Source organism: Salvia hispanica, chromosome 1, assembly GCF_029641045.1.
Source record: "Salvia hispanica isolate PSC_SH4W2 chromosome 1, Shi_PSC_v1, whole genome shotgun sequence".
Taxonomy (NCBI): domain Eukaryota; kingdom Viridiplantae; phylum Streptophyta; class Magnoliopsida; order Lamiales; family Lamiaceae; genus Salvia; species Salvia hispanica.
This window is the reverse complement of record NC_142692.1, coordinates 12,513,995-12,571,793: the sequence shown is the minus strand read 5'-3', so window position 1 is coordinate 12,571,793 and position 57,799 is coordinate 12,513,995. Positions and strand designations below refer to the sequence as shown.

Below are 57,799 nucleotides of genomic sequence, written 5' to 3'. Positions count from 1 at the left end.
CATAAATAGAAATCATATTTTCATGGGAGGAAAAAAAAAATACTTATCTTATGGGATAGAATGAAAATTTTGGCCATGCAATTAAATCTTCTTGCTTTTTCTTGAATTTGTATTAAATATGAATAAATAAGTTAGTGAAATATGAAAAATGATAAAGATAAAATGGGACAATATATATAAAAAATAATAAAAATAAAATGGGACAATTAATATGGACAGATAAAAATGAAAATTTATAACTTAGACAAATAAAAATGAAAAATTAGATAAAAATAACAACTAGGACATAATAAAGTAAAGGAAGAAGGGTGTGATAAACTTTACAAAATATCATATTGTACATACAAGAAACGCGTGTTGCTAAAAATGTTATTGATGATCAAACTAGTATAGAAATGAAGCGTAGTCTCATGTATTTTCACTCAACAATTTTTCTCTATTTTGTTGAACAAAAACGTCCAACCTATCCATTGAATTCTCTGAGACGAGATTACATCTCTCTCTTCTCCTACACAACCCCTCTACCTCCTCCACCACCCCATCCACCTCCGCCTCTCCTCTCTCCCTCATCTTCTTGCTCATCTCCTCCGCCCTCCGCCTCACCCCCACCCCACTCTTCTCCACCACCACCTTCCTCACCACCCTCGCCACCTCCCCCCTCTCCAACCTCCCCGCCCTACTCCTCACCACCTCCTCTCCTATCCCCACCTCCTCCACCACCCTAGCATTCAACGGCTGGTCCAAATGCATCGGCACCGCGATTATCGGCACCCCACAATACGCCCCCTCCATCACCGAGCTCCACCCGCAGTGGCTCATGAACCCCCCCACGCTCTCCCGCGACAGTATCCGCTGCTGCGGCACCCACCCCTCCACCACCATCCCCCTCCCTCTCACCCTCTCTACAAACCCCTCCGGCAGCTTCTCCCCCACCGTCTTACTCTCTCCCGCCGGAAACCTAACCGCCCACACGAAGCCAACACCGCTCATCTCGAGCCCGTGCGCTATCTCTTCCATCTCGTTCTCCGATAAGAAATACTCGCTTCCGAAGGAGGCGAACACCGTCGACCGCTGATCTCTCCGATCGAGCCATTCCACGATCATGTCGTCGTCGACATCTTGTCCTACCTCTTGAACAAGAGGGCCAACCGGCACGAATTTCTTCTGCGTCAATTTCGACAAAAGATCAATGTATTTCCCTTCCATCTCTCGAAATGTTTTGATCAAGACGATCTCCGAGGATCGCCGGAGGCAGTCCTGAACCCTAACATGGTCCTCCGTGTCGCTGCCGGCGGAGTTCACCAAGCGGTTGAAGATCTCGTGCTCGTTCTCACGGAAGTATATCGCCGGGAAGGGATAACCGGAGGCGCCCCCGAGCCAGTGGTGCGCGAGGAGAGAGATGGAGGCGGCACCGGTGGGGAAGAAGAGAACGGCAGGGATGTTGAGGGCGGCGGTGGCCTCCTCGGGTGCCCATGGCATGAGGAAGTCGTAGAGGACGAGGTCGGGCTTGAGGGTGGTGAGGAGGGTGAAGAAGGTGGGGCGGGCCTGGTCGAGGGCCCTCTTGAGGGGAGCCATGAGGTGGGGCGGGAGGCCGTTGGTGGTGTGGTGGTGCAGGGGGAGGTCCGGGGTGGCGGCGATTTGGAGGTCGACGAGCTTGATGGAGATGGAGTCCTTTGGGGAGAGATGTTTGCGTATATGATCCAGATTTATTTGTGAAGAACAAATGTAGGAGACGAAGTTTCGTTTTGCTAAGGATTTGGCGAGCTGTAAAAAAGGTGAAATGTGGCCATGAGCAAGCCATGGCAACATAAGAACTCTAATGCTTTTACTACTTGTATCCATCTAACTCTTTTTTGGTAAATTGAGGAGGAAGAGGATTTTGTGTATTTATGTGGTGTGGCCGGAGAAAATGGCTTGTTTTTTGGACACGTGGCAGGTGCATAAGCTATGTGAGAGTTGGAGAAAGGTGGGAGAAACACCTAATTAAGAATGGATAGGGCCTAAGAATTTGGATTTTTGGAGTTTAGTAGGAGGTCCTTCAGATTAATACTACAATGAATTTGGATATACACAATTCATGATGCATGCATGCATGCGCCTCACAAATTAAATTTACACAATATTTATTTATGGTCATCTACCTTAATTTGGGTTCAAACTTTAGCGTACTAGAAATTCTACACTGGACTAGCATCACAAAATTATTACTACATCAATTTATGTCCAAACCAATATATATTTTTGCTTTGCCCTCCTTCAATATATCTACTAAAAATAGAAAAGGGGCATGTTTGTACTATACTATCATACAACTGAAGAAACTATTCATTGCTCAAATTAGCCATATACAACATATGCATCAATTATGCTCTCCACATAACTAAACAGGCTGATGAAAGTTGATGGTGCTACAATCCTATTTACTACAACAAACAAAGATGTTCACTCCCAGAAACTGTTTCTTAACGTATCTAAATAATTAAGGTGAAAAGAAGCAAAAAGAGTTATGTAATAATCCACACCTGCCGAAAGGAGCAATTCAAGGCTACCGGTACATGCTTGGTCCAGCATGTCCATCATAGGAAGACAAGCGCATGAATGGCGGGAGCCCCCTTTCGGAGCTCAGCAAAGTTCTTGAAATATCTTCCTCGTTCGAAGGAATATTGGGAGCTGAGATATGCGGAGAAAAAGGATACAACTCTTGAGATGGTGGAACAAGAGGATTCAGATGGTTAGTTGAGGTAGAGGGGCTGGGGTCGCCTCCCCGTAGCCAAGGCTGGCTGAGAAACCTATGCGGAGGAGATGCAGCAGACCTCGTTTCTGGAGTTAAGCTTCTGGAGGAAGCAGTGTGGAAGAGGTCACCTGATACAGCACTTCTTGGCTCTACATATGGTACGGTGAGGAACCTATCAGCAGCATACTCATAGGGAATATTGGTTAAGCTTGGTCGCACGCCAATGCCGGGATTGACACTAGCAGTTGCGTCAAACACATAATCCGTTGGCAATCTGAAGAGGCCTGGGGTACCGAAGGGAATCTGGAAGCCATCCATTGTTGTTGTATAGAAGTTGGGAGGTTGAACGACATTGCCAGACTTTCCTTCTGCTACCTGAGGTGAGCTACTTAGCTTCTCACTCAGTGATAGCTTGGCACGCTGGAGTGCTTCCAGAACAGATCCTAAACTACTAGAAGTTTCTTGAGGCACGACTGCAAGCTCGAAGGATGAAGAGCTCCCAGAGAGTAGGGCACTATTCCCTGTATAAGATGGAGATGTGTTTCGCAGCGCATGTTCAATCTGACTAACTGTGGGGACATATTGTTGGGGTCTGTGTCTGGATGCCTCATCTGCTGCTCTTCCTGAGAGGTCTTCGAGACTTTTCTCTGACTTAGGGAATGAAAACTCGGATGCTAGAGATTCAGGGGCAGCTATGTTGGTGCTGTATTTCTGATCCCGAAAGCTTCCCTTGTCGTCGTCTGCAGTAGGTGGTGAAACTTTAGAAATCTGGGTGAGTTCACCGGCATGAGCATTCGCTGGCTGTTCCTTTACTTCTTGATTGTCTGAATTCAATTTCCCAGCAGCAACCGACTGCTCAAGTGACTTTGCCTCGTATAGTTCTTCAGTCATATCCGAATAGTTACCAGGATCACATGAATCCTGGTGGTTATTGGTGAAAAGGAATTGTCAGAAAAAATTGAACAGTACATAATACAGTTGTTATGAAATGCAAGACTTGCAAGCGCAACTAGAGATGGGGAGAAATGGTTTCAGAACTAACTATAGAGCATATAAACAATATAGGGAAGAAAACATTCTAATAATGGCATTGAATTGGTATTCTTAAATTGTCTCTATATCCTTGGATCAAACCATTCAAACCAAAATGCAACCCAAACGAAGATGGCAAAGGAGAAAGTAGTCCCCCAAAAAACCATTATGAAAGATGACATTTTGATGGATCAAAGTAGACATAAGGTGCCCAAAAATTGAACTGGCCAAAACTAATAAAGCATACCTGTGTGCCACTGTTATTCTCTCTGAACTTCTCTTCCCAATCTCTTTGGGCCTTCTCCTCTTCTTCATATCGACGGATGAGCTGTGCCTGGTGCAACAATGCACTTTCCATGTCTTTGTCTTGTTCCGGTACATTAATATAGTGGCCACTATTTTTTTGGTTTCCAGTACTTCGCCCTAATAATGGGTCTTTCCCATTAGCATATCCAGAACTCTCTGGTGATGCAATGGCCTTGCCATCAGAGCAGTTTGAAGAGCTTTTGGAGTATGTGGTCTTCTCAATGCCGTCATTCTGTAACTCTTCTACTGATCTGGCACCACAAAATAGAATCACATCGTTATTGATATCTGAGGAACCTTATTTTCAGCTCAAGCAAATCCCAGAATTAATAACAGCATGTGGCTAGATGAGATATAAAAGTGATGCACAGATAGCCAAAAGAAACAGCAGATTAAAAGAAAGGGCAGAAAATATGTATTCTCAGCTATACTTGGTATTGCTTTGTTTTGATTGTCCATTTTAGTTTTACCAAAACATCTATTATTACAATTGAAATATTCCCAAAATAAAATAAGCATACATCATTCCATGTATAAACTTCATAACACCTAAGAACATCACACTTCTCCTCAAACACCAAAAGCAAAAACATAAATAGCCAATTTTATCAAACTAACTGTCTGATACAGTGGATTTTTCTTTGACCCGATCACTATACTGAAAGGTTTGTTAAAGAGTCCATTTTTTCATCTTTTACTAATTATGTTCAAGATTTTCTCAAAGTACATTCTATGCAATGTTTACCCCCACTAAGATGTTAGAACTAACAGCTAACGCCCGTTCGGATTGAAAGATTATATCTCATGATTGAATATTATGTTTGGTTCATCAGATTGAATCTCACAACTTAATCCTATTTGGATAATCATATGATAATGAGTCATAGCAACCGAATAGCACTTACGTGTATTAAACCTATGACTCTAATCTTAACTCCATAAGCAGAATAAGTATCAAATGTTGGAAGGAACTGCATATTGAAAAATCATGGAAAGCAAATACTACCTAGTGTCTCTGCGCCTTATCCTACGACATGATTTACCGATCCTTCTTGATGATGAACTATTGGATGAAAAACTAGCTCTTCTCCTAACGGGATCAATGTATCTCTTCTTTTCAAGGGAATGCTGGGAATCTCTAGTACTTTTCCAGGACAAGTTTCTACCAGTTGATGGAGAAGATTCAATTTCGGAACTGGAATATGCCTCCTTTTCATTATTTATTAATTTCAAGTTTGTTGAAGTTTCTTCCATCTTTAACGAACCATTACAAGCCTCAAAGTCCTGTGAGTTTCCCTCATGCTCAGAAGACGAATCAAATTCCTCAGATACATCACCTATTTCATGGTTTTTCAGAATTACGAGAATATCTGATGTTGCCTTTTCAGCCTGTTCTCTCTGAAGAGATACAAACTTTAGATGCTCTTCAAGTTCTGCCACCTGCATCGTATTTACAAGTTTAGAGAGAACCAATTGTCTAAAATGGTAGGACGACGGAATGAAGAGGTGCATTCACATCCTAAAATCCATTATTAGTTGTAGTCAACAAGATCCGTGGGAACAAATCACTAGCCTATTTTGAAAGTATTGAACTCATTGCATTTTTATATTGCTATTTTCATTCCTCAAACTCATAAAATGGGTGGAAAATGCAAACCAAAAAATCCATGTGACAGCCAATGAAGTAAAAAAGAACATAAAACTTGCTGCAACTCACCCTATTGGCCAAATCACGGGCTCTTTCCCTCGAGGTTTTTGAGACAGATCTTTCAGATAGCAATCTTGCTCGTAGAAATTCGATTGTCATTGAATCTGATTTTTCCATGTTATCAGTTTTCCTGACAAAGTAACAGTTGAAAGGATGAGTTCGCGCATGTTACTATAAACTTTCTTTCCTTTTTCCCCTTTCTTAACCTAAATACTGAACAAGCTGGAAATTAATTGCCTCTAGCAGTACACTGCTGTAAATATATGAAAATGACAAGGCCAAATAATTATACCACCACAATGAAGGATGAGGAGAACAACGGAAACCTTTTGCTACTTTCTATTCTTGACCACTTAACATTTATGCAGTTTCATATTCTTAGCAAAAGTGATCCAGAAACATCAATATCCTGATCCCTGAGCTACTAAAACAGGTAGATCACACAAAAAAGTAACTTTAATTTCCATATACAATCTATACATTCATTCGAACGAATATGGGCCCGAAAACTAGCACAGGACAGCACATTGATTAGTTAATTCAAACTCAGTTCATCATGGATTTGGCCATTGAATTTATTGAACATGATAATCACGGAAACTGCCGTATATCGTTAGTTCTTCTATAAACAGATACAGCTCACAGGTTATACAGAAAATCACAAAATGCGTTAATCACCGAAATTTACAATAGAATCCCCCAAGGCCACCGCCACCGGTAGCATAACCAGCTAAAAATATCATAAAAATGAAAAGTAAATATATGGAGTACCTCTGATCTCGATCTTCATTCGCAGAGCTTGACATTTTCGAGCTCTCTCAGCATCTCGAAGTAGTAAAACTACAAAAACAGAAATACTAAAAAAATATAAAGAGGGCAAACGGTATTGGTAGTAGATTTGATCACCACATTGAGAGAAGATAAAAACCCATCAAAATTGTGATGAAAAGAACCAATTTTTAAGCCAATTTCGCGTTCTTTAACCTTAAGACGCACGCTGACCACTGAAGTCAGTTGAATTCGCATAAAGTAAAAGTAGGTCGAGGGTCCTCCATCTTCATTCTATTGTTTCCGTTTATTTTCATCTCCTGGAATTCAGTACGTCTATCTGATCTCAATAACGAATCTATAAAGTTCAGCTTTGTCGGAAATTGCTTTAATTTTTTCTTCATTTTGTTGGAAGCACACTAAGTTCTGCACTATAAAATCTAAGTTACTAAAATAACATCAAAATTTTCACGTCACCACTACTTTTATAAGTATATTTTTATAATTTTTGTATCATCAAATAAAATAAGTTACTAAAATAGCAACATAAATTTAAGAATGTAATATGAAAGTCTTAAAATAAATGTAATTTTAGAATTAGAATTACATTTTTTTCGTGATTTTCTATAGAATATATGAATTTTAATTTTAAATATAATTAATCTAAATTTAAATTAAATTTGCTGGAAAAAAATTTAAAATGAAATGCATTTGGGTAACTCTTAAATAGTAAATGAAAGAGAAAGTTAAAAGATAGTATATGAAAGTTGTGGATGCTATCCTAAATAGTAGTAAATGAAAGTTGTGGATGCTCTCTCTTAATTAAGAGATAGAATAAAATACCAGATTACAAATGCGAAAAATGTTTCATAATTTCGGAAAAAAATAGAGAGTTGCATATGGTTAGAAAAAATATTGAGAAAATACTGGGTTACCAATGCAAAATGCATCATAATTTCTCCAGCTTTTATTATTTAATTTGATAATTTGCTATAAATATAATAAAGGTATATATTCAACTAACTAGACTATTTTAAGATTATCTCAAACTATACATCAAAAATGAATTTTGGTGCAGAAATCTTCTCTAATCATATGCTAAATTCAAATTTATTTTTAGTATTTTTTTTAAATAATATTATATTTTAATGTGACATATATTCAAAAATAGATTTAAATTTGATGTAAATGATGAAAGATAGTCTAATTTTGTCCAAAACCAAAACTGCACCCATTTTGGAAGGTAGTCCACGGGCATTCAAAGAAGTGAAGCAGCAATAACTTCCCTCGTCTCCAACGAGTTTTTCACTAATTTTAAGCCCCTCTAAAACCCGTAATTCACAACAAAACCCCAAATTCTGCCGCAAAAACGTACTATAAACATTTGGTGGATTCACTTCATCGTTACTATCCCTCACTTTCCAACTCCATTTTTGCTTGCCTCACTCTGATTTTCTCTGTCTTCTTCTCGCCTTTTTTTGATGACAAATTAGGGCTTTTTTAGGAAAAAAAGGTGTGACTTTTGAGTTAATGGAGGCCGTGCCCGGTGTTACTTCCGCCGTGCGCAATGGCGGGGTTTCTTTGCCGGCGATGTCGGCTTCTGTCTCATTTGAACCTTCCCGCGAGGAGTGGCGCGTTGTATCTGAGCAATTGGTTAGAAGCTCCACTAACGAGGTGAGAACCTGCTTGTAATGATTTCGCCTTAATATTCGGATTAGGAAATTTTTTATTTGGGAAAAATGAACTGAATGTCTGGCAGTTAGTCAATGCTCTGTTCCGGTTTAGTTTTCTGGTTCTAGGAGTTCTACTTAGGAAATACTAATGTTTGATGTAACACTGCACTAAATTTGGGTGTTTTAGCAAACCCCCTCTCTCTCTCACTCACACACACATTCTATATATTTGTATGTTTTATGGCTGCATGCACAGGAGTTGGAGCGCTCAACAGTAGGTCGATCCGTTGAGAGATTAATATACGAGGTGATAGTTATGTTCTGCCGAGCTATTTTCTTTATTTTCTTATTATTTGTAGTTGGTTACATTGTTGCAGCAATATGACGAAGAGGAAATAAATGTGTGTTCTTACGTGCAGGTGCAGGATGGCAGAAGGTCTCTCGATGTTGATTTTTGCTCGATTATTATAGATGGGGGTCCGGACAACGATATTTTGCAGCAGAGACTTCACAATCTAGTGGGAAAAAGGGAGGATTTGCACAACATGGAGCTTGAACTTCGAGCCCAAATATCTGCAAGATCTGAAATTGTGAGATTGCATAATACATTTGATGGTCAGATAAAAGAGCACATGAATGCGAATGTCAAACTTCAGGTTTTGTATTTATTTGTTACATTTTACATAGAAACCTTGATGTATGCATATTGCATTGTGACATGACATTCATGACTTTGTACATTCTGGTGCTTATTTGTGTGTACTTGCTAAAATTTGGGTAAGGTGCCATCCATGTGGGCAGGACACATGGATGTGTGCTAATAATTGATGTTCTAGCTAAACTTGGAAGGTTGGTTGATTTTCTAGGAGCAACTGCATGAAAAGGAACATAAGATACATGAGTTGGAGAGATGGATGGATGAAAAGGAAAGAGAATTGCATGCCATTAAATTGGACAATGAAGCGGTTAGTTTGAATACTTGATATTTTCTTTTGGATTGGGACTCTGCTATTGGTTCACGGTTAACATCTGAGTCATCTGACCTTCCCTCTTGCTAGCAGGCGTGGGCCAAAGAGGGTCTTTTAAGGGAACAAAGCAAAGAGCTCCAAAGCTATATGTATTTTTCTTTAATCTTTACTGTGTCTTTGCCTATTCTTATTTGTATTTTTCATCTAGATGATATTAGTAATCACGTTTCTTGCTTATGCAATATTTTTGTTGCATGCTTCATATTCTCAGTACTTGTTTGGAAGTGGTTGTTCTAACATAAATCATAATAAGCTATACTTTAATGTTTTTCTCGCTATTGTTGCATCATGTATAATTGTGAGATCATCTATATTTGTTTTCATATCATACTTGTTGCCTAACAATTTTTAAGTGTCTTGCAACTACTATATGTATGTCTCATATTCTCACAATTCTTTGTAGGAGAGAGAGGGATAATGTCGAAACGGAAAGAGCACAACATATCAAACAAATTCATGATCTTCAGGAACATATTCAAGAAAAAGAGCGCCAGTTTCTTGAATTGCAGGAACAGGTTTCTTGATTATTTTATAGCATGCATATATTTATCTATGCAACATTTTCTCATTATGCTTTGTGGAGCACCTGTATAATCACTATTTAGCTGCTAGCTTCTTTAATTTAGATTGACAATTATTATATTTGTGTATACACTATGGGTTTGGTCTTGTTAACTTACACTTGTCTGTTGGTGGTATCACCGTATCAGTTTTGTTTTTGTCTTCGTGTGTGTGGGGGATGCTTGATTGATAGTTCTGTCAAGATGTATTAGTTCGTTCTCTAGATGAAGTTTTTATTCGACGCTGGGCAGTGTAAGTTTCCTTTTTCTGTTGCAGAATAGGATTGTGCAAGAAAGTGCAAGTTTTAAAGATGAGCAGATAAGGGAGGCACACACTTGGATATCTCGTGCTCAGGAAATTGATGCATTGCAAACATCTGCCAATTACACTTTACAATCTGAACTGAGAGAACGAACAGAACAGTATAATCAGTTGTGGCTTGGTTGTCAAAGACAGGTGCTTAAAAGGAAACAATCATAGTAGAAGCCATTTACAAAATTGGTTGTTCTCATTTTTTTGTTGTTACTAAATATTATGCCCTGCTGTCAGTTCGGGGAAATGGAAAGGCTTCATTTGCATGTACAACAGCTCCAGCTTGAAATGGCTGATGCAAGAGAAAAGAGTGGAAGTCAATCAGATGTATCTCACGTGTCCCATGCAAATTCAAACGATGTGTCTCGACTTGAACATGTCAATGGTATCCAGTCGGAGGTGAATGATAACAACTCACCCTCTGTAAACACTGGTAGCTTAGAAAATGGCAATTCTGAAACTTCTGGAGGGAGCACTCTCATACTGGTAAATCTGCGGAGCTTCTTTTTGTTGGTCCTTTTCCTTATAACCTTCTCTATTTGTGTTTTTTTTTTTTTGGAGTTAGAAGTTCTATACATTGTTTGCATGCATAGTAACTCTGTAAATAGCATTAGAACTACAGCTTTGCTGCCATTTCTTTTAGTTCGTCCTACTGGCACAAGATTTTGCAAATCATAGATCCCAAAAACTTTCCATCTTTGGATAGGAATTGAAAAGGAGGAAGAATTCCTGCCTTTTCTGTTTGACTAATTTTGCTCCCTCTTTTTTCTCTTTTTAACAGAATGACCAAGTTAATAGTGTTGCATTTGCTCCATCATCCCTATTTGGTATGCCGACCTACCTTCCAACTGCATTGCACCCATTTGTAATGCTTCAAGATGGCGTATCCCATCCATCACAAGTCACACAGTCGTCGCCTTTTCAGTCATTGCAAAACTGGCAAAGCCAACAGGTAAGCGGTTTATTGGAATTTTTTCTGGTCTCATCAGTTGCAATTCTATGTTAGCTGATTCTGTGCATTTCTTTGTTCTAAGTCTCTTTCAGATGGCGAACACATTCCAACACACAACCACTATCCTGAGCAAACTGAAGAAAATTTGTCTAGGGCAGGTTCTCATTTTCACCATGAAGCATTAGCAGTAAATGAGCATGTTCATCAAACAAACTATATGGATGCTTCCCAGCTAGATGCTACTGATTCTGTGGTTCCATCACCAAATGGAGAGGTAGAGGTTGGTAGCTCAAAGATTACTCTTGTACCTTGGCTTTGTTGCTTACTTTTATGGCTTTACATATCTTGTTTATAACTATGTCATGCGTTTTTAGACGTATTATTCTATAGATGAGAGCCATGGTAAAGCCAAATCTCAACTGAACTTGCAGGAATTGTCATCTCAGTTCCATGAGGCGCTTAGAGTGGATCGCCATGTTATTGACAATGACACTAAGGTTTTTTAGCACACATGCAATTTACTTCTGCATAATCTCTTTTCCGTAGCCTATGTGCTGAAACTTATGGTCTTGAATCTGAACTTGATTCTATGTTTTAGTCTTCTTTAAAACTCAAATTGATTAGTACTACTACTACTACCACCACCTCAGGAGAAGGAAGGCAAACCTGTAACTAGTCACAGTGTGGACTACAGAAATGCAAAGATGGAAAATCCTAGTTTTACAGTCAATGCATCTTCACCAGAAGGACAAACTCGTGCTGTTAATTTTAGTGAAACAACCTCAAGTACTGCCTTAAGTGATGCTTCAATCATTGCCTTTGCTTCCATGGGTCAGAAAAGTAATATAGCTGGAAATCTTGGTGAAAGTTATCAATTGGATGAAAGAGCATTACTGGCTTCAATAGCTCGTGCTATAGGATCTGGTGGCAGGACAAGAATTAGTACGACTGTGAGTTAATTTATTTGCCCTCACTTCATATTAGTAAATGTATGTACTGCTAATGTTATTTGTTGCTTGACATGTCTTTGAACAGCTTCCAAATAGACTTGGGAAAATGCTTGCACCTCTTCATTGGCATGATTATAAAAAGAAACACGGGAAGCTTGATGATTTTGTTGCCAGTCATCCTGATGTAAGTCCCCCCTTATTCCTTATATTTCAACTTCTTGGGTAGATGATTATTCAGTGTGACTGTTACCTTGCTGTAGTTATTTTTGATCGAGGGAGACTACATTCAGCTTCGAGAAGGTGCACAGAAAACCATAGCAGCCACAGCAACTGCTGCTAAAGTGGCCGCTGCTGCTGCAGCTGCTCCATCTTCTCTTTCATCACTGATGCCTTCTGTAGCAGTCACTCCCATGGCACATTCCCACAGATCGAAAAAGGTCTCCTCTTGAATTTTTTTCTGTAAATTCTAACAAGGCCCCAGTTTCATAATTTTGAAGTTGGACTTTCAAATGTGTCTGATCTGATCATCCTACTCAGTTCTCAGCAATGCAAAGTCAGAACTTGAACAGAAGCACCTTTCATGTTGCTGGAGGAGTCTCGAATGATATGTTGAGCAAATCAAATGATCATGCAGAACCGACGAGCTCTGTTACTATGGGGTCTACCATGTTGACAACTGGAAATGGAATGAGCCCTGACAGAATTGGTCATCCTCAAAGCAAAGGTCCATTTCAGAGGACTGGCATGAGCATGGCTGGGCAAAAATAGAGCAGGTCTGCACTTTATTAAAATTTTCCAATTATAATCCCATCATTAGAAATAAAGTCTTACTACTATACTCTTTCAGGACAACTGGTGCTGCATCAATTCCCAGAAGATAGTAAGTATATTTATGTTGAATTTGCTCATTCATTTCCTGGCTACTCCTCGATGACAAAAAATATGATCCATTCACATAACTCATCATTTGCATATGATCCAAGGTCACCAAAAGCGTGCACCAAATTAGTATTTGGACTTTCAATCTAATAAAATGTCTATTAGGTTTGATTCCACATGGATCCACTCATCACCTCGAAAAGATTTTTGACTTCCATGTGCAGGATATTTTGGTAATTTAAGTGACAGGATGACTAACTTTATGTGCAACCAAACCAAGTGGACAAAGCAGGATGCTGAAGCTGTAAAATGTCAAGTTGAAATATGCCTTTCTGCTTATCGCCATGTCAATGTGATTCAAGATAAAAGTATATATTGTCGACCGTATATTCTCTTAAATTTTTTTTAAAAAAAACTGGGCCTTTTTTTTAATTGGTGTCAATGTTTTTAATTTTGGTGATGACTAAACTGAATCCCCAACCATAGTTCAATTTGGACCAAATTTTATTCTTGCGATCTGACATCTCTAACTAATCTTGTTAACAAATCTAAATAAATCAAAGCAAATCCTAATACTTAATATAAAAGATAGATAATGATATATGGATAACTGAAACGTATTAGAACGTATTTTCCCTTATCCTAAGTCCTAATACTGGCTTGGCATGAACATAGATATCACCTTTCTCCTTCGATTGCCCTTGCATTAATGTAGCAGCATTCACTTTAAAGCTAGGGGGTTGAATGAATTCTCACACCAACCTCGAATTTGCTTTGAAAGTTAAGAAGGGAACTCACGACACCTCTCATAGAGGGCCTAATATCTGGAACCATTTCAGTGCATTGTAAAGCAATATCCACCATCGCCAGTGCTTCTTGCTGCTCCTCTCTCTCCCAGTGCATTATTTCTTCATCCAAGATACCGAAATTATAGTTGCAACCATGTTCTGTCGTCTTTACCCAGGAGACAATATCTAAGCCCTCATCAAAGCTTGGATCCACTGGTAATTTTCTGCACACAAGCTCCAGTAGAATTATTCCATAGCTGTATACATCGCATTTATCCGTCAACCTTGTCGCATATGCATTCTCTGAAATCCAAATTTAGTAAGACTTTATGAGGTTATATTATTGAGGAAAAAAACATTTTGAACACAAAATTGTATGAGTAGCATACATAAAGATTAGCTGCTGCTTACCTGGTGCTATGTAGCCAAGTGTTCCAACAATTACAGAATCTGTTTCGTTTTCATCAACTTCAGAATCCAATTTTGCTGCCCCAAAATCTCCAATCTTGGGTTCAAATTCCGAGTCCAGCAGTACGTTGTCTGATTTGACATCCCTGTGAATGATTGGAGGTACACAGTCATGGTGAAGATACGACAAACCTTGAGCTATTCCAAGAGCAATACGGCATCGCTGCTCCCAGCTCAAAGCTACGCGAGGTAGTCTCTTGTGCAGTAGATGATAGAGAGTGCCCTCAGGCATGTATTCTGTAACAATGTATCCATATCCATTTCTGATGCTGTAACCTCCCATTCTAAGTATATTTCTGTGTCTGACTAGGTTCAAAATTCTCATCTCTGAGTTGAATTTTGACTCACTCAGATCCACCTTCTTAATTGCCCACTGCTTTTTTGATTTCACTGACTCTGCTCTATACACAGTCCCATGCTTGCCTCTTCCAATCACATGCTTATCACTCCAACCTTCAGTTGCACGAAGAATATCCATGAAATTCAGATCTTCTGGTAACTCTTCATTTCTTGATTGATGGTACAGCAGATCTTGATGAGAAGATGATGGGGTACGGTGCCAAAAACGAGTTAATAACGTGTATATGGCTGCAAGAAGGCATACTGTCAAGAAAAATGATCCAATTATTATACCCGCGAGGACTGGACCTCCTGGATGTGCTTTCTTGTGACTTCTGCAGTTGCCGCCTTTCATGGATGCTAGACAGAGTCTTGGATTTCCCAGAGTCGTTCTGGGATCTGACTCCAATGCCTTTGCCCAAACAGATGGAATTTGGCCTGAGAGTTGGTTATATGATATGTTCACAAATCGAAGTGATACCATATTGTCTGCTGATGGTAACTCGCCTACGAAACTGTTGTTTGAGATATCAAGAGTCTGCAACATTTTGAGATTGCCAATGCATCCAGGGATTTCTCCAGAAAACTTGTTAATACTCAAGTTCAGACTCTCAAGATTTTCTATTCTACTCAGACTGCAAGGAAAATGACCCCCAAGCAAATTGTTCCCAAGCTGCAGCTCTAGCAGGTTTTTGCTACTAGAAAAAGCCTCTGGAATCACTCCAGTTAAATTGTTGTCTTGAAGCTGAATGATTGTCATTGTTGATGAAGAAGGATCTGAAGCGGGACACCTCCTGCAAGTTGATTCTTGCTGAGGTCTAGTATGTCAATTTTTGGACAACGACTCAACTCGGCAGGAATTTCTCCTGTCAATCTGTTTGAAGAAATATATAGTTCTACAAGATTTTGAAGCTCCCCAAATTTCTTTGGTATTGAGCCTGAAAACTTATTCTCTGAAAGATCAACCAATGAGAGATTGCTCCAGGAAGCAAATACCATTGGGATGGTTCCTTCAAACATGTTTCCTCGAATATTAAAATATTCAATGCTGGATGAATTTCCCATGTCATTCGGTATGCTTCCTTGCAAACGATTGTTTTTGAGAGAGAATCTAATCAGGGACTTACATTTGATGATTTCTGTGGGGAAACCGCCTGTAAATTTGTTGTCATCAAGGATGAAGTGCCAAAGACGGCTGCCAGAGCATGCAGCACTTGGAATTTCTCCAGTGAACTGATTTCCTTTAAGATCCAAGATAAATAAACCAGGAATATTCTTGCCCAGATCTGATGGAATCTCGCCTTCTAACTTGTTTAGAGACAAAATAAGTTGTGTAAGGTTTGCCAACTTGGTAATTCCAGGGGGTATTCTGCCTGTCATACGATTACCAAGAATGCTGAACACTTGAAGAGATATCAAACTGTCTATGCAATGTGGTATAGGACCCTCAATCTGATTGTGATTCAGCATGAGATACTCCAAATTCCGTAGGCCACAAATTTCAGGAGGAATAAATCCACTGATGTTGTTTTCACGTAATATAATATCGACTAGAGAAGTGCAGTTTCCGATTCCTGGTGGTAGAGGACCACTGAGCTTATTTTTATCGAGATACATGATCTCCAAGTTCCTGAGATAAGAAACTGAAGCTGGAATAGGACCAGTCAAGTTGTTTATAGATAAGTCTAGGCGAACAAGCTGATCCAATTGCCTGATGTCTTCAGGAATCCTCCCACTAAAGCTGTTGTTCCAAAGCACGAGTCTCGTTAAATTTCTGAGACTCCAGAAGGACATAGGAATTTGCCCTTCAAATTTGTTGTGATCCAAGGACAGTCTTTCAAGCTGCATCAGCCCCTTGAAAATATCCTGCTCAATCACTCCTCCAAGATGGTTACTAGATGCATTCAGTACTAGGAGATCATGACAGTTGCTTATGGATGATGGCAAGGGACCATGGAATGAATTTTCAGGCAGCTGCAGTTCAAGAAGCGAGCATCTGGACGGAAGATCAGGCAAGGTTCCATTTAATTTATTCAGAGTCAAGTAGAGATATCTCAGACTCTGAATAGAAAACAGTTGACTTGGAATTTGACCGCTCAGTGAATTCTTCTCCAATGAAAGAAATTCAAGACGTTTGCATTGCCCCACCTCAGCTGGAATCATGCCGGATAGTTTGTTGCTGCCCAAGTTGAGAGCTAGAAGCTTCCCTGGTTTGAAAACATAAGGTGGAATTGGGCCTGACAGGTGATTGCTGTTGAGATTAACATCGATGAGCTGACTGCAGTTTCCAAGCACAGCAGGAATGCTTCCACCGAAATTGTTGCCACTGAGATCAACAAGAACCAGATGAGGAACCTCACACAGGAATGAATACGAATCCTCTAGAACCCCACTGAGGCCGTATCCCTTTAGCTCCAGTTTTTCCACGCGAAAATCAGTTTCATTTGAGTAGCAAGAAACACCAGGCCAGCTGCAGTGAGCAGAAGATGAGGTGGTTTGGTTCCATTGCAGGAGAGACTTTGAGGTTTCTGGCAGACTGTTACGGAATTGGAGAAGCTGCAGCGCAGCTGGAGGCTGCGAAGCAGATGGGATTGGGACAAGGAACAGAATATAACCAAGATACAGAAGAAGCATTTGGTAATCTTTTATCAATCTGCTTTTGATTTAGAGAATTCGAGTGCTGGGCTGTGTTTAGTTCTGTTGGATTGTGTGTATGTGTATATTGATCATGTGATGAAGAACCAGCGAGTCTGAACATGTTTGATTTGTTTGGTTTTGAATATTTTAGAAATGTTTGTGAGAGTGATGTTGGTCCAAGAAGAGCTGCTATCATTTAGTATTTTTTAAGGTTACAGTATTCCATGAGCTCGCCATATTATAAGTTACCCACCCATGTGCTTATTGTTTTATATTTTGGCTGCAACGTCCAACTTTTTGGCATCTTATATTTGTTGGTGGGTTGGACTTGGGGAGATTTCAGAATATCATGGAAATTTTGTGACATATTTAGAGGGCTAATTGGGTAAACTGTCTAGAGAAGTTTTCAACTAAATGAATATATGCAATGACGCGTATGGTATCACAGTATTTTCCAAATTGATTTATTGTAGTACATGCTTGGTAAATTATGCTTATGTTCGAATTGACTATTTTTTTTTTTTTTTAAAAAAGGTAAACTAAAAGGGGTTGGGAATTGGGAGAATAATGCAGGAGCTCATGTGCAGTGGTATGTATAAAACACAACAATTCCTACTATGCTTCAAATTCAAATGGCGCTGTAGTTATAAAATTCTTCCAACTAAATATTCCGGGAAAATTGCACCATACATACCAAGTGAGGTGTTCCAAATAATAATAAAATTCTTCCAATTAAATTTTACAGAAAAATTGCACCATACATACAAAATATTTTATTATTATTTCAATTTGTTACAAAAAGTTCAAGTTAACATGTATCATTAAAAAGTTTTGTTGGTGTTTAAACTAATACATTTTCCTTAATTCATTAACACCGATAATTATTTTATTAATCCAAGTAAAATAATGAAAGAAATAGGATTTACCCCCAAGAAGATGAACCATCACTCAGTAATACTTTCCAAGAATTGACCGCTCCAAAAAATATTCTGGAACTTCTTGGTAAACTTACTAGACTTTGAAGCATATAAAATTCTCACTTATGCTCTATTAAAAATAGTACTAGGAATTTAGTTTTTTGTTTAAATTCTCATCTTTTGCACTTTGTCTTTTACATTTATACTCAACAAGTATCTCTAAGGAATATTTTATTTATTTTAGTTCTTGGATGAAAATTTTTAGTTTCCTTATTTTAATTAAATTATTGAAGAACGTGTTATTTCTCATGAATGAAGAATTTGAAGTGAAGATATAAACATAGATATAAACAGAATAATTAACTGTGTTAATGAACTAAGGAAAATGTATTAATTTAAAACACTACCAAAACTTATTTGTATGATATCAATTTAAAATAATAATGAAACATTTTGTATATACGGCTTAATTTTTCCAAATATTCATCAGTAAGTAGCAGTAGAATATAAAATAAGTACTTTTTACTGTTATTTATTAGAAATCATGCATCCTTTTGGATTTTTTAAAAATGTTTTAGACATTTAATTTATCATATTAGAATATTTATATTTTTAATTTAATATTATTAGTATAGAATCCTTACGATTTTTTTTTACTCCAAATGCGAATCCTTACGAATTAAAAATACTTAGTGCATCCACAATGGGACGCCCTAAGCGACGCCCTATGCACCGCCATGTCAGTATTTTATCCTCCTCCTATTCCACATGCAGTGGGGGGACTATAGCCCGCCCTAAGCGACGCCCTAAGCATTTTTCTATTATTTGAATATTTAAATACTTCAAAATTTGGAAAACTAAAACTTCATTTCATTAAAATTCAAACATTACAATACGAAAAAAAAATTACAATTTTCCAATGGCGGCGGTTGCGGTTCCAAACTTCTTCAATCATGCATGAGCTGAGTATGGTCTTGTTGGTTGCGCATTGAGGCCTGTCGCTCTAGAACCGCACCGAAGCCAGTCGGTAATCCTCGAGTGACCGGCGAGGTCTCTGTGCTGGAGCTAGATCCGGCTTCATCATCCACCCAATTGGTGACATGGCCACGTTCTTGTTCGACTATCATGTTATGCATGATGATGCACGCACACATGACGTCGGCGATGACTTCCTTGTACCAGAAACGCACCGGACCTTTCACGATTGCCCACCGCGATTGGAGCACCCCAAAAGCCCGCTCCACATCCTTCCGCGCGGACTCCTGCTTTGCCGCAAACAAGACTCTCCTCTCACCAATTGGGCGGCTGATCGTCTTCAAAAAAACAGGCCACCTAGGGTACATGCCATCGGCCAAGTAGTACCCCATATGATGTGTGCGGCCGTTGGCAGTGAACTGAATGGCCGGGCCGCGACCCCTGCACTGATCGGCGAATAGGGTGGACGAGTTGAGGACGTTGATGTCGTTGTTCGACCCGACTACACCAAAGTAGGCATGCCAGATCCAGAGGCGGTGGTCAGCGACGGCTTCTAGGATCATCGTCGGGTGGCTGCCCTTGTAGCCGCTAGTAAATTGGCCTCTCCAGGCCGTCGGGCAGTTCTTCCACTGCCAGTGCTTTCAGTCGATGCTCCCTAGCATCCCAGGGAAGCCGTGCACCGTCTCATGCATTCGCATCAGGCTCTGGCAATTGTCAGCAGTCGGGCGTCGCAAATATGTGTCGCCAAAAGCCTCCACAACTAACTTACAAAAATTCTTCAGACATTCGCGGTCAGTTGTATCCCCGACGTGAAGGTACTCGTCGAACATATCCGCTGTTGTGCCGTAGGCCAACTGGCGGATCGCAACCGTGCACTTCTGCAACGGCGTAAGTCTGGTCTGCCGATCCCATCTTCCCGATACTGGAAGTACTCATCACGGGCCTCCAACGTGTGCACAATGCGGAGAAAAAGATCCCGGCTCATTCTAAAACGGCGGTGAAAAACATTCGGGCCCCACCTTGAATTCTCGGCAAAATAATCTGCGAACAGACGTTCGTGCGCTACGTCGTGCTCGCGAGGGACAAACGTCCGTCGTCGTATCGGGCGAGGGACCCGCGCCTCCGCCGCCGCCTGCTCCCGCTGCATTTGTGCCAAGCATTCCGCCTTGGCTTCATTAACGACATCGAACAAGGCTCGAGTCAAGGCCCGTCTGCAGCCATCCGATGTACTCAAATCGTAGTCGTCGGGATTCATTTTTGAGTCGAGGAGAGAGAATAATTGAAGAGAAATTGAAGAGATGTGAAATTGGAGTGTGTGAAATGGTAGTGAATAGTAGAGTTTAAATAAGAAAAAATTCAAAAAAAAATTCAAAAAAAAATAGAAACGCGTGCCCATCGTCCGCGACCCATCGTTCGCGTCGTCCACAGTGGCGGACGATGGTTAACCCATCATCCGTGGTGCTGCAGTGGCGGACGATGCGACGGACGATGCATCGTCCGCCCCATTACGGATGCCCTTACAAAAGTTAATTTTTTCATCATGATGAGGAAGTTTGAAACTCGAATACTTAAAATTATGGTTAAAATAAAATCCGAACATAATTACTGAAGTGACCTTATGGGATTGATACCCCTAAACTGAAATATTAGTAAAGGACTAGTATCACGCATGTGTTATGCACAGATTAATATATTTTTAAAATATTAATTTTCAATTTTAAATTAAATGATGAAACTGCATTTATCATTAATATTTACAGCCTCTTATTTATTGATATTTGGCCCATTTTATATATGGAGTTATAATTATTTGACCTTTCAAATAATAAAAATAATTTTAATTGATAGATAATTTTTAATTAAAACAACATTATTTTAAAATTTTCCAAAACTACCATTTTATATATGTATATATAGATAGATATATTCTAAATATCCAACAATAATAATTATTTTATAAAATTATTTCAAAAATAAGAACATTTTTTTGTAAATGACTAAAATATACTACCGAAAAACTGAAAATCCCCAACTTTGTAGCATATGAAATGTAAAATTAATTTAAGATATTGTTTATCAAGAGCTATAATTTAAGATTGCACCGGTGAGACACTTCTTGGTCGAGCTTCATTTCATTTTAATATAGTGACCCTATACACTAAAAACCCAAACCCTGAAACCTAAATCCTAAACCATTAACTTTAAAATATACTCCCCCCCTCTCGGATAATTCGTCCCAGTTTTTCATTTCGGTCCGTCCCACATAATTTGTCCCACTTCACCCATTCCTACTCACATTTCATTATAAAACTAATATATAAAGGTAGAACTCACATTTCACTAACTTTTTCAACCCACTTTTCATTACAACTCTTAAAACTCGTGCCCAGTCAAAGTGACCCGAATTATTCGGGACGGAGGGAGTACTCATCATGACCAACAAATGGGTCAAATATCAATAAAATTCTCCCTTTGTCCCACTTCAATTTTACTCTGTTGATCACTTATTCTATTTTGGGGGTTTTAGATCTGTATTCGATATTCGATATTTTACACTTGGTCGGCCTACTTGATAATCCTTACTGATAGTAGAGTTTTTTTTTTTACCTAAAGCTTGGCTGTAAATATGTAACTAAAAAATTGTCTTAAATAAATGATCATCGTCAATTTTAATGTTTAAGATTTGATAAGCCAATATCATCTATATTATTTTGCTTTAAAAACTTTTTGTTTTTTTTCCAATTTTTACTAACTCATAATGTTAAAAATTGACCATCATCTATATTATATTTCTCTAACGTTTTAATTAATTCATGAAAAAATAAAAATACAAAAGCTAACTAAAGAATTTGTTGATCATTGTGATATTGACATCGATTTTTTAGTCAAGAATATGTCAAAGTAGGAAACAATTCACAGAAAAAAAGGAAAGGAAATAATTCAATATTAGATTTATATTGCAACCAAAAATAGTTCTATAGAGCTTTATTTGTATGCCTTACTTGTTTCTATAAATAAGAGGCTGTAAACATGTATAGTAAACAATATAATGAAAATACACAATATCGAACTCATCCTTGCGCTCGCGTAGCAAATCAAGACTCGAGACTCGAGAGCCTCACTCGCCAAATTGCAAGATCCATCTCCAGGTTGACATGCGCTCAAAGCTTGAAACCGTCCATGTCTAGTAATTAGTATGTTAACGTTACTGATCACAATATCAAATCCATTCTTGCGCTCGCATTCGCATAGCACTTCGAGACTCGAGAGCCTTTCTCGGCAGATTACAAGAGATCTTGCAAGCGCTCATCCATATCCATTATTTTATTTTTTTTTAACCAACAAAATGTAACAACTTATATTAAAAAAAGGTGCTGAAATGTCAATCCCAAAAATCAAACTGTCCTCTAAGATCGAAATAAAGATAAGCAGGAACAAATGCACCCTTGACCTTAAGCAAAGACAGCTGCGGCCTTCTTCCTTGGTGCAGCCTCGGTACCTTCTCTGAAATTGGTCTTGAATCTAGGGGCTACATTGCGGAGGTACCTCGTGCGACCAGTTCCGGTGGTCTTTCTACGGATGGCCTTCACACTCCAGTTGTATGTGTGTGTGTCTTGTTCCTCCTCTTTCCGAAACTCCCGGTTCCCTTCCCCATTGCTATCGCGCAGCTTCAAAAAACCTCATCCATCCATATCCATTATCATCATCTATACCAGAATTTATAGGAGAAAAGAAGTTGAAAGAAGCATAGAAAATTAATGACATAAATGTGTGGGAAGAAGAAGAGAATGGAATTCATGGAGTTTTTGAAACGGAAAAACTGTTTCTCTCTCAATAAACGTGATGTTTAATAATACTACGGCATTTATTTGTATCCATTAACTCCCTTAAATTCATTAACAAAGAATAATTTTAATTAGATTATAATTTTAAAATTAGTTAGGCAGTTTTTGTAAATATTTTCAAAATTTCCTTTTTATATGTGTATAGATAGATAGAAATGTATTATTTAAACAAAATACATTGAATTACCACAAATTTAATAAAAATGTGTTGCTTGTGGAAGCCTAAATTTATTCAATTTCAGTTATGCTCTCATCTTGAATTCTACAGCAAAGCTTTATTTAGGTATAGCTTTGAGGGTTGGACTGCCTCATAAAATTTCCAATGCTGATGCATCAACTGAACTGATATAACATCATCTTTTTCCTTAATTTCATTTATTATACATCCCCCACTTTACAGGTATTCAGATAAAACAATTGCTGCTTAATTCCTCAGCAAATGTTTACATGGATGGGGTTGAACTTGAATGATTTCACAATTCACACACTCCCCTCGAATTTGCTTGGAAATTTAAGAAGGGAAGCCACTACATCTCTCATCGAGGGCCTCATATCCGGTGCCATTTCAGTGCATTGTAAAGCAAGATCCACCATCACCATTGCTTCTTGCTGCTCCTCCCTCTCCCAGTACTTGATTTCTTCATCCAAAAACCCATATTCATGGTTGCAACCTTTTAGCGTCGTCCTCACCCAGGAGACAATATCTAAGCCCTCATCAAAGCTTGGATCCACTGGTAATTTTCTGCACACAAGCTCCAGTAGAATTATTCCATAGCTGTATACATCGCATTTATCCGTCAACCTTGTCGCATATGCATTCTCTGAAATCCAAATTTAGTAAGACTTTATGAGGTTATATTATTGAGGAAAAAAACATTTTGAACACAAAATTGTATGAGTAGCATACATAAAGATTAGCTGCTGCTTACCTGGTGCTATGTAGCCAAGTGTTCCAACAATTACAGAATCTGTTTCGTTTTCATCAACTTCAGAATCCAATTTTGCTGCCCCAAAATCTCCAATCTTGGGTTCAAATTCCGAGTCCAGCAGTACGTTGTCTGATTTGACATCCCTGTGAATGATTGGAGGTACACAGTCATGGTGAAGATACGACAAACCTTGAGCTATTCCAAGAGCAATACGGCATCGCTGCTCCCAGCTCAAAGCTACGCGAGGTAGTCTCTTGTGCAGTAGATGATAGAGAGTGCCCTCAGGCATGTATTCTGTAACAATGTATCCATATCCATTTCTGATGCTGTAACCTCCCATTCTAAGTATATTTCTGTGTCTGACTAGGTTCAAAATTCTCATCTCTGAGTTGAATTTTGACTCACTCAGATCCACCTTCTTAATTGCCCACTGCTTTTTTGATTTCACTGACTCTGCTCTATACACAGTCCCATGCTTGCCTCTTCCAATCACATGCTTATCACTCCAACCTTCAGTTCCACGAAGAATATCCATGAAGTTCAGATCTTCTGGTAACTCTTCATTGCTTGATTGATGGTACAGCAGTGCTTGATGAGGAGACGTTGGGGTACGGTGCCAAAAACGAGTTAATAATGCGTATATGGCTGCAAGAAGGCACACTGTCAAGAAAAATGATCCAATTATTATACCCGCGAGGACTGGACCTCCTGGATGTGCTTTCTTGTGACTGCTGCAGTGGCCGCCTTTCATGGATGCTAGACAGAGTCTTGGATTCCCCAGAGTCGTTCTGGGATTCGACTCCATTGCCTTTGCCCAAACAGCCGGAATTTGGCCTGAGAGTTGATTATATGATATGTTCACAAAATAAAGTGACCTCATATTGTCTGTGGCTGATGGTATTTCGCCTGAGAAATTGTTGCTTGAGATATCAAGGATCTCCAACATATCAAGCTCGCCAATGCAACTGGGTATTTCTCCAGAAATCCTGTTTGTGCTGAGGTTCAGATGTTGAAAATTTTGGATTCTACTCAGACTGCAAGGAAAATGACCACCAAGCAAATTGTTACCAAGCTGGAGCTCACCCAGTCTTTGGCTGCTCATGAAAACGTCTGGAATCACGCCTGTCAAATTGTTCTCTTGAAGCCGAATGATTGTGAGTGTTGATGAAGAAAGGATCTCAGGTGGAACACCTCCCGCAAGTTCATTTTTGCTGACGTCTAGTTTGCCTATTTTCGTACAACGACTCAGCTCTGGAGGAATTGGTCCTGTCAATCTGTTTGAAGAAATATTCATTTCTTCCAGATTCTGAAGCTCCCCAAATTCCTGAGGTATTGATCCTGAAAACTTATTCTCTGAAAGATCAATCAGTGAGAGATTCCTCCAGGAACCAAATACTGTTGGGATTGCTCCTTCAAACAAGTTTCCTCGAACATCAAAATGAGCGATGCTGGATGAGATTCCCATGTCATTCGGTATGCTTCCTTGCAAACGATTGTTGTGGAGAAATAACCTGTACAGAGACTTGCATTTGATGATTTCAGTGGGGAAACCGCCAGTAAATTTGTTGTCACCAACTGTCAAACGTATGAGGCGGTTGCCAGAACATACGGTTCTTGGAATTTCTCCCATAAACTGATTTCCTGTAAGATCCAAGATACCTAAACCAGGAACCATATTCTTGCCCAAATCTGATGGAATCTCCCCTGTGAAGTTGTTTTGAGCCAAAACAAGATCTGTAAGGTTTGTCAAGTTGGTAATTCCAGGTGGTATTCTGCCTGTCATTTTATTACAGTAGACGCTGAACATTCGAAGAGAGATCAAATTGTCTATACAATGTGGTATAGGACCCTCAATCTGATTGTAATTCAGCATGAGAGTCTCTAAACGCCTGAGACCACAAATCTCAGGAGGGAGAATTCCACTGATTTTATTAAAACGAAATGCAACATGGACCAGAGAAGTGCAGTTTCCGATTCCTGATGGTAGAGGACCACTGAGAGTATTATTATGGAGAAACAATCTCTCCAAGTTTTTGAGATAAGAAACTGAAGTTGGTACATGACCAGTCAAGGCATTGAGAGATAAGTCTAGGTAAGTAAGCTTATCGCATTGCTTGATATCTTCAGGAATGCTCCCGTTGAACTTGTTCCCTCTAAGTATGAGCTCTGTTAAATTTCTGAGACTCCACAAGGACATGGGAATTTGCCCTTCAAAGTTGTTTCCCCAAAGGTACACATTCTCAAGTTGAGTCAGGCCCTTGAAGAAATCCTGCGGTATTACTCCTCCGAGATTGGTTTTAGATGCATCCAAGTATTTGAGCTGACGACAGTTGCCTATGGACGGTGGTAATGGGCCATGGAATGAATTATTACGCAGAAAAAATTTAACAAGCGAGCAATTGGATGGAAAATCAGGCAAGCTTCCATTTAAATTATTCCCATTCAAGTAAACTCCACTCAAACTCGGAATAGAAAACAGTTCACTTGGAACTCCACCGCTCAAGAAATTCTGATCCAAGCCAAGATATATAAGGCTTTTGCATTGGCGTACCTCAGGTGGAATCGTGCCAGATAGTTGGTTGAGGCCCAAATCGAGCCGTTGCAGCTGCCCCGGTGTGAAAATATCGGGAGGAAGTGGCCCCGACAGGCTATTGTTGTAGAGAAAAAGCTCGATGAGCTTACTGCAGTTGCCAACCACAGCAGGAACACTTCCACTGAAATTGTTTGCACTGAAATCAAGAGTGATCAGATCAGGAATCTGACACAGATACGGAAACGTATCCACCAGAACCCCGGAGAGGCCGAATTTAGGCACAACCAGCGCCTGGACACGAAAATCTGTTTTATTTGAGTAGCAAATAACACCAGGCCAGTTGCAGTGAGCAGAAGGTGAGGTGGTATGGTTCCATTGCAGGAGAGACCTCGAAGTCTCTGCCAGGCTGTTTCGAAACCGGAGAAGCTGCATCGCAGCTTGAGGCTGCGATGCAGATGGGATTGGGACAAGGAACAGTACATAACCAAGGAACAGAAGAAACATTTTGGTAAGCTTGTTGATTGAGAATGAGTTAAGTGTTATGTTCTGTTGGAATGTGTGTTTTTTTTGGTAGAATTTTTCATGGATCATGTGAGCAAGAATCAGCTTGCCTGTGATTTGTTGTTTTTTTGTAAAATTAAAGATTAGGGAATAATATTGTCAGCAACAAAAAATGTTATAGTAATGGTGTCGGCCTAACAAAAGCTGCGTTAGTAGCAACTACCATATTCTTATCAATGTTATCATCATCGTCTTTTATAGTTTTGTAGTAATGTGACTAATGTCCAATTTATTTGGAATGTTGTGATATTTATATATGATAGGGACATTTCCGTTGGTGGGGCGGTTTTGTATTTAACATGCCTCATATTTAGATCATATTAGATGGTATGCATCTAGAAGTATTTTGGATGTATGCAAAGTGCGCAATTTCCTCTCATTTTTTTAAAATAAAATAAAATAAATTATTGAACTACTCCAACATTCAAAAAACTAAATAAATAATGTCACTTGCATTACATTGAAATTAAAAGCCATATTTTTTAATTTATTTATATTCCATGTTCGGTAAGTTATTCCTGTCTGTATTGGAATTGAATAATTAAGGCAGTATCTATCATCAGAGTACAAAAATATAAAAAAATCTATTAAAATACGAGGGGTTTTGGTTTCTAATTTCCCGAATAGGGCGAGCAGAATGTAATCAGGTAAAAACTCAATTGAGTAGAATCATTGCTGCAATGAGATGAAACTGTTTTTGGAGAAAAAATTTCAGTGGTCTCGGAATACCACGGTAGAAAGCATATGTGGTATACCCTATCAATAGTATTTTGACAAATAGATATGCATATTGGTCCCACCTCCAACTAGAATGACACATAGACACATACAATTATGGAAATTTCTCATGTGCGTACATAGATAATATAACTCCATATACACATATATGGACATTAATTACCATCCAATTAGTTAATAGGAAAAATTTGATTTGATAAAAATTTTGAGAACTCAATATATACTCATTAACTACGAGAAAATCTTTCGCTTCAATTAAAATAGCCGCCATTTCTACCATTGTGGAGAACAAAATTACACTCCAAATCATATAAGCACCAATAACACATAACTTGAGTAAATACATTGTACACAATATTTAATAGAATTATTTTTTGTTATTCTTTTAACAAGTATTGCACTTCTATATGAATGATAATATTGTATACTTCTTATTGTATTTTTATGTATCATGTTGAATATGAATGGTAATATAGTATAATTCTTATTTTATTTTTCTATAGCACGTTAACTTAATAATTGTTGTATTTTATGTTAGAATATAAAGCAATGAGTACTTAATAATAATAACATGATCCAAAATAATATTTTTACTTTATTAAAAGTTTGCCTGTACACCATAAAAACTCTAGAAACAAAATAGATTCTAAGCTTGTCGCAGTAACTAGCAATTAAAATATAAAAATAAATAAAACTACTATACTCAAATTGTTCACCAATAATAAAGTTTAATCCTATCAAAAGTACTCAATAGTTAATATATAAAGATTTTCTCGTAGTTAATGAGTATATATTGGGTTCTCGAAATTTTCATATCAAATTAAATTTTTGTCGTTAACTAATTGGATGGTAATTAATGTGCATATATGTGTGTATATGGAGCTATATTATCTATGTATGCACATGAGAAATTTCCATAATTGTATGTGTCTATGTGTCATTCTAGTTGGAGGTGAGACCAATATGCATATCTAGGGTCTTATTCTAATACTTATAGCACCCTAATCCAAAATCAAGACTAAATCTCCACCCTTGGATTTTAAAATGAGTGGATGAGATTAAAGCTCACAAATCTCAATAAATACTAGACAAAATATCAACAAAAGGGTAATATCGTCATTATGTTATCATATGATAATTTTCGTGGGTGTTTTTTTATATCAACATTGTGTATTACAAATATCAACAATATGATATAAGAATATCAACATTAGTACAAGAAAATATCAACACATATTTATTGAGATTTTTACATGGTTTTATTGAGATTTTTTGATGTATTTGTTGATAAAAATCTGGGTATCAACATTTACGAAAACTAAAATAAAAAATATCAAATTTCATCATCCGAACGTCGTCGGAACATATGCAATTGAGATCTCGTTGGAATCCTTATTAAATTATCTTTAATTTGATATATTTTTTGCGAAAAAATAATTTAAATTGAGAGAGTTACGTAAATTTAAAGATTTGAGATGATTTTAAGGAGAGAGAAAGTAGCTAGTTATAATTACTACATATAGAATTTGACATTAATACCCTTTTAATTTAATTAATAATTATTTAAATTTAAAATATATTATACTTGACATTATATTAACCACAAGATTTTCTAATTTAATGGTTGAAAATTGGTCTCAATTTGAGATTGGTAATTAGTTAGCAATCTACATCCCTGCATATCTATTTATTAAAATATTATTGATAGGGTATACCACATATGCTTTCTAGTTTTTGGTGCCTAATTATGGTTATTTCAGTTTAATCCTTGCAAAAATATTTATTTACACTTAGGCTACGCATATATAGATAGAGAAGCGTAGTTTCAAAATCGCAATATATTTGTTTATGAATTCGAAAATTGAGAGATTTTCTTCCTAATTATTTATTCTGTGTCCGTGGAGGGAATATATTTTAAAGGAGAGAAATAGACATGGTAATAAAATCTTCCATTCAAGAAGTTTTTATGAAGCCCAATTTGTGCCACAATATAATTGGGCTTAGTCGTATTACTGAATTTTCAAGCGATGCTCACGCAATTTCTCAATGAAAATATAAGGGTGAGTTCTACCCAACGGGCCATGTTGAAAATCCGGAGCCCATTGTGTCAACTGCATGAAATTGGGCCATATCATTCAATTCCTTTACAACATGTAAAATAGCCTTAGTTGCATAACTATCAACAAACAAATAGTCTAATTGGTGGATAAAGGAATTGGTAAAGTAAGAGGATAAAAATTAAAAAATAAGTAAAATAATAGTAGTAGAGAGATAAAAATACCAAAACTAGTCCAATTTGAGGCCGACATGTATTCTTGTGTACTTAGTAAATTTTCATAAACACAAACGATAGTAGTAAATTTGATTGATAGACTATAATAAACAATAAAACTAGTAGTACTATTTTTTAGAGGAAATATAACAAAGAAGTGAGCCTTAGAGCATCCTCATCCGTGCTCTTAGCTAAGAGCATGGAGGTGGGCCCGGATCCACTTTTACTCCTTGTCCTTAGCTAAGAGTACAACACCCACATTCGTGCTCTTAGCTAAGGACAAGCTCAAGGGTCCCACCATTCTATTATTCAATTTAAATAAAAACATTTCCACAATATTAAAATGCATTAAAAATACCCGGAATAATATTACAAATTATATAATAATTAAAAATTATATAATTAAAATCCTAAAAATTAAAAATTACATAATTAAAATACTAAAAATTAAAAATTACATAATTAAAATCCATAAAATTAAAAAGACCCACTACTCGTTACCGAATTTCGCACAAATGTGATTGATTAAATCTTTTTGTAGCTCAGTGTGGGCTCTTGTATCGCGCATTGTGTGTCTTATTTCGATCCTCTCGTTCACCGTCGTATGCACAGCTCGGCGTGGGGGAGACCTCGCGGTTGAGCTTCCGGCTTCATCCTCGTCGTAAAAGTTAGCCGCCCTCGGTCCTTCGTCAGCTATAATCATGTTGTGCAAGATAATGCACGTGTACATGATGTCGACGATATTCTTAACGTACCAAAGCCGAGAAGGGGACTTCACAATGTTGAATCGGCCTTGAAGGACACCAAAAGCTCTTTGACGTCTTTCCGAGCAGACTCTTGACGCTGCGCAAAAAGAATCCGTCTCGGCTCTTGTGGATTGCTGAACGACTTCACGAAAGTCGACCACCTTGGGTAGATACCATCGGCAAGATAGTAACCCATGTGGTATGCATTTCCGTTGACGGTGAAGTCGATCGCCGGTGCTACACCATTCAAAACATCATCGAAGAGTGGTGAAGAATATAGCACGTTCAAGTCATTGTTGGATCCGGCAACACCGAAATATGCATGCCAAATCCATAGGCGGTAGTCGGCGACCGCTTCAAGGATAAGCGTTAGGCCGCCGCCTTTGTGGCCGCTTAAGAATTGCCCCCTCCAAGCAGTCGGACAATTCTTCAACTTCCAATGCATGCAGTCAATGATGCCTAGCATACCGGGAAAACCGTGGACTGTTTCGTGAAGACGAAGCAACCGTTGACAATCGTCGGTGGTGGGTGCCCGAAGAAATTCCTCGCCGAAAGTAGAACGAACGCCGTTGCAAAAATTCTTGAGGCATAGGATTCCAATTGACTCACCGACATGAAAATACTCGTCGAAGAGGTCAGCCGTTTGCCTAGTAGCAAGTTGTCGGATGGCACAAGTACACTTTTGCAACGCCGTGAGACTTTGTCGACCGATTGCGTCTGCACCTTCTTGAAAGTATTCAACGCGGGTGGACAATGTGTTGACAATACGCATAAACAACCGTTTTGACATGCAAAAACGGCGCCGAATGTAATCTTCTGGATACCGCGGCTGGTCGGAAAAATAGTAGGCAACGAGCCTTTCATGGGCTCCCTCTCGATCACGAGGGATGTAGCGACGTTTTGCTCTAGTTGGTTGAGGAGGAGGGGCGGGGGTATTGGCGGCACGATATTGTTCATAATATTCTTGTTCTTCGCGCTCCGCTTCCGCAATGAGATTGGTGAAATCCATTTTTGAATTTTTTAGAGAGAGTTTGGGTGAGAGGAAGATGTAGATGATTTAGTATGAAAAAGTATGAATGAGAGATAATTTGATGTGAAAAGTGGATGATGAATGTGTGTATTTATAGATGATTTTGGGATTAAAAAAAAATCACAAAAATCCAAAAAAAAAACGTCCATAAACGGCTCTATTGTTTTGGGAATCCAATTTTTTTTTTTTGGTATTATTTTGAATTATTTATGAATTTTAAAAAAAAAATCGAATTTGCCAACGGCAATAAGAAGACGCCACGTAGAACTGCTCAGCGGCACGGACGTGCTCTTAGCTAAGAGCAGCGCCATGCCACTGGCACGGACGGACAGCTCGCAGCGGCGGCCGGACGAGCTCGTATTCAGCGGCACGGACGGACAGCCCACCGCTGCGGATGCTCTTGAAGACATGCTAATTGAAACAAATTTAATAGGATCACCTTCTGCGCTATTTAAAAGTATGGACACTTGTCACATCCATGTAAAGTAAGAAAATCTGAAAATGTAATGAATACACTAAAAAAAGGACGCAAATTATAGTCTTTGTGATGGGGTTTGATTAAACATGGGCAAATTGTTTGTTTTGATTTTTGAACTTGCTGAGAAATCAAATCAAATAATTGGAGAAGGTCGGGGTAGAATGGGAAAAGAGAAATGATTGTTGGGGAAAAGTGTGGAATTGATAGCTATCGAATCGCAAATGAATCAACGGTTGGTGGTCCATTTTGTTATTAGAGCATCTCCAATGCTACATAGGCCAGCAATAGGCTAGCCATTCTCTCCCCTGCCACGTCAGCAGCACTAAAAATCTACCTGCCACATCAGATTTAGGCCAGCCATAGGCCAGGCGCAATAAAAATAATTCAAAATATACTACATTTACGGAATTAAAATTACGATTAAATTACGGAATTAAATTTACGACACATATACGGGAAAAATTCATTAATTGCATTTAAAAAGGTACATAGATAAAAAAAAATTACATTTAAAAAGGTACATAATAAAGGAAACTCGTTAAAACAAGAGGTGCAAATGAAAATGAAACTAAAATCGCGTTTATATAGGTTTTGAAAAAAAAAAAAATTAAAAATCGGCGCTGGCCGATCGGGCCGCCACAATGGCGGCCAGCGCATCGGCCAGCCACACGCAATCGGCTAGCCTTGGCCGGTTTTTACGCCGAAATTCGGCTAGTCTACTCCAATGGTTCGGCTAGCTGACCGGCTAGCCACGTCAATCGGCTAGCCGGTGGCTAGCCTAAAGAGCATCTCCAATGCAAATAGGCCAGCCACTCTCTCTCCCTGCCACGTCAGCAGCACTAAAAATCCACCTGCCACATTAGATTTAGGTCAGCCATAGGCCAGCCACAATAAAAATAATTCAAAAAATACTACATATACGGAATTAAAATTACGATTAAATTACGGAATTAAATTTACGAGACATATACTAGAAAATTCACTAATTGCATTAAAAAAGGTACATAGATAAAAAAAATTACATAATAAAGAAAAAAAACTATCGCCGTGCAGTCCTCCGTGCCCACAACTCTTCAATTATATCCTTTTGGAGTTGAATATGAGCATCCACTTGGCGCATGTCGGCAAATTCCTTGAGGCGGCCGGCTTCATCGAGAGGTACCCCACGTCGTACGCTAGGGGTGGCCGTTCCGTGGCTTGGACCGGCTTCATCGTCATTGGCCCAACTAGTCAGTTGTACGCCTTCGTCTTCGACGATCATGTTGTGCAGGATAATACAGGCGTACATTATTTGGGAAACGCATGTGACATCCCACAAACGCGTTGGACCCTTAATTTCCGCCCATCGAGACTGGAGCACACCAAATGCGCGCTCCACGTCCTTGCGCGCCGACTCCTGTCGTTCCGCAAAGTAGGCCTTCCTTTCATCACTTGCGTGCCTGATCATCTTCACAAAGACAGGCCACCTAGGGTATATCCCATCCGCCAAGTAGTAGCCCATATCATGCCGGTTGCCGTTGGCCACAAACGAGACGGCTGGACCGACGCCCTGACACTTCTCGTTGAAGAGGGGAGACGTTGAGGTCGTTGTTCAACCCGACTACCCCAAAATACGCGTGCCAGATCCACAGCCGGTAATTAACTACGGCCTCGAGGATCATCGTGGGATTCTTTGACTTGTAGCCGGTCGTGTAGGCCCCCTTCCAGGCAGTCGGACAGTTCTTCCACTCCCAATGCATACAGTCTATGCTGCCTAACATCCCGGGGAACCCATGCTTCTCCCCGTGCATCTGCATCAAATTCTGACAATCTTCGGGAGTAGGGCTTCGAAGGTACTGCTCACCGAAAACGTTCATCACGCCCTCACAGAAATACTTCAGACATTCCAGGGCTGTCGACTCACCGATGTGGAGGTACTCATCCCACATGTCTGCCGCGCCTCCGTAGGCCAACTACCTGATTGCCGCCGTGCACTTTTGAATAGGGGTGTGGCCGGGTCTGCCAACCGCATCGTGCCTGAAGCGGAAACACAGATATCGACGCTCTAATGCGCCAACGATACGCATAAACAACTCCCTGCGCATTCTAAAACGCCGCCGGAACATGTTTGCGGGAAACCGCGGGTTCTCTGAAAAGTAGTCGTCGTACAACCGCTGATGTGCAGCTACGTGATCCCGATCAATCACTGCTCGGCGGTGGATAACCCGTGGAGGGCGAGGTATCGCCTGCTGTTCCACCCTACGCATGTACCGCTCCATCTCGCGGTTCATGTAGGCATTCATAGCCTCGTTCATATCCGTCCGTACTCCTCAGCATCCCCACCACTACCACCACTGCTACCACCCGCGTTACTCATCGCTCGATGATGCTCTTGTACAGAAAGTTAGAGAGAGAGAAAACTCGTTAAAACAAGCGGTGCAAATGAAAATGAAACTAAAATCGCGTTTATATAGGTTTTAAAAAAATAAAAATAAAAATCGTCGCTGGCCGATCGGGCCGCCACAATGGCGGCCAGCGCATCGGCCAGCCACACGCAATCGGCTAGCCTTGGCCGGTTTTTTCGCCGAAATTCGGCTAGCCTGCTCCAATGGTTCGGCTAGCCGACCGGCTAGCCACGTCAATCGGCTAGCCGGCATTGGAGATGCTCTTATTCTCTTGTTCCTTCCCCGGTAGCAACTACTATCTTAATGTTGTTACATGGCCTAAATTGAACAATGAGCAATAAGTCTATGTTATATTCTTGTTTTGGTTGTACAAAATTTGATTGTTTATCATTACTCTAAATTGAATACTCCTACTCCTACTCCTACATAGATTCTATTATTAAAAGGAAAAAACTTGTACTACTAAACACAATCTTTAGGGATATACATTATACATGCGTTTCTACAAAAGAAAAATCAAGATGTTGATAGGTCTTATCTTATCCCTAAACCCCACTTGCTAGCAATGCAAAATAAATTGATAAGTTATTTTTGGAATAAAAACATATCTAGGGAATTCAGTAAAAACTGTTGGAGTGAAATGAACCTATTAAAATTAACAAGTTAAAGAGGGATTATATGTAACAATAAGTTTTGAGAGTGGATTTAAATCTTGGAGACGAGAAAGATGTATGCGGGTGATACACATGATGAAAACTTTCCAAAATCAGTTACAAAAAATTTGAATTTTAGAAAAAATTGAGTGTGTGCTATTATTGTACTTTACTCTTGATTAACAATATTTCAAAAGGTCAAATATGTTCCCCCAAAAAATGAGAACAATTGTTTATATGATGAAATAGAATGGAGTGCTAGTAGTTATTTCCAAACAGAAATTAACAATTAATAATAAATTCCAAAAGCAGTTGCTCACTGGGACATGGTAGTTGGAGTACTACTTGATACTATGCTCACAAAAAAATTATGGTAATAGTCTAACAGAGATTATGAGTTCTGAGGGTTAGAGTTGTCTTGTTAGGCACTTGATGGGTCTTGCATATGATTCTATGATTTCTATCTCATACAGCCATTGTCACACCTCCTCCATCATTATGTAATGAGTCCCACTCTGTTTTTATTTTCCTATTCTCATATCTCACTTCATCCTCACCCATAATGCCTGTACATTATCTATGTACACTATATTCTCAATTAATTTCATAAATGATACTCTCAATATTCCCTTCTATGTAATGTCATTATTCTCCCTATCATCAGACATCAAGCTAAGGCAGAAGAAATAAGATGGTAATCAATTTTTTAGTTTTATTTATTTTGTAATGCTCTCTTTTTTATGGAAAAATAGTCTTATATGTGGACAATATAAGTTTTGATGAGAAATTGATAAAGTAAGAGAGAATAAAATAGATAAATTAGGAGAGAGAAAGAGAAAAAGTAAGAATGAGAAGGAGAAAAAGTGGTTAAGTATGAGACAAAATTTTCATTTTTGGAATGAGACTTTTTTCGTGAATATCCCAAAATAGGACGAGTATATATTGAATAATGATTAGTAAATTGAGTAATGATGAGAAAATGATCTCCCTTTGTTACATCTGAGATCTCATTAAGAATTCCATTATAAAATAATGATATTCTCTTCCTATTCATTTCATGACTTCGTTCCCATGTCTCGTCAAGATCACATTCAATTTCTGAGCCTTAGATTTTGAATAGTTTTGGTATCAACTGTTCATGGCTTTGATGACTTATTCCATATTCCGCTGTTAATTTTATCATGGATTTATGATTTTTTTTGTATACGAGTGTTATGTTTACGGGTTTTGTATCAGTTTCCTCCTCACTTCCTGGTGAAAATTATTTTATTGAAAACTTAATAGGCGGACTCTTGATTACTCCCTCCGTCCGCAATAAGAGTCCCGTTTTTTTCATTTTAGTCCGTCCATGAATAAGAGTTCCAGTTCACTTTTACCTTATGTTGGAACCGAAGAAAATCAGTTTAATCAATTGAAGTAAACAGGTAAAGAAGAGCGTAACTTGCTGCTAATTTAATAAATATTTCTTATATCTTCAAAGTGAAACTACAATGGTTTAAATAGTAATAGAAAAGAAAGAGATGCATTGCTTAAAAGAAAGAGACTCTTCGTTTTTGATTGGTGACTCTTCGTTTGAATGGTGACTCTCGGACCAACTTAGGCATATTCTCATACAGCCTCCCTTAACTTCCATGATGGTTTCCTCACCCTCGTGCCTCGACGAAGGGCTTCCTTATTCGGTGTCGGCCTATGTTCGGTAGAGAACTTTTGAGACTCATCATCCCTCCCGCCTTCAAGACCTGACTTGTCCCCAAGTAGGATTTGAGGGAACCTACTCCGCAACTCCGCAAGAGCTTCCCATGTAGCATCCTCGGCAGATAAATGACGCCACTTAATCAGAACTTGTTCTTGGTCCTTACCCTTATTCAAGATGGAACGGGTAGCTAAGACCTCTTCAGGCTCGACTATAAGCTGACCCTGTTCAGACAATGGTGGAAGTGGAGTGGCCTGCACGATCTCATTACCCATTCGTCGTCGAAGTAGCGAGACATGGAACACCGGATGTATGCGGCTAGTTTGAGGAAGTTCTAGCTCATATGCCACTGACCCAATCCGTCGCAATATTTTGAACGGCCCATAAAACTTACTAGCAAGCTTTTGATGTGCTCGGCGGAATACAGTCTGTTGGTGATAAGGCCGCAGTCGAAGGTACACCCAGTCTCCTACTTCAAATTCTTCCGCTCTCCGTCCCTTATCAGCCTGCACTTTCTGTTGTTGCCTCGCGAGTTCAAGATTTACCTTTAACTCCTTGAGCACCTCATCTCTAGCGCGTAACACCACATCAACCTCCTGCACTAGTGAGGAGCCTGTTTCATATGGTGTGACAACCGGAGGCGGCCGCCCGTAGACAGCTTCGAATGGGGTCATTTTGATGGCACGGTGGAAAGTGGTATTATACCAAAATTCAGCCCATGCTAAATAGCTCTCCCACAATCGAGGCCTAGTAGCGACGAAGCAACGTAGGTATTGTTCTAGACTCCTGTTGGTCACTTCAGTTTGTCCGTCCGTCTCAGGGTGGTACGCGCTACTCATACACAACTTAGTCCCCATCTGGCGAAACAACTCTTGCCAAAAGTGACTCATGAATATTTTATCGCGATCAGAGACGATGGACTGAGGAATACCGTGCAATCTTACCACTTGTCGAATGAAAACTTCTGCCACACTTTTAGCAGTAAAGGGATGAGAGAGTGCAATAAAGTGGCTATATTTAGATAAGCGATCAACGACCACCATCACTACATCCTTTCCAGCTGATCGTGGCAGCCCTTCGACGAAATCCATAGATATGTCAGCCCAGATTACATCAGGAATTTTAAGAGGCTCCAACAGCCCACTTGGCATACGAGTGTCCGCCTTATTGCGTTGGCATATGTCACATTGTTGTACATATCTGAGTACAGCTGCCTTCATTCCTCGCCAATAGAATACTTGGTTAAGTCGACTGTAAGTGCGTAAAACCCCAGAATGTCCACCAATGCTCGAGTCATGGAACTCACTAATGATTGTGCGCCTGAGTTTTTCATTCTTGGGTACCACTACCTTGCCCCCCTTTAAAAGGTATCCCCGACTGATGGTCAGTTGAGGATCAACGATAACCCCTGTTTCTATATTCTTCATCAATTTGCGATACTCTTCATCCTCTATCGAAATTTGACGAATTTCAGACCATAGGCTGGTCTGGGGAACCGAGATAGCTGATAGTTCAGCCATATCCTCACGTCGTGATAAACTGTCAGCTGCGCCATTTTCCTTCCCCGGGCGGTAGGCGATCTCATAATCATATCCAAGGAGTTTTATAAGCCATTTCTGTTGTTCAGGAGTTGAAATTTTCTGCTCTAAAAGGTAACGTAGACTTCGTTGGTCAGTGATTATCTTGAAATGTCGTCCCAAAAGATAGGGGCGCCATACTCGAACAGCTTCCAAGATTGCTAACATCTCTTTCTCATATGTTGATCGCATTCTCTGCTTCTCGCTTAGTCCTTTGCTCAAGTATGCGATAGGCCTCTTTCCCTGCATTAAAACTGCCCCGATACCGTAACCGCAAGCATCAGTCTCAACAATGAACTCTTCGTCGAAATTTGGTAGTGCTAAAACTGGAGTTGTAGTCATGGCTTCTTTCAATTTTTTAAAGGCTTCTTCCGCCTCAAGGCCCCACACGAACGACCCTTTTCTGAGAAGCTTGGTGAGCGGGCTTGCAATTTTTCCATAGTTCCGAACAAATCTTCGGTAATATCCTGTTAGCCCCAAGAAGCCACGAAGATGGGTAATATTCCGAGGTACTGGCCAAGTTAACATGGTCTCAATTTTACGATTATCAACACGAACTCCCTGCTCCGATATGTAGTGGCCTAAGTACTCAAGTTCTGTTTGGCCGAAAACACATTTGCTATATTTCAAATGGAATTGATGTTCTCGAAGGATGCAAAACACAATTTCCAGATGTTGTAGATGGTCCTTCCAATCTTTGCTATAGACGAGAATGTCGTCAAAAAATACGAGGACAAATTTCCGTAAATACTTACGAAATAAATTGTTCATGGCGGCTTGAAATGTCGATGGAGCATTGCATAATCCGAAGGGCATCACCATGTACTCATAATGCCCATTGTGTACACGAAATGCTGTTTTCGAGACATCAGTTGCGTCCATTCTTATTTGGTGAAATCCGGCCCGGAGATCCATTTTGCTGAAGTACTTAGCCCCGTGCAACTCGTCGAGCATATCATCTATGGTGGGTATAGGAAATCTATCCTTCACTGTGGCATCATTGAGGGCTCGGTGATCGACGCAGAATCGCCATGAGCCATCTTTTTTCTTGACTAAGAGTGCGGGTGATGAGAAGGGACTGAGACTGGGTCGAATTAACCCTGTTTCCAACATATCCTTAACTTGCCTCTCTATTTCATCCTTTTGATAGCGGGCATACCTATATGGGGCAACGTTAATCACTGTCCTCTCGTCCTTCAATGCAATCTTATGGTCGCTTGCCCTTGAGGGAGGGAGTCCCTTTGGTTCTTTCATTATATCTGCAAATCTTTCTATCAAATTTTGTACCTCGGGTGGAGTTTCCTTAGATGTAGCTTCTGTTGTCGTTGATTTCATCAAGACAAAGACCGTTGTTCCGTAATTCGTCCCTTCTGCTAGATCTGCCCACTTTGCGACTGACATGGTAGCTGGTGGTGCATTTCCTTGCAACTTTTGTTTGCTTCCTCTCCATTCGAACTCCATTGTCATAGCTTTGTAGTCTGTTAGGACGGGACCGAGGTTCTCGAGCCATGGCAATCCTAGAACTACATCGAGATTGCATATGCTTAAACCATACAAATCTGTTTGAAAGGTGATACCTTGAATGGTTATAGGTACTGCTTCGAAACGGAGAGAACATGGCATTCTTTCACCATTGGCGACCCGCACAAATACTTGTGGGATGTGAGTGACTGGCAGCTGTAGTTCTTCTGCTCGCCGCGGGTGAATAAAGTTCAGACTTGAACCACTATCAATCAAGAGTTGTAGAATTTCACCGTTTAGATTTCCTGTCATCCTCATTGATTTACCCCTGCTTTCTCCCATTAATGCATTTAACGAGATGGCTGGTGTCCCCGCACCAAGTTCTTCATCGTATATGGGTGGTGTATCTTCTTCCTCTTCATCCTCGATCTCTATTAGTAAAGCTTGGTTGAATTTGCAAGTATGTCCTCTTGAGAAAGGCTCGTCGCAATTGAAGCATTCATTTTTTTCCCTTTTTGCTTGCATCTCTGCCCATGTCAATCGCCTTGCTTGAGGTGGCTTGGTCGAGGTCAGAGGACGACTCATCGAGCCTGATGTAGATGGCGTTGTCGTTGCTTTTGGCTGAATCTTATGGAAACTAACTGTGCGTTTGTTTTTTGCTTGATCGTCCGCGTGTCTTGCTAGTTCGATAGCATGTTCTAATGACTGTGGTCGGAAGAACCGTATCTCCTTAGCCAAATCATCCCTTAGTCCTGCCATGAATGCACCTAACAATGCTTTGTCCCGCCAATGTGGCACACAGTTGACAAGCCTCTCAAATTCAGAAAGGTATGACCTGAAATTTCCTGTCTGCTTAAGTCTTATAATAGCCTCGTCGGCCTCTTCAAGTTCTGATGTGCCAAATCTTTGCAGCAGCCCCTTTTCAAATCTGGTCCATGTGATTCGGTTATGACGAGAATCGAACCATTGCCACCACTGATTTGCTTCGCCGTCGAGATGATAGGAGGCCCATTGCACTTTTTTCTTAGTAGGGGTCTCTTGTGCACGAAAGTATTGTCGTGCCCGATCCAACCAAACCCGTGGATCCTCGGATCCATTATATTTCGAGAAATCCATTCGAATGGGATTCCTCCATCGTCGATCCTTCTGACTGCTATCCTGCGAGCTATCAGAATCAAATGCTTCATCTTCCTCATCCTCATCTTCTTCATAATCTTCCTTGGTGGCAGCGAATGGGTTTCTATGGTTTCCCCTGGTCTCCTTTTTATTCTCATTCCGAGGTACCGATAATATGGAGCGCATCTCCTCCATGTTCTGGCACATCATCTGCACAGATTGCTGGAGCTCGTTCATAGTCAATTCAAGTGACTCAAATCTAGCTTTTGTCGCCATTATCTATAGATATGAAGCAATATTCTTGCCCAAATAATGAACGTAACCGAGGCTCTGAATACCAATTGTTGGAACCGAAGAAAATCAGTTTAATCAATTGAAGTAAACAGGTAAAGAAGAGCGTAACTTGCTGCTAATTTAATAAATATTTCTTATATCTTCAAAGTGAAACTACAATGGTTTAAATAGTAATAGAAAAGAAAGAGATGCATTGCTTAAAAGAAAGAGACTCTTCGTTTTTGATTGGTGACTCTTCGTTTGAATGGTGACTCTCGGACCAACTTAGGCATATTCTCATACAGCCTCCCTTAACTTCCATGATGGTTTCCTCACCCTCGTGCCTCGACGAAGGGCTTCCTTATTCGGTGTCGGCCTATGTTCGGTAGAGAACTTTTGAGACTCATCACCTTAAATGGTATAATAGGATCTCACCTTCACCTAACTCATTCCACTCACATTTCATTTAAAACTAATATATATAAGTGGGACCTCTATTCCACTAACCTTTTTCCACCCACTTTTCTTAACATTTCTTAAAACTTGTGCCTCAAGGAAGGAGACTCCTAACGACGGACGAAGGGAGTACTTCTTTAGTCTCAATAAATATGATGTTTGTATATTCTATGTAGTATTGTTGTTAGTTAATAAAAAGAGAGTAAAATAAGAAGGAAAAAGTAGAGATGTTGTTGTTTACATTTTAAGAAATGTTTATTTTTAATTTAACAATTAAAAAGGAAAATATTTCATTTATAATGAGATAGAGGAAGTATATTTTACCATTCGGATAAATAGAGTAAGATGTATATTAGGGATTAAGGGTGGTTTAATACTCCTTCAGTCACACAAAAGTATGCACGTTTGGTTTTGCATGAGTTTTAATGCATAATTAGTAAAGTAAAAGAGAGGTAGAAAAAAAAGTAATTGAAGTATTGTGGGAAAACTTTTCAAAATTAGTAAGTGCATACTCTTGTGGGGTGGATTAAAAAGAAAATAATGTATACTTTTATGGGACGGAGAAAGTAAGTGATTTCTTGATCATACACCCACTCGGATAAATAGAATAAGATATATCGAGATACTTAAATGGTTACATGGTTATCGATTGCTAAACTTGAATTGATTAAAGTCAGTTATGCGTTCGAGTATGGTTAGCAAGATGTTTTGGGTCCGATTATCGATTCTAACAGAGAATCATTCGGTTAGAACTGAAGTAACCAAATTATATTAGACTTCAATTGTACTGAAAAATGGAGTACTGAAAAATGGAGTAGTCAGTTTTTGTCATTTTTATATTTCTACAAAATTATACTACCTCCGTTCCATTCAAGATGACATGATAATCCGCGCGAAGTTAATGGGTTGAGACCTGATAAGAATTGGACGATTTTGGATATGGTTAGAGTTCAGCCTTATTGGGTTGGATCAATATTGGATTGACCTAATAACAAACAAATTTTGTAAGATTTGTAAGCCCTAATTTAAATAATAGAATAGTACTACCAGTACCACAGTAAAACTCTTCGGCTCTCACAGTGTTCAAGGAGCATTAGCAGTGGTTAACAATGGTTAGCAGTGATGACTCCTCTCCGGAGCCCATCTCAGGGACTATCTCTATTTTCTCCTGCCACGTTAGTAGGCTTATCTAAGATTCTATCTTCCTGTAATGAGAGCCCATCTCATTTCTTCATCATCACTATTTTATTTCAATGTCTAAATATTTTAAATTAAAATATACGTAATAAATTAATTCTCCATTGTATTACGATATTAGGAAAAAGAATACAACAAGCAAATTTCAATAAAATTAAAAAAACAAAATAAAACATCCTACATTAAAAAAACAAAAAACTAGAGAGAAGTAAAATTGTGACTTAGAATTGAGAGGGATAAATGGGAATTGATGGGGAATGAGATATATACAATGGATAAAAGATAAATTAAATTAAAAAAAAGGTTAAGATCTGTTGAGCCGTTCCATCAGCCTTTGGGAGGAGCCCATAGTGAGTGGCCATCTTCCCTTGCTCCACAATGGAGACCTTCCGGAGCCCATGGGGGCCGATCGGGAAGGGCAATGGCTCTTAACGCTTTTAAAATAATTCAAATATGTAAAGTTGAACAAATTAATAATTATTTTAATTTTTATACTTATTTCAAAAATCAGTAATTCGTGTGTTTTTTAGCCTAACATTTCATTTAAACAATACTTATACATGATTTGATATAATAATGCTCTCAATTTTCCATTGTAACCTATGCCACTCTCAATTTTCCATTGCAACTTATGTCACTCTTAATTCTATAGTACTATACAGTTAAAATTATCGTTAATATGATCGAAACCAAAAACATGATAAAATTCAAATCCAGACGTTAAATTAGTTTATGACTTTTTAGTTGTAAATAAATCTAGGAAAACAGTAGTCCATTAACTTAATTATTCCCCTCTATCTTTATTTTCTCTTCGTGCTTTACCCTCGTCACTCACCTATAAAATAAAATTGCATGAATTGAGTCATTCATCTTCCTTAGACGGTGGAGTAAATTTTTTTTTCATAATTAGTGCACTTATCCAACGGTGAGAATGTCGGAAGCACGGAGGCAAAACAATGGCGGCAAGGCTATTACTACTAAATTCCATCTCTGAGCCCCACACCCCATCCCTCATAAAATCAAAATCTCACTTCTGTCTCTTCGCACAATTCCATTACATAAATAATCATTGCAGCACAACTGATTTCTCCAAATCCCTTCAACAAATTCCCCCTTTTTCTCAATTTTAGGGTTCCCTCTAATTCGATAGGTTCTCAGTAAAGGCGATTTTGGGTACTGTTGGAATGAGCGGTTTGGAAAAAGTAGCTAAACCAAATAGGGAGTGTAGCATACTTGAAAACAAATTATCATCTGGCAATGATGTAGTTCGATTGAAGAAGATGATGAGCTGTCACCGGCGAGAAATTAATCTGGGGCGACCATTTGATGGAGGAGGAGGATGTGGGCCCAATAGCTGTTATAGCGGCGGAACTACCGAGGCGGTGGGCCATGCGTACGGTGATGATGTTCGTCTTGGTGGTGAAAATTTTGCCACTAGCGGTACTACTAATTCGCAGTCTTTTAACATTTTCGCTGCCGCTCCCTACAAATCCCCAGGTACATTCCATCTCTTCTCTCAATTCATTTCCGTCATGGTTTTTTGTGCAAGCGAGGTGCTTGATTAAATGCGCGAGAGAAAGTTGGGCGCTGTTTTAAGTGGCTGTTCCTCATCTTTCTCTTTTGTGACTTGGAACTCACGCAGAAGAAATGGCTGCCACCGCGGCGTTCCCTTTCACGTTTGCTCAATGGAAAGAATTAGAAAGACAAGCAATGGTTTACAAATACATGATTTCGTCTGTGCCTGTCCCTCCCGACCTTCTCTTCCCACATTCAAGAAATTTCTCTGCTGCACCTCTGGATTGCGCCGCTTCATGTAAAATTTAATCCTGGTTTTTATATTGTTTTTTATATGGCTTTGAAATCACAGCTCGCTTTTTCTTGAATTTGGAAGCAGTGTACAATGTGAGATATTCAAGGAATGGAGACCCGGAACCGGGTAGATGTAAGAGAACAGATGGGAAGAAGTGGAGGTGCTCGAGAGAGGTGGCGCCTCTCCAGAAATACTGTGAGCGCCACCTGCACAGGGGCCGCCCCCGTTCAAGAAAGCCTGTGGAAGTTGAAAACAGTGGCGAAAATCTCAAAAAAGCTCGCACTGAGAAAAGCCACGTTCCTCCTAGTACTACTATTTCTGCTACACAATTTGCTGCAGGGAATACTAATAAGCCCCTTTTGCTTTTCAATGCTAAAAATGATCCCAGCGTTTCTGTTGCACCCTCTTCTTACAAAGGACCTACTAGGTTTGGTTTATTCCGATGCTGTGTGTGCTTCGTTTTCTTTGATTCTTGAATCCTCATTGTTGATTTGTTATGCATTTTGAAGGAATTCGAGCTTGACGATGGAGGGACAGATGGATGGGAGTGATCAGCGATGGCAGCATTTGATTGAATCAAATATGGGATTTGTTAATGTGGGCACTTCTTCTGTTAATGACTCTAGTTCCCTTTTTGCTCAAGATTATTTGGAGCAGCAGCAGCAGCAGTCATTGAATATGTTGTCCTATTCAAATTTCTCAGCCCCTGAAGTCAATGCCCCCATTGGTTTCATCGATGCTTGGTCGATCAACAATCTTGACAGCAGCAATAGTGGGAATGCTGAATCATCAGTGACAACGAACCGCGGGAACTTGTCTCCTTCACTCAATCTGTCAATAGCCATGGCTGCTGGCGACATTGTAGATCAAGCATTGAGAAGCTTCGAGTGTTGTGATGAGAAAGATCCAAGATGGACTGACCCCCTCTATTGGGAGCCGTTTGCACGAGGAGGGCCTTTGGCTGAGGCTCTGCAGCCGGGATCAGTTGCCATCTCCAGTTGCGACTCAATAAGCGCCCCGGCTACTAATGTCTCCTCACCCACTGGTGTTCTTCATAGGACCATGTTGTTTTCGCACTCTGATGGTAGTGTCTGCAGTAGCCCAGTTCCTGCAGCTCCGACAACAGAAATTGCATTCAACGGCCTCTACTAAGGCTAGTGAGAAGCTGTTAATGTTTTTTCTTTTACTTTTGGTGCTGTTATCAGTTGTTGAATTTGATTTCTGGATGTTTGAATACTTTGCATTACTGCATTAATTTCAGTGATTTCAAGTTATTTTTGAAGATGTTAACTTACATAGAGGTGGTACATTGGGTTTGGCAGTGAACTAACTAGAAAGAATCTATATTAGTAATCTTGGAATCTTGATGATTAATTTGTTTATCAAATTTGAGAAGGCGAGGTGTTTGAATTTGGCGACTGATAGATGAAAAGCAGATTGTGTTCTTACCTTTTTTCAAATATAGAAAGATGACATGTTTTTTTTCGACAAACCAAAAATGAAAGGGCGTAGTCGTGGTGGGCCCAATAGGTGGATGCAGTGACGCCGGGGGACGGAATCAGTGTCGAGATGGAGATCATGGAGCCGAAACGAGGGGTACTAAATGGCAATTATCTAAACGGTGTGATACTTTCAAATAAACGCTCCAATATAACCTTAAAGCATCCACTATAGGGGAGCCGCGGCCGGGCCACGGGAGAGCCGCGAGCCGCGGCTCCCTATAGTGACTGGGGTGGGCAGCCGCGGCGCGGGGGGGGGGGGGGGGGGGGGGTGGACACGGGAGCGCCACGATCGTGGCCTGGCCGCGGTGCTTGGGCGCGAGCCGCGGCCCTCCTATTGCATTGGCCACGAGCCGCAGCTCCCCCTATTTCCGATTTTTTTTTTTTTCGAAATTTTTTCTATATATACCTAAAATTCATATCTTATTTTTACTCTACTCTCACACACAATTTACCCTATTCCCTTCAATTTGAATTTTTGTGAAATGCAAGGCGGAGACGATCCCGGTTATGGAGATTCGGGACACGGGAGCTTTCCACCCCCCAACGCTGGAGATCGAGTCCCACCCCTCCTCCATCCCAGATGTGGAGTCTGCCATCACCGGCGCCGTGGCAACAAACACCCCAAAACCGGGGTCAGTCCCCGGCTTATCAGCAGAGATATGCGGGTCGTACCCAACCGGGGACGGGCGACTACCGACCCAACATGGACGCGATAAACTTCCCATCCCAATTCCAATCCTCCCCATTCCAGTGTAGTCAATCTCCGCTTGACGAATCTGATAGATTCACATGGGAACAATTGATGGGGTCGCCTGATACCCCGACGACGACGCCCGGTCGTGTAGAGACGGGGAGAGGAGGCAGTGGAAGAAGCGGCGGTGGCGGCGGCGGCCGAAGTGGCGGCGACAACGGCGGGCGAAGGGGCGGCGGCGGGCGAGGCGGAGGATCCGCGCGAGGTGGCGGCAACGGCGACGGCGGGCAGCAAGGCGGCCGCGGTGGTCGCGGACAAGGCGATGGCGGCGGTGGTCACGGAGATGGCGATTGCGGTCGTGGTCGATGATGGTTTCTGTACACTGACGCCGAGTCCATTGCTATTGCTAGGGCATGGGACGCGGTGACGACAGATGCCATAGTTGGCACGGATCAGACCGACTTATGCTTCTGGCGGAAAGTCTTGGTGGTGTACAATGAATTCAAACCGCCGGGGAGCGTCGACCGTACACCCGATCAGATTCGGAAGAAGTTCGGCAGAATCACTACAGCTCTTCGGAAGTTCATTGGTATATACGAGAACCAAATGCGCACTGCTCAGAGTGGCCGGAGCGAAGCCGACATAAAATCTCTGTCGATGCAGTTGTTCAATGTGCAAGTAGGCAAGAAGTTTACCTACTGGGCAGAATTCCTCGTTCTACGGGACTCCCCAAAATTCAGATCCATCTGCGAGAACGCGTCTGATTCTGGGCCAAGCCGTACAAGACGGGGCAGGGGCGGCAACTGCAGCAGTAGTAGCGGCGGTTCAAGGACCTTCGACCTCAACGACGAGGTCATGGAGGAGCCCCCCCCCCCTCCCGTCACTATCCCGGCGTCCACGGCCCCTGGGTCAACAGTCCGCAATCCGAGCCGCTAGATCCACCTCCGCTGCTGCCTCCTAACACTCTGATGTGGGCCCGTCTGCACCCGCCCCCAAATCGGCCCGAGCGGCGTTGCGAAACACCCTAGCGGTGCAGTTGATAAAGGAACTCAAGGACACTCTGGCCTTGTATGAAAAGTCGACCGACCCGACTACCAAGATGATGTACTACGACCTTATAGTAAGGCTGAGGTTGTTGTTGGGGTGGGAGGACACGGCGGCGGTGGCAACGGGACCTCAGAGCGGTGGCGGTGGTGGTGACGGTGATGGCGTTGGCGGTGACGATGCAACGGGTGAAGATGAAGTGGCGGATTCTGATGATGAGACCGAGTAGTCGGCGATGGCGGTGTTTTTTTATGTTTTTGTTTGCGTGTTCTAAAACAATTTTCGTTGTATAATTTTACCCCGTTCTATAATACAACGAAGATTTGGTTTTCGATTTAGTTTTCATTAAATTATGCATTTTATTTAATTATTGTAGTCTAACAATTTTTATTGTAGTATAATTAAAATATACACAAAATGGAAAAAATAAATTTTTTGGTGGCTTGGCCATGTCCACTATAGTGGGAAACATGGGCATTGGTGGCCCAGCCACGATTTTGTGGCCTGGCCACACTTTGTGGCTTGGCCCGGCCAATGGACACTCTTAACGTCTCGTGTTCTCTTTGACATTATATATAAAAAAATAAATAAAAAGTGACGAAGAAAGTTGACGAAATTCAAATCTCTAGTCTTTTGCTGTCGAGACATCCGGGGAACAGTATTCTAAGACATTTCAGCATTGTTCCAAAAATGAGTCAAATTCCCTAACACAGAAAAACAGAGGAAAAAAATTCTGAGGAATTTCAAGATCAGACATAAGTTGTTGAAGATTGCTTGCTGAGCTTATTACAGTTACTATGTGCATTCATCTAAGAATGTCATAGAAAATTAGGCACATTATCCCTTCTTGCATGTCAATCTGTGGCGTAATAAGGCTTATTATCTCTGCATCTTTGGTAGTTGGATTGATCCACATAATCTTGGTCAGGGAAGTAGAGGCGCTTCTTAGCCACCTCTCTACTCGGGCTCGACTGCCTGTACTGCCTTGGCGCGCTGTTTGGTCTAACACGCGCTATAGCTGATGCAGTGGCCGCCATATAGTTTGGCCGAGGCAGAGGGCAAGACTTGTCGCTCATGCTCATCCTTCGCGAGCTAGGCGACTCAGCTGCGTCTGGCTGGTAACACGGGATGGGCCTTGTCTTGGGAGTGCTAGGAGATTGAAGACGGAGATTGAGGCGCTTCGCATTGAAACCTGCGGGCATAAACATGGAATCTACTTCAATAGTCTTGATTGGATCTCTTTGATTGCATAGATTCCTATCTTTCCTCATCCAACTATATCCTGTTTTCCTGCTTGAATCTTCATCCTCAGTCGCCCAAATCTGTTCATCAATATATACAATTAAATATGTACTACTTCCGCCCCTCAAATATTGACACACTTTGACCCGTAACAAGTTTTAAGAAATATAATGGAAAGTGAGTTGAAAAAGTTGGTGGGATGTGGGTCCTACTTTTAAAGTATTAGTTTTATAATAAAATGTGCGCAGAAATGAGTTAGTGGAATATGAGGTCCACTACCAAAAATGGTAAAAGGTGAAGTGTGTGGAATTTTCAAGGACAGACTGAAATGATAAACTGTGTCAAACTTTCAGGGACGGAGGTAGTAGTACTTAACAATTAATATGAATAAGGAAAAATGAAATACCCGCTTAGACGATGCATGAGCTAGAGTGTTGCCCTGTTTGAGTGAGCATTCTTTTGTCTTGTGTATTAAAGCATGAATTTTCTCAAGCTCGGTAGGACCAACGTCCGAGCGATTCGAAACTCGACTGGACTGCGTGAACATTGAGTCTAAGGTTGCGGCTTCGCAGGACAGCCTCCGGCGCTGGTCACAAACTATGGATTGAACCCGGACGAGAGATTGGATGCATTGGAGAGTCATTTTTGCACGTTTTCGGACATTGTGGCCCCTTATTACTGCCTGCAGCTTCACCACGCCTCTCAACGCCATTAGAGCTCTCCTTGCCTAATCAAATAACGTTTGAGCTAATAATTGTAAAAATAATTATCCACTTCTTATGTCAATACACAACTTTACTCTATGCCAATTTAGTATATAGTGCTACTACTTAAAAGCTACCCACACAAAACAAGTGGGCAGACACTGGTGTATGTATTGCATTGTAATTTATAATTTGTCTCTTGTAGTATAACATATTGGGCATATCCAATTATGTCTCACAAATTGTCCAAACATGAACTTTGTAAAGAAGGACAAAATTAGATTAATTCAAATAAACTAGCATGTCACTTAATTTGGTCCATCCTTATTACCATGCAACCCGAATTTCAAAAGCTACATGGATTTGTGGCAAGAAAACTCGGAAATGGTGGTAATTACCAGGTATCCTCGGAAAATTTTCTGAATGAAGAGAGCGGCCTTGCCTTGTTTGAGCAAAAGGGCCGGCCTAGTGAGCCGGATCATCTCCACCGCCGCTTGCGCCGTGGCCGTGGTCGCCACAGCCACCGCCAATGCATGTTTGTGCTCGCCCTCCATTCTGGGCTGCTTCCTCACCAAATTCTCTTCTCCGCTAACGTTGTGCTGACTCGTCTTCTCCACAGATAAATATCTGCCAAATATCCATCTCTTCTTTCCACTTTTCTGAAAACACACACTCACATATTGAGTTACAAGTTCATCACAGACAGAGTAATGAAGAGTGAGATGCATACTTTTTGTTCATCTTCTGGCTCGTCATCTTCTCTTCTTCTGCTGCTTCTCTTCATCTCATCGTCGTTGGTGGGAGATCTGAAGGCCTTCTTCACTGCATTCAACCACGAATTCCTCCCACTCTTGTTTCCCATGAGAAGAAGAAGAAGCTTTGGGGAATTTGGAGCTTTTCTTTTTTGGTTATATGCTATGGGATAGAGGTAAATTAAATGTTGAATAGTAGTGTAGTGGGAAACAGTATCTAACAAAGTGGTCTACTTTGTCACAGTAGTTCTGCATTTTATAGAACAAACCAAAAAGAGCAAGTTCTACTCAATAAATCATTTTTGCAGCATAATACACTATTCACTAACGATATCACTACTGTAGACTATGGGTCGATATACTCGAGGTCAACTATAGTAAAACACGTACTCCATTTTCACAACATTGTAATCAGGGAATTAGGCTACAACAAAAATTAAGGAAAATAATTAGATGAGAGATCAGCATGAGGGAATATGTTTTTCTCGAGGGGGGAGAAAGCTGCTGAAAGGGTAAAAAATATGAGAAGCAATTTCCTTTTGTTACTTTTATTTGGAGTACTATTTTTATGCTTTATTTGGGCATTGTTGGTAGATAATGATTTATGGCAGAGGAAACTTAGTGTTTAGGGACACTCTTGTTTATGGGGATCGCCATTTTATGGCAGAGATGAACAAACAACAGATTCTTTATTGGGTAGCAGAGATGTGATAGATCATTATTTTTCTAAACTTATTATTCTGTTCGTTAATTTCTTATGATCCATTTTTTGGCTATACTAGTACATAAGAACTATTTTTGTTAATGTCGTGTAGTGATGTGATGCAGTGGACGAAATAGGGAGCCTGCCTTTTTATTTTGTTACTCCATATATATTTTAAAATTACTATTACTACAGTAGTGGGTAATTGATAGTTTTCATGTTCCATTTCTGTACTGCATCCTAAAATAAAATTTTGGACTTCCAACATTAAAATAGAGCAATCTTTCGCTCTCTCGCTAAGGTTTCAATTTATTATTTGAAACACATTGATATAAAATATTTATACTCGATATATAGTCTGTTCATTTTTTTTGGATCTATCTTATCATGTGTTTTCGAGTACTCACTCCGTCCCCTAAATTTTGTCACAGTTTGATCGGGCATGAGTTTTTAAAAAATGTAATGGAAGGGATTGAAAAAATTGGTAAGATGTAGATCCTACTTATAAAAGGTTAGTGGATTGTTGGTCCACTACAAAAAATGTTAAAAAGTAAAATATGACAAATTTTATGGGACTGATGAAAATGGAAAAATGTGACAAAATTTTAGGGACAGATGAATAATATTTAAAACACCATTTTGAGAAAACTAAGGCTAAACAAAGTCGAGGAAAAATGAGAAAAACAAATAAATTCTAGATTTATTTATACTGAAAATCAGTTTGCACAGATGACAGACCACTTACAGTAATAGCAAACCAATATTGCAACTTTTATATCTTTATCTGCAAAAATCACACACTCTATGTATTGTTTCATTTAAATCTTTGTAAAAAAATGAATTCAAGCATCAAATGACGCTATTTCTTCATTTCATGCGTAACCGATTTATCAAAGTACTAGTAGTAATTAATTTACGAAGAGTGAAATACATCGACCATTTGGCATGAAACCAAATATATTCAAGAAAAGTGAGGCACATAAAATTCTCTTAAGACTCAAGAATCAGGCAATAAAAGACATTACTAATTCAAAACTTGTTGAGAAATTATTCATTGGAATATATATAGCATGGTTTGAGTGTCTCTTACAAAGCTAGCTATTTCTTTCTTACACTATGATGAGGATTTCATGACAGAGCTACAATTCATTTTCTTCTGGAATGGGAAACAGACTAGGCCTCCAGTTGGCGGCTAAATCAGGTGATGGATTTGTTTGCTTCGACAGCATCTCCTCCAGCTGCTTCTTCGTTATCACAATCTTTATCCTCTTCACCTCCGCCGCCGGAACTGGACATTTCCAAGGGCAAAGATAGTAAGTCTTTCCCAAGTGCATCTCAGAGCTTGGTGGCAAAAACTTGCCAGATTGTTTTGATTGCTTCACTCCAAACCCTCTGAAATTTAGGAGCAATTCTTTCACAAGCACTGCTGATTTGAACTCTATGATTTTGCCATCCTCTTTCACTACCTGCAAAACTTTTCCCCTTCTTCCAATTGATAATTTGAGGCAACCCATAATTAGTTGTTTCTAATGGTTTTCCAGGAATCTGGAAAGATTTAATTAGGGAAGCATATGGGTATGGTTTGGAGATTGGAGATTCTTATATGCAATTGCAAGCTGACAACAAAATTCCAAAATATGGTAAATATTCTGCATAAATGGAATGGAGATGACTCAGACGAGGGAAAGGGTAAAGTTGGTGAAATATTTTATTCTTACATAAAAACTAAAAACGTCAACACGCATGCAGAAGAGGTGTGTTAGTGGATGATGGCGCATGGGAGTGGCTCATCCTATACGATTTCACTGTACAACCACCTAAAGCACTGGGTACTACTACTTCATGCATGCTAGGATGGTCCTATTGCTCAACTACCATTTTTTATAGGGACGAGTTACGCAGATATTTATATATAAAGTTGAAAATTTAAATTTCCTATGATCCACGGAATTTATATTTATACATATAAGAAAATTGCACCCACCTAATCTCTGTGTGAAATCTTGTATATTCCCTACTCTGCATTAACCTAATTAATGACCTAATTTGCCAATTTAATGGATTATGTATGAGCTTACATAAATTACAATAAAAGGGCATTAGAGTGGTATCATTAATGAAACATCACACATGATAACCAAAAAATCTAATTAATTTATTATCGTAAACTAATTTGTGTCTCTTGGTAACACTGTTTTATGGTTTAGTTGAAAATGACGTGGTTTTGGTTAAACTGAAAATAAAGGATCAGTTGATCCTTTTGATGCTTTTAGGTATATATCAAATCTTGTTTATTTGCTTCAACAGAGAGAATGCTGAGATGCCAAACACAATTTTAATTGTCACATGTAGTAGGTGTTTCTACATAGTGTTTTTTTATACTATTGTTTTTTGTGTGGTTCCTCCACTATGTTAAATCGTCGTTATCACAAGAGAAGAATATAAGACACCAATTATGACTGTTGAAGATACAGAGATTTCACTTTCCACAACTTTTGCACTTTGTAATGATTTAATTAATGACTTGCAAGTTTGTGAAATACGACTACAAATCTACCGTATATATTCTTAATTTTTTGACCTGACTCGATAATATATGGGGTGGGTGAAGTGTTATATTGCTAACTCATAACTTAATTGCTAAATATAATTAAATAATAGTTATTAGATTAAGGACTTAGATCATTAATCCCTAAATGTCAATACGATCAACGAAAAACGTCAATAAGGTCATAGGATTAATTCCAAAAAATATCAATAGGGGTATTAATGTCAATTAACTACATGTTTAGTTATAACTAACTTTTAAAAAAAATCCCAAAACTTTAAATTCATATAACATATATCAAATTAAAGATAATTTCATAAGGATTCCAACGATATCCTACATGCATATGTTCCAAAGTCAAAATTTGAAAAAAAATTCAAAAATTTTTAATTTTTTCGTAGAAGCAGAAATGTCAACATATTATATAGAATATGTCAATATAATACATGTAGAATGTCAATATAAGCAATGGGTTAACATTCTTAAAGTATTGTGTTGACATTCTCAAAGCATTATGTTGATATTTTTGAAACACTATATTGACATTTTCATTCAAAACCCTAATTTGAAGTATTTTTTTATTTTATTAATAAAAATGAAAATTACACGTGACAAATTGTAGACCACACGTTTTCTAAAATCTTATAGCTTTAAATTAGTTGTAATTAACAATTGATCACCTCCATAGGGGAGTGTTTATTATATATTTAGGGCTTAGCCATACTTTATCAGTTTTGGCTCTGGATAACTGTTACATAATTAAATTTTAAAATGACTCAACTCGATAGTGCTGGCGATGTTGTTCTTTTGTAGTACGTCAACAAGATCACCCAGCTTAGTTGTAGCTTGTCTGTAATGGGCTGGAAAGTGATAACATACTCCTTCCATCCTTAATGGGCTGGAAAGTTAGTATCATATTCCTTTCCTTAGTAGTAGCAATTATTTTACTATGTGTTAAGTGGAAAAAAAAATATAAAAAAACATAAAATAGATATAAAAGTTTTTTATTTTTTAGTAATAGGTAATTGTGATAAAAACCTATTTTTCTTTTTAAATCGTCCTTGTATATTTTCATTTGAACACATTTAGCATTCATAAAATTTTAAGCAATACTCATTAACAGTTGTTCCTCAAAAATTGAAGCCATCATTTACAATAACATGACAAAATAATTAAGTACTATAATGTTGTCTAGCATCATGATGCTGCAAAGTTTTGAAATATGTTATGTGGTTATAAGAGCATCTACAATAAAAATAGTCCAGCTATATAGGCCAACTATTCTCTCTCCTTATCACGTCAGCAGCACTAAAAATCCACCTGCCACGTTAGCATTTACTCAAATTGGCCAGCCGCAATAAAAATAATTAAAAAATAACTACATTTACGGATGTATAATCGACTCACTTCTCACACATCAAAATTAGAAAAAAAACTAGCGCATCCCATATCAACAAAGGCAAGAAATCAGTACTCCAATAAAATTAGGGAAAATAGACAAAAAAATCAGTACTCCAATAAAATTAGGGAAAATAGAAAAAAAAAAAATACTAGAAAATGAGTTTTATTAAGAAAAAATGGTCTCATTTTATTATTTTCATATTAATTAAAGCAGATATGATAAATCTTAGTAGTATATTATATAAAAAAATTAGAAGGGTAAATAATGACAACTTTAACTATGTATGAAGTATCATAATTTATTAGGAAATTACATAATAAGTTGCTGATAGAAATTTGACAGCAATCATGTGTCAGCAATATAATGGAGTGAAAAATGCCCTTGCAAGACCTGAGGGTGTTTTAATCTAAAAACAACCTCATTCGTGATTATATAAAACGTTATGGTTACCTGGGGTTATTTTTTTGTTAGGGAGTCTATGGTGCAACATTCCTAAATGGCGCAGTTCACTCACTAAAATAATACTTCATCTGTCCCATAAAAATATGTGCATTTTTCATTTTCGTCTGTCCCATAAAAATATGAACATTTCCTTTTATGGAAAGTTGTCTCCAAATCATTAAATACTAATAATGATGTGAGTCACAATAACCATTAACACTACTTTAACTACACTACTCTTAATCTCTTTACTTGATCAATTGTGTATTAATTCACGTGTCATTTTAAATGCACATATTTTTATGGGACAGACTGAGTACTAAATTTTAGAGGTTTTTTTGTACTTTTGGATTATGCACTGCAATTTATTAGTCTCTTCAATCTTCAAGTTCTACCTTGACCCGTTTTTCCGTCACCCCAATATCTGTTACTGTCGACTTATTACCACGAAAGTCAATCAAGACAAAATTTAGAATTAGACCATCAAAATTTTTAATACATTTAGTGTTTTAATCATGCTTTTGTAAGATATGCTTTTTAATTTTCATAAAAAAAATTGATTATAACCAATGTTAAAATAATTATATGAACACACACTTTAATTCCAATTGATTATTTTAATTTTGCTTTATCTTTGTGTTGAAGATGAAATGCTCATCTCTAATTAATATTGAAAAGTGCAGATTGTCGGTAAAGTCAGAAACTTTTAAAATAGTTTGTTTTTTCTCGTGAACTTTAAATGTTGCATGAAATGTCATGAACTTTACCGGACTATATAAATTTCCCATCCGACCCGAACTGATAGATTTTCGACACAAACTTAACCTACATGGCGCGCCGTAGGCATGACTTGACAAATGACAAATTTAGGGTTCAATTCGAATTGTGGAATTAATACTACTTTTATGTTGAATTCGATTTGTATGTTTATGTCGATTTGTATGCTTAATTCGATTCATATGTTTTCTTTTGTGTTACTTGTATATCTGTGATAAATTCTGGGCCAGAGATTGCAAAGATAGAAGAGAAACAATCAGAATTAGTTGAATTTTGCCAAGTCACGCCTCCGCGCGCCACACAGGATTAGTTTGTGTCGAAAATCTATCGGGTCGGGTCGGGTGGGATATTTACACAGCCCGGTAATATTCACGACTTTTCATGCAACATTTAAAGTTCACGGGAAAGACCAAACTATTTTAAAAGTTCATGACTTTACAGGAAAATTGCCCTATTGAAAACCATGAAAATTTAAAGAATTTATTTAATTCTAAAACTAAGTATTCCCTTCGTTCCTCCATAGTTGAGTCGTTTTTCTATTTCGGGAAGTTCCCTCATAATTGAGTCATTTCTATGTATAGTAATACTTTTTCCGCTCTACTTTACCCTCTCTTATTTTATTCTCTCTACTTTATTCGCTTCTACTTTATTCTCTCTTACTTTTTTTATCTATTTATTTAACATATTCAACTCCATTTTTTAAACTATGTGCCGAAAAATTTCGTCTCAACTATGAGAGAGCAGAGAGAGTAGAAAACAATATCTAAAACTTAGAATTATTTTACACAAGAAAAATTTTAACTATAAGATATTGTGTTTAATTTTTATTTATTTTTGTTCGAATCCAATGAATTAGCCCGAATCTATATTTTTACTACTCCCTCCGTCTCGCTTAAGATGACACGTTTTTCTTTTTAGTTTGTCCCAACCAAGATGACACATTTCCTTTTTTGGAAACTTTCTCTCTCCAATTAACACACACAACCACTTTTTTCCACCCCTATTAAAATATTCACCTTTCTTTCTCTCTCTATTTTAATACTTTCACCCACCTTTTCTCTCTCCAATTAAACACATTAACCAATTACTCCTAAAATCCCGTGCCGGCTAAGGAATGTGTTATCTTAGCCGGGACGGAGGGAGTAGTACAGTAGTAGTACGGAATATTTATTTTGTCTAGCCGCGGATGGCTACCGACTGAGTGAAACATGGGC

At 39.2% G+C, this 57,799-nt stretch overlaps 6 protein-coding genes and 1 pseudogene across 13 annotated transcripts; 2 read left to right on the top strand and 5 right to left on the bottom strand.

Moving 5' to 3' along the window:
- Positions 1 to 218: 218 nt before the first annotated feature.
- LOC125223195 (UDP-glucosyltransferase 29-like) lies at positions 219 to 1,893 on the bottom strand. The gene has a single exon (XM_048126217.2). It carries the CDS (start codon positions 1,840 to 1,842, stop codon positions 409 to 411), a length of 1,434 nt encoding a protein of 477 aa, XP_047982174.2. The 5' UTR covers positions 1,843 to 1,893; the 3' UTR covers positions 219 to 408.
- A 414-nt stretch (positions 1,894 to 2,307) lies between these two features.
- On the bottom strand, positions 2,308 to 6,960 carry LOC125223194 (uncharacterized). 2 transcript variants are annotated; one of them, XM_048126216.2, is made up of 6 exons: positions 6,765 to 6,960; positions 6,552 to 6,620; positions 5,790 to 5,910; positions 5,079 to 5,512; positions 4,014 to 4,323; positions 2,308 to 3,655 (listed from the first exon to the last, which is right to left on the bottom strand). In XM_048126216.2, exons 2-6 carry the CDS (start codon positions 6,584 to 6,586, stop codon positions 2,546 to 2,548), a joined length of 2,010 nt encoding a protein of 669 aa, XP_047982173.1. In that variant the 5' UTR covers positions 6,587 to 6,620; positions 6,765 to 6,960; the 3' UTR covers positions 2,308 to 2,545. The 2 variants fall into 2 exon arrangements, with proteins under 2 accessions (XP_047982173.1, XP_088913686.1); XM_089057560.1 differs by lacking the exon at positions 6,765 to 6,960 and having other exon boundaries at positions 6,552 to 6,757.
- Positions 6,961 to 7,811: 851 nt separating this feature from the next.
- LOC125222651 (uncharacterized) lies at positions 7,812 to 17,443 on the top strand. 6 transcript variants are annotated; one of them, XR_007176595.2, is made up of 19 exons: positions 7,812 to 8,222; positions 8,478 to 8,528; positions 8,641 to 8,877; positions 9,088 to 9,186; positions 9,283 to 9,338; positions 9,653 to 9,764; positions 10,087 to 10,266; positions 10,360 to 10,608; positions 10,904 to 11,074; positions 11,157 to 11,354; positions 11,506 to 11,571; positions 11,725 to 12,024; positions 12,110 to 12,208; positions 12,285 to 12,461; positions 12,562 to 12,797; positions 12,872 to 12,904; positions 13,743 to 13,907; positions 14,166 to 14,348; positions 14,689 to 17,443. XR_007176595.2 is itself a non-coding variant. In XM_089062509.1 (17 exons), the coding sequence occupies exons 1-15, from the start codon at positions 8,079 to 8,081 to the stop codon at positions 12,790 to 12,792; spliced, it is 2,370 nt and encodes a 789-aa protein (XP_088918635.1). In that variant the 5' UTR covers positions 7,812 to 8,078; the 3' UTR covers positions 12,793 to 12,797; positions 12,872 to 12,904; positions 13,685 to 13,807. The 6 variants fall into 6 exon arrangements, 4 of the variants coding, with proteins under 4 accessions (XP_088918635.1, XP_047981339.1, XP_047981338.1 ...); XR_007176597.2 differs by having other exon boundaries at positions 14,686 to 17,443; XM_089062509.1 differs by lacking the exons at positions 14,166 to 14,348; positions 14,689 to 17,443 and having other exon boundaries at positions 13,685 to 13,807.
- On the bottom strand, positions 13,522 to 17,132 carry LOC125222652 (uncharacterized; annotated as a pseudogene). The gene is made up of 2 exons (XR_016134465.1): positions 14,103 to 17,132; positions 13,522 to 13,994 (listed from the first exon to the last, which is right to left on the bottom strand). The product of XR_016134465.1 is annotated as an uncharacterized LOC125222652 (transcript).
- A 5,762-nt stretch (positions 17,444 to 23,205) lies between the features above and the next one.
- LOC148933264 (uncharacterized) lies at positions 23,206 to 26,925 on the bottom strand. The gene is made up of 2 exons (XM_089063020.1): positions 23,802 to 26,925; positions 23,206 to 23,693 (listed from the first exon to the last, which is right to left on the bottom strand). The coding sequence occupies exons 1-2, from the start codon at positions 26,923 to 26,925 to the stop codon at positions 23,353 to 23,355; spliced, it is 3,465 nt and encodes a 1,154-aa protein (XP_088919146.1). The 3' UTR covers positions 23,206 to 23,352.
- A 16,917-nt stretch (positions 26,926 to 43,842) lies between these two features.
- LOC125218982 (growth-regulating factor 2-like) lies at positions 43,843 to 46,053 on the top strand. Its single transcript, XM_048120816.2, has 4 exons — positions 43,843 to 44,466; positions 44,612 to 44,782; positions 44,864 to 45,206; positions 45,289 to 46,053. The coding sequence occupies exons 1-4, from the start codon at positions 44,154 to 44,156 to the stop codon at positions 45,929 to 45,931; spliced, it is 1,470 nt and encodes a 489-aa protein (XP_047976773.1). The 5' UTR covers positions 43,843 to 44,153; the 3' UTR covers positions 45,932 to 46,053.
- A 2,582-nt stretch (positions 46,054 to 48,635) lies between these two features.
- Positions 48,636 to 50,957, bottom strand: LOC125185463 (protein IQ-DOMAIN 17-like). Its single transcript, XM_048081995.2, has 4 exons — positions 50,693 to 50,957; positions 50,361 to 50,621; positions 49,665 to 49,985; positions 48,636 to 49,338 (listed from the first exon to the last, which is right to left on the bottom strand). Exons 1-4 carry the CDS (start codon positions 50,822 to 50,824, stop codon positions 48,871 to 48,873), a joined length of 1,182 nt encoding a protein of 393 aa, XP_047937952.1. The 5' UTR covers positions 50,825 to 50,957; the 3' UTR covers positions 48,636 to 48,870.
- Between the last annotated feature and the right edge of the window lie 6,842 nt (positions 50,958 to 57,799).

Excerpts from the sequence above, each read along its gene's own strand:
- LOC125223195 (XM_048126217.2), bottom strand. The coding sequence starts at position 1,842 with ATGGATACAAGTAGTAAAAGCATTAGAGTTCTTATGTTGCCATGGCTT.
- LOC125223194 (XM_048126216.2), bottom strand. The coding sequence starts at position 6,586 with ATGTCAAGCTCTGCGAATGAAGATCGAGATCAGAG. Across the intron at positions 5,513-5,789 it reads CCCGTGATTTGGCCAATAGG|GTGGCAGAACTTGAAGAGCA; the intron begins GTGAGTTGCAGC and ends AATACGATGCAG. Across the intron at positions 4,324-5,078 it reads ATAAGGCGCAGAGACACTAG|ATCAGTAGAAGAGTTACAGA; the intron begins GTAGTATTTGCT and ends TTGTGGTGCCAG.
- LOC125222651 (XM_089062509.1), top strand. The coding sequence starts at position 8,079 with ATGGAGGCCGTGCCCGGTGTTACTTCCGCCGTGCGCAATGGCGGGGTT. Across the intron at positions 8,223-8,477 it reads TTAGAAGCTCCACTAACGAG|GAGTTGGAGCGCTCAACAGT; the intron begins GTGAGAACCTGC and ends CTGCATGCACAG. Across the intron at positions 12,209-12,284 it reads TTGTTGCCAGTCATCCTGAT|TTATTTTTGATCGAGGGAGA; the intron begins GTAAGTCCCCCC and ends ACCTTGCTGTAG.
- LOC148933264 (XM_089063020.1), bottom strand. The coding sequence starts at position 26,925 with ATGATCCATGAAAAATTCTACCAAAAAAAACACACATTCCAACAGAAC. Across the intron at positions 23,694-23,801 it reads ACTTGGCTACATAGCACCAG|AGAATGCATATGCGACAAGG; the intron begins GTAAGCAGCAGC and ends TTTGGATTTCAG.
- LOC125218982 (XM_048120816.2), top strand. The coding sequence starts at position 44,154 with ATGAGCGGTTTGGAAAAAGTAGCTAAACCAAATAGGGAGTGTAGCATA. Across the intron at positions 44,467-44,611 it reads CGCTCCCTACAAATCCCCAG|AAGAAATGGCTGCCACCGCG; the intron begins GTACATTCCATC and ends GAACTCACGCAG. Across the intron at positions 44,783-44,863 it reads TCTGGATTGCGCCGCTTCAT|TGTACAATGTGAGATATTCA; the intron begins GTAAAATTTAAT and ends ATTTGGAAGCAG.
- LOC125185463 (XM_048081995.2), bottom strand. The coding sequence starts at position 50,824 with ATGGGAAACAAGAGTGGGAGGAATTCGTGGTTGAATGCAGTGAAGAAG. Across the intron at positions 50,622-50,692 it reads AGCCAGAAGATGAACAAAAA|AAAAGTGGAAAGAAGAGATG; the intron begins GTATGCATCTCA and ends GTGTGTTTTCAG. Across the intron at positions 49,339-49,664 it reads CTCATGCATCGTCTAAGCGG|ATTTGGGCGACTGAGGATGA; the intron begins GTATTTCATTTT and ends ATTGATGAACAG.